We start from the raw sequence: 72089 nt of genomic DNA, 5'->3' as shown, positions 1-72089 counted from the left end.
CTTTATGGTTAATGAGGGGAAGGGAAAAACAAGCAATCCCATATTTTATAATAAAATCTTACATATACCACAACGGTTGGAACTTATAACCGTTGTGAAATGTTATTTCTTTATGCGCTTTAATTTTGTTTGTAGCTGGGTGTAGCGGGGAAAATCTGATATCGAAGCCATGAGATTGACTCGAATCAATATTTCGTTTGAAATCGCCACCGCGCTTTATTTTTTCAAAGGAAAAGGGAAAAGAACGAAAAACCGAAAGTTTTGTTTTTAAAACAAGAAAGAGAACTCAGGTTCGGGTGTTGATTATATGAGGGGAAGGTTTTAAGCACCCCTCATATCTGTGGTACTCCACAGGAACCTTTTTGAAAATCTGTGTCGTGTGTGCTAAAAAAGAGTTTGTTTTATTTTTAAAATAAGCTCGGCAAAGCGTTAAGCTTTGTGCCTACATACCTCCTCGGTGCAATGGAGAAGTCAGAGCTAATGTAGTTCCGCTTAAAGGGAAAAACGTTTTTAAAACGAATAAACACTTTATCGTCGTCGGAGAGAAATACACAGCCATTGATCTTGAGCATGAGAACAAATGAGTTCTTTGCTTCGCAAATGAAAGAAGGGCTCCAACTCGGATAAAATCGACGAGTATGCCACTAGCTCTCTCACGCGGAAAAGATCTCATTATATCAATCAATTTCAAAATCGTGGGGTATAACCACTCGTTTCGACAATTAACGGTGTCTAAACTTTGAAGAAAAAGGGGCCACTAAGGGCAAAAGATATTTTTTAAGAAAAAAAGGTTTTGAAAAGATTTGCAAACATAAGAATATTTTGAAAAGGGGAGAAGATTTTGAAAATTTAAGAAGTGGGAGGAGATGAAGAGGCTATCCTATTGCGTAAAATAAAAGCTAAGGAAAGAAACGGTCTAACCGAAGAAGAAGCCAACACTTGACATTATGAGTCAAGGTAGATTTCCCATCCTTTGGAATATCAATACTAAACCAACATTATCACTTGGGGATCCAGATGAACTTATTGTCTTAGCACCACTTTGCATTAAGCACATTAAAATTCTGACAAAAATCGGGCAGAGTAACGGCTGTTTTCGGGTAAAATCCTTATCTCAATGCCTTGGAATTAACCATCAAGGGCATTCAAGGAAATACCTGCACACATAAACAGACAACAATCCAATGCCAGACAGACAGAACAATCACAGAGTAATAACAGAATGAGAGTCCAGAGGTCCTAAGTCCATAAGTCTGAGTCTCCAGAATGCTAGGGATAGTAACCAATAGTCCAAAAGAGAGCCTTTGGTGTTTTTTTAGATTTTTGTTATTTATTAGTGTTTTAGCATAAAAGTAAAGTATGGTCCAAGTAGACAAAGAGAAAATAGCGGAAACATAAACGTCCAAATGGACAAAGAAAAAATAGCGGAATGTAAATATGATGAAATGATAAAATAAAGCGATAAAGCGAGAAATATAAAGAGCGATATAATATAATGCGGAAATTAAAGTTAGTTGTTAGATGTTAAAGATAACCATCTTGAAACTTTTCAAGTATGTTATCAAAGTTAGTAATAAAGATCGATGGTGAGTGAAGGATGTTCTCGGATTTAAATTCAATGGAACTTTATCAGAAGCTTGATAAAATCATAGCGACTACACGATAAATTTCCATAAGTCTTAAATCAACCGCATACAATTCTCTTCCATATTTGATCTTTTTTATTCGGGACACGAAATATTGCGCTATGTTAAGCAGATCGCCAAGTGATTTATGTAGAAATCACCCTACAACGAGGCCGGTCAAAACTTTATGTGCTAATGCATGCGAGAGAAATGATATGTAGATCATTCTCCGAAAGCAATACCGCACGAAAAGAAAATAGGTAACGATCTAGTCTTTACTAAGAATCCATAAGAATTCTCAAAGTGTTAAGACTTTCATCGATCAAAAGAAAAAAAAGAGAAGAAGAAGATAAAATGCATAAAGTAAAGTCAACTCACACTATCATTAATATCATTCATCTAATATTATGGATTTGGTCCTTTCAAACCTATCAACATCCTAGATCCAATGATATTAATGAAATGGAGGAAGAAGAATAAAATTCACAAAAGACAATCAACTCACACTATCATTAATATCATTCATCTAATATTATGGATTTGGTCCTTTCAAACCTATCAACATCCTAGATCCAATGATATTAATGAAATGGAGGAAGAAGGAAGCCAAAACAAGCATAAAAAAGGCAAAAAACCACATTCTGCCAGCAGGAAATCGATTTCATGCAGGGGGAAATCGATTTCCATAGTGCAGTTTTCAAAAAAACAAGTTACGTTCAGCAGGAAATCGATTTCAGCCTTAAGGAAATCAATTTCATCAGTGTAAATTTCAGCAAAAACATCATTTAAAGGCATGAAACTTGATTTGAACAAATATACAAACACCTTATGATCACACATCAACTTGAGCACGAAATTTCCATCACAAAACCAGCAAATATCATCAATATAGCATCAAAGATGCATTGAACACAAGCAATAAAGATCTACATCATGGATCTAGCAAATTACCACTTCTTGAACAAAAGTCTTGGAGTAGCTTCAAGAGCAAGCACAAAGTGTATAGATCCTTCAAATTTGGATATGAACAACCAAAGAAAAGAGAGAAATGTAGGAGGTTTAGTTCAAAATTAGCAAGATTCAATGTGAATCTCACTAATCTTATGAAAATGAACTTTGGGTGAGGGTTTTGGAAAGGGTGAGAAATGAATTTGCAAGCAATTTTTTGGCTCTCCAAGCTTGAGAAATGAGAGAGTAGTGGCCTCTATTTATAGGATGAGAGCAAGAGTAGTGGCAATTTGGTCATTTGCTCTTAGTTAATTAACTTGTGTTTTATTGGTGATTAAAGTGGCATTTAAATGGTAAAAAATGGTAAAATGAGGTTAAAATGGAATTAATGAAGGGAATTATTTTGGTGAGGTGGAAAATTGGTAAAATGACAAAAATGGTCAAAGAAAATAGGTGCCAAAATCAAATCAAGCTTCCCTCTCTATTTTTTTGAATTCCGCCTTAAGGAAATCGATTTCATCCAGGAGTGAAATCGATTTCACTCTGTTCCAGAAGAGAATTTGGCGCAAAATACACTAGGGAAATCAATTTGCCCAGGAGGGAAATCGATTTCATGCTGTCCAGAATGTGATTTTGTTGAAAATTGCTGTAGGGAAATCGATTTACCCAAGAGGGAAATCGATTTCATCAGTCCAAAATGTGGAAAATGCCTTGTTTATTGCATGTCTTGGCTTGGTACCTACAAAACAAAAGCCTACAAAGAAACAAAGCAATATTTTTGGTATTTGGGTTAGTATAATATGCATACAAGATAAACAATCATTGGTGCTTGACGGTCCCTCTTATTGATGAGGTGAGTGCAACACCACAAACAAAACTTCCAAGTGAAGCTCTTGATTAATGATTGGGATATGAATGATATATGATCTTAGGGTCAAAAATTGGGGTATGACACTGGGTATCAAACCCATGACACTATATTTATGACAACAGTTGTTTATGTGAACCGTTGTGATAGATAGCGCGTTACATAGTTTATCACAACGGTCATGCGCCTGTGGTTGAAACAACATACTTACAACCAAACAATACTTCACAACGGTATGTCACGCACGATGGTATCCCTTTTCTAACCGTTGTGAAATGGGTTTTCTGTTGTAATGATTGAGGCCAATGTTAAGGCCATTTTGGGCCAAAATTTGTTCGACCACGTTAGTTATATTGTTTTCCCCCCAAAATTATTTTGTTGGACGTTCTTAGCTGTCATACCCCAATTTTTTACCCTAATATCCCACTTCATTTGAATTGAGTTCAAAAGAGTTTAATCATCATCATATCATCCATCAAGAAATCCCCATGCCTCATTCTATATCACTAACCTCAAAATACAAAAGGATATGGTTTATGTGTTTCTTCTTTTACAAGATAGGTGTTGGATCAAGAAGCTCAAGTGATAATGTGGTGCCCTTAAAAATGATTCAAAATTCCAAATTTGATAAAGTGATTTCCTCTCATCAATATTCAAGCTCAAGTGTGCATCAATTCAAGACCATTTCAATCTCTAATTCATCTGGTGAACCAAATTAGGGTTTTTGACCAAGATCATTGTAATGTTGACTTTTGGACCAAGACATGATCTAATGATTTGAAACATGATTCAAAGTACTTATATGCTAATTCATAGCCCACTCATATCTCTCAATTTGCTAAGGGAGCTTGATCCATTAATATTGGAAAGATTAGGATTCATCTGATGAAAAGTCAACTACTCAAGATCCCAGTTTGACTTTTGAGATTTTTGGTCAATCATGGGCTTATAAAGTCAATAATCATGAAAATATGGTTGATTAAGTCATTTGATCAAGTTTAATCAAGAAAATCAAGGGAAAGAATCAAAAGATGAAAATTAGGGTTTTGGAAATTTTTCTAAGTTATGAAATCTCATGTTCAAATAACCCACTTTGCAAGCTTGTAACCTCTTCCTCAAGTCACCATTTATCATGCCCAAAGGATATTGAACATGACATTTCATATTTCAATATTATAGAAGGAATTAATAAAAAAATCTCATAAGTATTTGATGATATGAAGTGATCAAATTGGTGTCTCAAAGTTATAAAAATGTTCAAACACTTAGAAATTTTTCTAAGTGTCAAACTGTCATTTTTCCAATTTTATTGGCCAATTTTCTCCATGATCCAAATTGATTCAAGTCAAGTGCTCAACATGAATGTTGCAGAGGGTGATCTTACATTTCCAAAGAGTCCAAGGGCATGAATTTCTTTTACTTTTGCTAGAAGTTTCAAAGAGATTAAGTTGGCAATTGAAGTTGTTTGAAGGCTCATTCTCATGTCCAAACCATGTACCAAATCTATGAAAATCTACAAAATCCTGGATTACAGGTCCTATTGTTGCTTCCAAAGTGCATTACACACTTGAATTAAGCATTGTCCAAACAAAACATACCATTAAGGGATCATTTTCCCATAAAGCACCATTGCCATTTTGGAAAAGTTTACTTTAGTCACAAAGTTGACTTTGTGAAAGAAGTTAAACCCTGATTACTCTCCATCTTAAGCTCTGATCACACTCTGTCGCACGCTCGCGAAAAATGAACAGAGTCGCCACCAATATATTTATCCCATAAGGGAAAGGAATATCAGAAAACCTAACAAAGGAAGGAACAAGGTCTTGCGACCAGAGAATCTAGGTGCGGGAGTCGGTTACGCGAGGGGAAGGTATTAGCACCCCTCACGCCCATCGTACTCGATGGTATCCACCTATGTTTGTTTCTGTCTAAAGGGTGTGTGCTATGTCTATGTCTATATGCGAAATGAATGCAAAATGTAGGGAAAAGAAAGAATTGTACTCGCACGGGCCCTACCCCGCTGCCTACGTATCCTTTTCAGGAATCAGAGTTACCGTAGCTCGGCTCACGTTTTTCTGTTTGTTTTTGTGTTTTTTAGTTGGGCGGAGTTAACGTTCGCGCTCTTGCATAAGGGATCGCCTACGATGCGTTCGAGCGGAAATAACAATGCCCTTAGAAAGGAGAAAAGAGATGATTGGTTTGTGCCTTTTAGGGTAATTCCATGATGACGAAAACCCACTACAAGGCTTCGCATCACTTCCTTACTTCGTTTTAAATCTGAACATTTATTAGGTTTTTTGAAGTGTTTTTGGTTGGTGTTTTTTAAGGGGATTTAATTTGTGACTTAGATCATACCAAAAAGAGTTTTGTTTTGCATATTTAGAGAACACACATCGAGGCCTACGCCACAATCGTTTCTCTAAATAGCGGTTAAGAAATACATCGAGGCCTCACACCTCAATCATTTCTTCTCCGCTAAGTAAAGGAAATACAAAAAGGAGTTCTTTTGTGAGTATTTAGAGAATGCACATCGAGGCCTACACCACAATCGTTTCTCTAAACAACGGTTAAGAAATACATCGAGGCTTCACACCCCAATCATTTCTTCTCCGCTAAGTAGGAAAGAACATACATCGGGGCCTACACCCCAATCATTTCTTTCCTACTATGAAATATAGTAACGGTATGATCTTCATCGATATTTATTAAGTATTTTAAAAGTTGAAAAGAAAAAGAAAATGAGAAGGGAACTATTCCTAAATTCTAGTCTAAGTTGTCTACATATGGGGATTAAAATGATAAACTATACAATTATTAACAAAAACTATACATGGAATAGGTAAAGGAAAATCAATATGCGACAAATAAAATTGAGAATTATAGCAAACAAATGATGCTCACAAGCACACATACATCTATTAATTCTATACAAAAAAATCGAGACTAAAAGAATAATTCCTAAGTCTATTAGAGATTTATTTACAAAAGAAGTATTAAACAAAACAATTTCAAGTGTATTGCAAAGAAAAAGATTTATTAAAAATACTAAGACAACTAGAAAAAACAAAAATTATGAAAATTATTCACATATTCTAAAATGCCTACGAACAAAATTTTTATGCATTTTTATACTTGAATTAAAATGATTTATTGAGCAAAAATTAAAAGAAAACAAATTTTTAGTAAAGTAAAAATAATGCTGGCCGGGGGTGTGAAAGCAATTGTTAAATGAACTAAAACCAGGTTAAGGCGCATCTGGGCCTAATTACAGGGGGTGGGGTTATCAAACGAAACCAGGCCCATGTTCATTAAGTTGGTGGTGCACTAGTAATCCAGGGGTGACATTCAGAAGTGTCATAGGGCCTAAGGTCACGTGGCCCAATATTGCACCTTCTACTTCATTTTATTTATTTGCATTTGTTGTTCAGCAATGTTTTATCTATTTACATGCATGTGATTTTATTCTTAGCATATGGTTATTGACCTGTAACGTGACATCAAGTGTTAACAATAGCATATCAATTGGTCATGGGAATTTTAAATGAATAAAGACAAAAGAAGAAAGATTAGACCAATCACAGGTACACAGCACATCAATTAATCATTGAGTAAAGGACAAAAATGCAACAGAATGGGAAAGAGAGCCAATGACACGAGGACACGTTGGCAACCGGAGGGAGAGATTATTGAATAGAACACAGACGCCGGAGCAAAGCTCCGGTCGTCTTCTCCGGCGACTGCACGGCGGAACCACCAACAAAAATCCAGAAATACAAAGAAACACCACCATCCTACTCGAAATTTCATGTACATTCCAAATACGGTTTTAGATTTCATTAATTCTCATTCTAATAGCCAAACCGAGACACATTTCAAAGCTCTAAGCTACGCAACTTTCACAGAAACACAAACTGAACACCACAACATGATTCGCATTACTCATAAAGCTCAAGCAAGTGATCTTAATCATTCAGACAGTGGTTAATACGAGCAAAGCGGATCCAATTATTAAGCACATGAGAGATGTATAAGCATGCGATTACATGACGGTTAATACGCAGAAGAGTTTGTAGAAACGCTTACTTGTTCGATTCTTGATTTGAGAAGAGAGTTCTACCAAGTTGTGCTCTTCCGCTCCTCTTGAATCTTTATGATGAACAGACGGAATGTGAAGATATAGATCCGAAAGCTTGTTCTTCTTTGCTAAGACGTGGTGGCGGTAATAACCTTTTGCGAGATGATGGATGAAGGTGCACCGATGATAATGATTCAGGCTTTCTCGAGCGATGTCGTGGCGATGGAGGATGCAGAGCAGAGAACGGTGCTCATGATAATGGGATTCGGAAGAGGTTGGCGGTGGTTGTAATGGAGGTAGGCGGTGGTTGAAATGGAGGTAGGCGGTGGTTGAATGCTCGGTTATGGAAGCATGGTATCAGAAAAAAGTTTGTTAGAGAGTGTAACAAACTTTCTCTTGGAGGGTGAGTGAAGAGAAAGAGAAGAGAGAGAATCGAGGGGGTAAGAGAATGAGGAGAGAAATCTTTGAGAAATGGAAGAGTGAGAGTGTCTTGTGAAGGAGTTTTCTTATATATCACGAGTGTTCATGGTAGCTATGGTGGTGTGTGTTGTATTGTAGTATTTTCTTTTCCTCACTCTTTCACGTGCATGGGCTTTTAAAATAAGTAATAGTTTGGTGTGTTGTTGCAAACAAAACTCAAACTCTACTTGGTTCAACATGTCCATGGTGATGGCTTTGCACACTTATAACTCTAGGTATGCTCCATCATTTGATTCAAATTTGTGCTCAAAGTGAAGAGGGCATGGGATTGAATAACTTTGATGTTTGGAAGTTGTTGAGATGAAGTTTGGAACATGCTAAGAAATGCACCCAAACATCACTTGGCCTAACTGATCCTGTTTTGTACGCAGACTTAGATTTTTGACTCATATTTATGGCAAAATCGTGACTTGGCCAGAGCACTACCTTGAGCTCTCGTATCTTGATCCACACGCGTCCAAAATCAATGCTCTTGAGCTCATTGGATAGATGGCACGACGAAGAGTAGTTAGAGACCAAGCTTGCCCAACATGGGGACTTGTGGAGGAAGAAATTTGGATCTGAAGTTAGCACACCAAGTGTTTGTGGGAATGTTGCGTGCGTGGCCTGGATCTTGGCCTGGATTCTTGGCAACGCGTGCCTTGGCAAGGTCATGACTTTGAGGCATCATATCTTCCAAACCACATACCCAAAACCGGTGATTCTTTGCTCATTGTGTAGAAGGCATATAGGAGAATAGAATGATACCAAACTTAGATCAATTGGGTGCTTGTAGTTTTCTGAATATTGTCTCAAAGATGGTACGCCATGTGTTTGTTGAAATGCTTCACGTATGACCAAAAATCTGCCCAGCTTTGTGACTTGATTCAAATAAAAACCTCAACTTCACACCTTGTTAACTCTTCAACCAAGCCTCAAATGGAAAAGTGTCCAACTACAAAGTTGTTCTCCTCCATGAGAGGAACAACTTTGATGTTGGAAATTTCTCCAAATAATGTCATTTGCCACGTGTAATTATGCTGTGAAGTTGACTGATCGTCACACTTGAAATGTACCAAAATTTTTCTAAGTATGAAAAACTTCCATTTTTGTTTTTTTTTCTATTTTTGGCAACTTTTGTCAAACTCCTGATTTTATCCATTCTCTGACTTTTCTTGACTGATTTTCCACCAAAAGTCAATATTTGACTGATTCTTCTGATTTCGACCTAGAAGTCAACTGTTCCGATTTTTCTGATCATTGATGGGATTCTTGATTAAATCTCCTCCGGTCAAATCCAGTCAAACAAACACATCCACATAGTCAGTATGAGAAGCTTTTTACACATAGGAACCATTCCTGATTAAATGTTGACCAAAAAGTCAACCGGTTGACTTTGGTCAAAGAAACCCTGATTTAAAGAACCGGATGATTTGCAAGCCAGTATCCTTCAACCAATGCCTTGACTTGAGACAGAGAGAAACCCCAATCCAGGAGGGCTTCCTTGAACATAAAACCACATGATTATACCTCAGTCTCCTTATTCTCTGATCAAAATTCTTTGCAACAGAGCTTTTCTTGCTAGCCTTTGAATAGCACCACTGATATGAATGCATGAGTGTGAGTTATGACCTAAGTGATGTATGTATATGGATGCAAAGCCTAAGCCAGTTAGAAATTAAAGGAGAGGACAAATTTGGGGTATGACACACTCTTCTCGTATTCCCTAATCTCTGCAGCCACTTTAAAAAGCTTAGAGCTATTTTCATAGAAGCATGGTGCATCATGTACCTTCACTTGAAATCCAACCAAACCATAACTTCACCACTTCATTTCTGATAAACCTCAAGCCCCCTCATGTTTTCCTATAAATAAAGGACCTTAACTCACTCCAAAACACACCTTGAATGCCTCTGAAAACCTCGCAAACTTAGAAGCAAAAATCTCAAAAAAATTCATTGAAGTTCAAAGTCCATTTCTTCGAATCTTCAAATTTTCTCAAGTTTTCTCAAAACCAATCATATATTCACCATCCACACACTCAATAAGAACTTCTGTATGCAATTGTTCATCATTGAAGCACCCCAAACACTCCACCCAGCCACCTCACTTTCATTATTGCAAATTGACTTCGTTAGGAGTATCCAAATAGTTTCAAGCCAAAATGAAGGTTGCAACACATTGCTGGATATCCAAGGGTGCTAAGAGGATCAATTTGCACCTCTGAAAGTAGCTAAATCACCATATCCATTTCTCCATGCAAGTTAAGTTGCCTGTCACTTTGAACTCATAGTCACATGCATCATTTTCATGATTTCTTGATACCATGTTGTTTGTTTTGATACAATGAGTGAAAGCCCTAACTTATCTGCCATTGATTGATGTTATATGCTATTTAATTTTTGTTTGAAGTTTTGAGGGTTTTCTAGTTTTTTCCAAAATTATAGAGATGTAGTTTGAATAAATTTATGATGAGAATGTATTTAGAATCCTTGCATAATTCTGAGGAGAATGGTTCTTTTACTTGTTTGAATTGATGCCAAAATCAAAAAACACGAATTTGAGTTTGAAGCTTGATCTTGAGGTTAAAGATGATGATCTGGCGCCATTATTTAAACTTAGAAACATGTTTTAAAATATAAGTTTTATAATGAATGTATAGCCACCCCAATGGTAGAGTACACATGCTTGTGATGTTGAGGTATGAGGTTCGAATCCCCTTCGCCCCTGACCTTTTGCTTTGTTTTATTTTTTTCTACATTTTCCACTTGTTTTCCCTTTTGTTTTTTAAGGTGTCACACTATCACCACTGCAGCTAGTGGCGCAGTGGTGTTTGTTTTGAGGTTTAACCTCAAGGTCAGGGGTTCAACACCCCTTGACCCCACCTATATTTTTAATACTTGTTTTTATTTCTTTTTTTCTTCCATTTTTCAATTATATTTTTTATTCCTTCACCATTTCTTTAAATTTAATTTCTTTATCAAACCTTTGATTATATCTTCCCCTCAACACAAAAATAATAAAATTATATTTTATTTATTTCATATTTACATATTTATTTACTTTAAATATATTCAAAAATCATAAAAACGTGTTTCTTTGGGTAATTAATTTTTTTGATTTTTATACTTGTTTGATATAATCCTTTTGATAATATGTTGATATTAATACCATGATACTTTGATGCCTTGATATTTTGTTGTTCATTCCATGAATTAATTAAACTTTTTCTTTTGAAATGATTAAACATGATTAAATATGAAGTTCATTTTGAAACCCTAATCCATGTAAACCCTAAAGGTCTTGTTGATTTAAACTTAATGCTTCCTTAGGATGTCTTGATTTTGTTTATAGGTCCTTCAATGATCCTTATCATGTTTATTGGATACTTGTCTATACTTGAGTAATGCTTGATTGCTCAATGTTCATACTTTGTTAAATAATCACATGCTCACATGGTTGTTTGACTTGTATTTCCTCCACCTTGATGTTTATATGGGTTTAATTATATTGGCTTGTGAATGATTGTATTGATGTTATGATTATTATGATGTTTGTCTATACTCGGTTGTTTCACACCCATGTTTGTTGATTGATCAAATATCCACATGTCTATTTGATTCATATTCTTTGATCATATGTGCTACTTGACTTTATGATTCATCTATGTATTGATTGAGTACATGTCTACCATGATACCATGATTAATTTTGTCTTGTCTTATTGTGTATTCTTGACTTACGACATTTGTTCATATCTTGATCATTATATACTTGACATGTTCACACACACACATACATCCACAGGATTACCATGTTCACATACACATGTTTATACAGACCTCTAGGTGCATGTATACTTGATGTGGTTATGATCTTGATGCTTAACTTTGTTGAGATATGTCTATATACTTGTTTGACCTATATTCTTTTTCATATAAATGTTTGTATACTAGCCTTGGTTTGCTTGTGATTACATTGACACATTTATATGATTGATGACTTATGTATCCTTGAGTCATATTGATGATCATTTTTAGGGTTTCCCTTTTGACATTATCATACTCGTGTGGTGGATTGAGTTTGCCTAGGCTTGACATACTTTGGTTATGATAATAATACCATCTCTTCTATGATTTTAATATGATGTTGCTTGAGATATTCACTTGCTTGATTGATGTTACTTGTGTCTCCAATCCGAAGGAATGAAGATGATATTGACTAAAATTGTCAAGATACTCATTTCTCTCTCTCTCTCTTGTGTTTACCTATGCTTTGTAATTTTAAAACGTAGCACCCAAACCTTGCTTTTCATTTCTAAAGCTTAGTCTTTTAAAACATGCTTTGTAATTCTAAAACTTAACATTTCAAACTTATGCTCTGCATTTCTAAAGCTTAGCCTCTTTTAAACTTTGCTTTGCATTTCTAAAGCTTAGCAAATCAAATCATGATTTGTATTGTTAAAACTTATCATCAAAACATTTTTGCCACTTTGGCCCTTTTATCTTTTAAAAACCTTTTAGGGGAACTATAAATTCTCTGACTTCCCTATTGCAACAAAGGGGTGTGTAGGCACAAGATGCAACGTCTTGCTGAACATATAAACAATTATTTTCTCACCCCCACTCTTTTTCATAAACAAAACAACAATAATAAACTTTAAACCAAATACACATATTTTCAAAGAGGTTCTTACGGAGTACCATAGATGTTTAGGGTGCTAATACCTTCCCTTTTCATAACCAACCCCCGAACCTAGAACTCTGTTTATTTTATTAGTTTTGTTGTAAAAAAAAACTTCTCTGGGTTTTATTTCTCTCTTTTTCCCATTTCCTTTGGAAACAATAAAGCACGGTGGAGAGTTTTAATGAAATACGAGTTAAGTCAATCAATGGCTTAGTCTCAATTTTTCATGGCTCCACTAACCACTTGGTCTACATCCCGGTTCCTACGTACGAGGACTACCTCTTAGCCAATTCGACCTCCCTTATCCCCAATTACTCTAGGTAAGAACATCTTGACCTGTTGGGGCACACTTTCTGTTGCCCTTGATTATTATTTATCCCTGTATTATTTGTTGCTTCTAAAGTTTGAACATGCCCTGGATTTTGGACTTGGGGTATTAGTCGAAGAGGCGTTGGGAAATCACTTAAAAAATCTACAAGTTGTCCCATTTATAGGTAGGCATGGTTCATATTTTGAATTAAGCAGTTAAACACAATGTCAATTTGATGTGTTAACATGTGAACCATGTCGTGGTTACTCTCATCCATCTGTTACCTCACATATTGGAGAGAACTCGCAGTTAATGATGGCATACCCTGAGGAAAATACCTTGGCCCTCCTTGCGGTTTCACCATTCGTCCATGGTTGATTACAACAAATCCTAATGCTAAATACAAATTAATAGGCAACAGAATAACCATCACATTACCTGTATATGTAGATGCACTGAGGTGTAGGCCCTCCATCATTGCAGTTCGTATGCCATAAGGTTGCTTTCTACTTCCAGGGGGTGACATAAAATTTAAGGGAAAAGAGACCTTTAGTCTCCTATATTCTGTGTAACCATAGGGGTAGTCAGAACACTAGACACTTGTGGTGGCGTAATTGCCACTTCTTGTGGTATAGTGGAAGTCGACACTTGGCTTATGACAATAGGATTTTCTCCAACATAAGTCAAAGTTCATGGGTTACCAGTCATCGATGCGACTGGCTATTTTTATGTGTATAGAGCATTATTCTAGGGAAGGGGAGGTTTCTAGGCAGAGAACGAGTCATTTCGGAAGAATTTTACCACTCCTTAGCCCGCATATACACTCGACAACTAAAGATATTTTATTTATGAAGAATAAAATTTGACAAAAAGACACAACACTTTGCAGCAAAAAAATCAAATTTTCTACACAAAAAGGGTCCCACTGGGCATGCCAATTTATTTACTAGTGTTTTTAGTAAACAATCATGAGTTTGGTTCACTTAAGAGATTAACTAGAAAAATTTCAAGGACGAGTTTTATAAAGAAAAGATATAATGAAAAAAGTATGTGATTTAGGTTTAAAGCATTTGAATAATAATCAACCGGATGCAGACAATGAACTTTGGATAAAGATAATAAACAACAAGCAAAGTAAATGAAGTAAATGACATTTAACGTAAATGCTTTGAATTCAAAAGATTTGTAGAAAGTTAAAAAGGTTGACACAAATTCACATTTCTCACAAATCGTTTCACTCTTTAACTTGGGTACTTTAGTTTTATAGATAATCAAATGAGGATTTTGCGACGTCGATTTACATGCATGAGCTTGCTTTTATACTAATCCTAAATAACTGTCGATAACAATTGTTTTTCACATGATCGATGTGTGTGCTACTGTGTGGGTCTTCATCCTTTAAAATGTCTCCACTCATCTTCAAAGATGAAACTACTGAAAAAACCAAGTATCATGCTGATAACTACTGTGAACTTCTCAACTGCCTTTGTCAAGAGTCTTTGATCAAATTCTAATAGTGTTGAGACATCTCCACATCATGAAGTCTTTGGAATCAAGAATATCCTAAGTCCCTAATATATAGTAAATGCACTGACTTCGACATTATGTTGAGGGTTTGCCTAATGGAACCCTTTTCGATATTTTGGACATGTATTGAAGAGAGTGTGGTCTTAATCTTGTGGATCCGTTCTTGAGATTCTTCTAAACCATGCTAACCATGCTAGTCGAACTACTTAGTTGACGTGGTTAATTTTTCGAGGCTTTTTAGTCGAGACTTCTTGATACTTAGCATTTTTCAACGCAACTATTAGCATTCTTCGTTGACTTTTCCCCAGTAAAATTTCCAGGATAACAATATGACTTCCTCTTTGGTGATCGAATTAATGAAGGAGGATACACTATCATCATCCACCACCAAATGGTGGTGAGAGGATTGAAAGTTTGTTTGCATGGTATTGTTGCTACAAAAAGTATCTTTATAAAATGTAGAGCTTCTTGTTGAATTACAGTACTATCATTTGCCCAAATGTCGTTGGAAAGCTTGATGTTGTGGATTTTGTTTTTATTCCCTCTTATGATGGTTTGAGCAAGGAAGAAAGAAGTACTTTTACCTCCAAATTTGACCCAATTGTCTCGATACTTTTGAAATTAATGAATTTCCTCTTGGAAAATGATGTGGCTATAATCTCTTTGCAATTTATGCTTAATTTGAACATGGTGAAGGGAATCAACCCCCCCTCTCTCTCTCCCCCCCCCCCTCTCTCTCGGTAATTATGAATCCCATAGAGTATGGCTTTAATATGATATTTTTTATGAAAGATGTTACTGGATACAATATGGTAGAAAGTAATTGAGTCTTCTCGGACTTTCTTAAGGTAAGTTGTAAGACTAACAAGCTTGAACAAAAATATTTTGATAATCTTCATGATAAATCCAAGCTTCTTCAAAACAAAAGGGTGTTGGTCCCCTTGCTAAAGCAAGGCCACTGAATCATAGGAGGATAAGGTTGTGATTAGAGTGAAGCCTGCAAAGAACATTAACAAACGCCTATAGTAAAGTAAGGCGCCAAGGAATAATATTAAGTCCACGATATAAATTTTTAGAGAGGATTCTGTAACCAAGATTATTGCGATGTCGGGCAAAGCGACCTCCCGTGGTGGAAAGATCTAATAAATTGCAAGTGTCGAAGAAATTAACAAAGATAACAACCCCACTAGGTTGAAGGTCCCCCTATAGTCAATAGGAAGAAAACTCTCATTAAAGTCACCAATGAGCATCCAAGGGTTAGTAATTCTCTAATTAAGGCTACCAATGTAATTCCAACGAGTAACACAAATTAGGAGGTTTGGACTGCCATAGGTGGTGGTGCAGATAGTGATTATATCCCATCTAGAAATTATAAAAGAGATGGATTGATTGTTATGGTCAATGATGGAAGTGTTGACAAAAAAAATTTCTTCTTGAAGAGCCAAATTCCTCCGAAATGGCCATTGGCGTCCATAATATGCATGAGAGCGTAGCCAATGTTAGTTAATAAGGTTGAGAGTTTGAAGAAAATAAAATGAGTTTCAATAATGACGAGAATTGTAGGATGGAATTTATGAACCACTTCCTTAACATGCCTTTTGGTAATGTTATCATTGGCCACTTTATGTTCTAGGAGAGAATAAAAGTATCATTGAGGACTTTCATTATGATAATACTGGAAGGAGACCAACATACAGAAAAGTAGATTAAGTGACCATACATTCCTCCTAGATTTCATGAGAATCTTTATTCACTTAAGTATCATAATTATTATTTTCTTCATATTGTTGGAAGGTTTGATTTTTAAGTTGGTCAAAAGTCTCAATCGCTAAAATTGGTTTAATTTGATGGGGTGGGTTAGGAATTAAGGTTTAAAGGAAAGGGTAGTATGGTCTTTAGGTGGAATAAATAAGTCAAAATCCTGTCTTTGTCTTTTCCCTTTTAAGGAATTGGGGTCAGGATTGACGGAGGAAGGAATTATAGTATTTCTAGGCGGGGCCTGCGCGGGATGGTCTCTACTATGAGAGGATTTGCTTAATTTCATGTTGTTGATGATGATGGGAGGGGTCTAGTTTTTTATAGCAAGATTTTTTTTTTGGGTCAAAGGAGTAATATTTTTGGCATGTTTATTAGGGTTGACATACTAATGGTTAATGGGGTAGAGACTTGATTGAGAGGTTTCCTAAAAGTACGCATGTGTGTCACAGTCAGTCAGTTGCTATGAGTGTCTCCATTAAAGATGTCAGATTTCAAATCAGTTACTAAAAGTGATGGATCATTTTGTTTGACTGATTGAAGGGATATCGAGGCTGATGAAGGGTATTGTTTGTTGGAATTGATGGTTGAGTGATTGTTGTTTTTGAAATGATTACTGGTAATGATGGTTAATTTGTTACTATTAATGATGGACAATTGAGGAATAAATGTAGTAGAGTCTTGTCGCTAATTTTGTTGGCAGGTGAAGATTGTCATGTTAACTAATAATGATGTAGCATTAAAAGTGCCTAGCGGAGCATTGAATGACTCTATTGTTACCACATAGCACTCGAGATCCACAAAAGACGGTATTCCACTTTTAAAATATGTGGCATGTACGTGAGAAGACACTTTTCCACTTTCAGAGTGCGTGTGAGGCGCGCGGTTATATATAGATGTGCCAAAATTGCCAGTGGTTTTACTTTCACTGATTTGGGGTATATGGTAGGGATCTTGATCATATTTTATTCCAACTTTTTTTACTGCAATTGCGCCAAATTTTTTCAACTACGGGGAGGGTGAGATCTACTTCAACACAGACTCTAGCAAATCTTCCATGCTCGAATTTTAGGATATTATTAATAATTTTAATTGGATAATCTATGACAAAGGCCATGACCAGTAGGAAGCTTTCATCATAATAAACCACATTTAATCCTGAAAAACGAACCCAAACTATAGTTCTTTCCACCTTTGCATTAAGAGAAGCAAATTCTGGTGTTTAATGGGAGATGATGAGGTAGTGATCAAAGATCATCCAAGGACCATTCAAAATAACATGTTCTTTGTCAGTAACATGGTCGAACTTAACTATAAAAACCATTATCATTATCCATGATTTCAAACCCTTCTTGCAGTTTCCAAATTCTTTGGAGACGGTCCTTCATAGCGTGGTAGCTTATGCTTTTGCCTAAAAGTTTGACCACAACTACATCAATTAAGAGGCTACATATGTCTTTTAAAACATTTTCCTCCGAATGAACTTTAGGAAGAAGGCGATTTCCATTTTCAAGTTCGATGCAAACTTTATTAGTAGCGACCGTGTCCTCTTTTTCTCAGGAAGTAGTGACTTGAGCGTTACCAATCAATTTGTTTGGGAAGGATAATTAAAGATGTCTTGGAATGTCACACGATTTTTTAGTAGGTTGAAAATAACTATTGGTATAAGATCATATTCTATCAAAAAAAGCTATGAGTTTTGAATAATTATTAAATCAAAACTAACTATATCCTTATGGTGTCATGTTGTAATAACTTTATTTTTAAAATTATAGTTTTTCTTCTTCTTTTTCTATTTAAGTTTTTTTTAAGTTATTGATTTATAACTATCATGTTTACATTTTGAAAAAAATTTAAGCCTTGTAATATATTTTTTTTAAAGTTGTTGATTTGCCAGGAGTTAAACCCCGGACCAACAACTATCAACCCTTAACCCAATTAACAATTGTCAAGCTACCCTACCCACCTGATTAAAGAAGTTTTATTTAACCACAAACACCTTAAGTTTTGGCAATTTCTTACCTCACCTATTGAGATTTTTAGGTACCATGAGCGCTTTCAAAAATATCTTTATGCTTTCGGAGATACATCTCCGAAAGTATATTTTTTTACTCAGAACAAACATGTTCCGTAAATGTAGCTCCAGAAAAAAAAAATCAAATTTTGGCAAAAAAAAAGTGCGTCTAAATATATATTTGTGAAAGCAGGAGGCTTAAATGTAATTGCGTTAGGTGCCTGTGAGTATAAAGGGGTGAATTGAGAAATTGCCTAATTTTTTTAGTCTAGGAGAGAGTTTCGGTTTCTCACCCGGTTCAGAAAAAAACCGGGCCTTCGGTCCAACCAAGCCCAATTGAGATTTGTCTTATGTCTTAAAGATGTTTGGTAAAATGTCCCGAAGACACAAACAGGAGGCTGAGACGGTTCCGAACGAGCGAGCGTGCGTGCGAGCAATAGAGGGAGGAAGAGGGAGATAGATAGAGCGATCTAGCTAGCGAGATCTCCAAATTAGGGTTTTGAGTTTCGTTTTCAAAAGGTCAGTGAGAGCCTAATTCACCAAATTCTTTCAATTTTTCGCATTTAGTTTTTTCTATTGCTGGAGAAATCCAACCCAAAAGCAGATTTTTCATTTGATGATGATGGCAATTTTTGTGTGTGAGAAAGAAGTGTGCTTGTTATGTGCAGGGAGGAGGAGAAAGTGTGAGATTTTGAGAGAGAGAGGTGTGAGAACGCTGAGAGATACCAAGAGGTGGATAGAATTTTTTGTTTTTCATTTTCCGTTTCAGAGTGGTGCATAGGGATTTTTTTCCTTACAATATTTCAATCTCTTTCTTTGCGCTTTGTTGAAGTTTCAGATGGAGCAGAGAAAACTTGTGGTTAGTCATGCATATTCAATTTGTTTATCTTTATTTATTTGATCGTATTTTTACCTTTTAATTGTAATAATCAAAATTTTGATTTTGTTTCTTTTTGCTTTTAACCTGGTTATATGTTTTGTGTGTTTTTTTGTTTGTTTGATGATTTGTGTTCACAAAATTGCACATTAGGTTTTGGGTATCCCGTGGGATGTTGACACGGAGGGCTTGAAAGAATACATGAGCAAATTTGGTGAACTAGAAGATTGCATTGTCATGAAGGTTAACATTAACTTCCTATTTTTCTTTGTTTTGATAAATTATGCAATTTATGTTGATTGTGAATAATGTTTGTATGTATAAACAAGCGTGCCATGCTCATTATTCAATTACTAACTTAATAAACAATCACTAAACAATCACGCCATGCTCATTATTCAATTACCAACTTAATAAACAAGCGTGTGTACCCATTATTCAAGAGCTTGTTCTTGAAATATCGATGCACGGGTAACGTTGCTAACCCATTAGAGTAATAATCCGTTTTAATCTTCCAAAGCTGTGCTATCAATTACACTATGTTAGGCAGTTAGTAGCAGTTTGTTACAGGGCGGGCTGTTGTAATTTGTTCAGTTATAATCTACTCCTTTAATACATTGCTATCGCCGTGCACAGTTATAATCTACTCCTTTAATACACTGCTATCGCCGTGCACAGGAAGAAAATCTGAAAGAAACTTTAGGCTATGTTTGGGAGTTTGGAGGGGAGGGTAGGGGAAGACTTCCAAAAACGAAATTTTAAAAAAATATAGGAAAATATTTGACATTTTTTGAAAAAATGATTTTGTTTAGAATGATAAAAAAGTCATTATCATTACTAAATTTTTAATTTTCAGAATACTATAACAACCTAAAAGATATTTGAAAAAAATTTATGTAAGCCCTTTAAAACCCTCCAAAACCCTCCTTCAATACAATTTTTGAGATCTCCTATTTTATAGGGTTTTTGGTGTTATGAATAAACTCAAACCCTCCTACCCAAAATCATTTATCCTTTTCTCCTAATTATTCCTATTTTCTAAAGCCCTCCCTTCCCCTCCAAACTCCCAAACATAGCCTTAGTGTAATTTAAAATATGTAATTGATTAAAATAAGATATGTGAATAATTTTAGTTTTTATTTGCACTAAAATTACCATATTTGAAGGTCACCCAATCCTTTCCCAAGAAAAGAAGCATAACCTGGATTTTCTCACTGTTTCTGGTTGCCTTCCTTCGTACTAGGACTAAGTCTACCTGTGTTTTCCAGACAGACAACTTTTTATGGCCAGCTGTTTGTTTAAAGCCAGTTCAGGACTCCCACTTGTTTATGATAAAAGGGTAACACAACGAATGCATTTTGTTTTAGGTTTAAGAGTCGCCGAGTGATACTTATTTCGAGTTAAGGAGCCATTAAGTAATATTTGTTTTAGGTTTTTTTTTTTTATGTTTATGTTTATTTTGTCTTTCGTGAATGATGGGCCCACTATAATAGGAAGTGGATTGAGTTTCAGGCTATGTTTGGAAGTTTGGAGGGGAGGGGAAGTGAAGGCTTCCGATAACGATTTTCTTAAAAAATATAGGAAAATATTTGATATTTTTAAAAAGTGATTTTGTATAGAATGATAAAAGAGTGTTTATCATTATTATATTTTTAATTTTCAAAATACTATAACAATGTAAAAGATATTTAGAAAACTTATGTAAGCCTTCAAAACCCTCCTTCAATACAAATTTTGAGTTCTCCTAAATTAGAGGGTTTTTGGTGTTATATATAAAAACAAACCCTCCAAAATTCTCCCAATCCAAATCCTTCAATTCTTTCCACTTAATCCTTCTCTTTTGTCAAATCCCTCCCTCCCTTCCCCTCCAAACTTCCAAACAGACCCTTAGGCCATGTTTGAGAGAGTTTGGGGAGGAGGGGAAGACTTCCAAAAACAAAGTTTTAAAAAAATAGAGGAAATTTTTTAAAATTTTTTGAAAAAATGATTTTGTATGAAATAATAAAAGAGTGTATATCATTACTATAATTTTAATTTTCCAAATACTTAAACAACATAAAAGATGTTTTGAAAATTTATGTAAGCCCTTCAAAACCCTAATTCAATACAAATTTTGAGTTCCTCAAATTAGGGGTTTTTTGGCGTTATGAATAAAAACAAACTTTCCAAAACCCTCCCAACCAAAATCATTCAATTATTTCCACTCAATCCTTCTCTTTTTTCAAGGTCCTTCCCTCCCTTCCCTTCCAAACTCCCAAACAAAGTCTTAGGGTTAAGGAGCCAGAAGTTGGTGAATTGAGTTAAGGAGCCACCAAAATACACACACACACTCTTATATATAGATATTATTAATCAAATAATAAATATGAACATTATTGGAATAATGGCCATCACGCTCCACCCTCTTCTATCACTTTTGCTTGGCACTGGCTATGTTAAAATTAACTTAAATGAACTACATAGATAGAAATGCTATCATCTATTATGTATAGGAAATTCCCTGCACACACTTTATAACTCATCTCCCATGCTCATTTACTTGAAATTTGAAGAGAAAAAGCAACATGCTTAGACTAGATACGAATAAGATCAAAATCTGTTCTATAGGGATAGGTTTGATCTCCCCTCCGCTATACCATTAATTTTGTTGGAGATGCAATCTAATCTACTTATTTTAATTCAGGAGCGTTCAACTGGACGATCTCGTGGTTTTGGATATGTCACATTTGCTTCAGTGGATGACGCCAAGGTAACTTTCACCTAGATACACACATATTTCTGGTCACACTCACATCTACATGTATATCACGAGTTGTATGTCTTTCTGGCTGCAGGAAGTATTGTCAGGTGAACATGTTCTTGGTAATAGGATGCTTGAAGTCAAAGTGGCTACACCAAAGGTTACAAAAACATTTCATTGAAACTTAAAATCTAGTGTGGTTCATTTCTTCTTTACTTGTAAAAAATATAAAACCTTGTGCTATAATTGTAATACTAATTATTTTGACCTTTACATTTTAAAGGAGGAGATGAGGGCACCAGCCAAAAAAGTTACCAGAATTTTTGTGGCCAGGATTCCACAATCAGTAACAGAAGCAACTTTTAGAAGGTATATAAGTGTTGGTATCTTCATTAAAATAATCCAGACTTATGAGTTTTTTTTTCTTTGGTGATATCTTATCAAGAATATACATGGAAATTTATATAATTAGTCTTATGTCCTCTTTTTTTCTTTTATTGCAGTCATTTTCAGAAATATGGAGATATAACAGATTTGTACATGCCAAAGGTACTTTCCTCCCATTAACCGTGCATTGCAGACTTATGCATAATTTGCTACTTTATTATTAATTTGAATTTTTATCATATAATTTTTCATTTATTCCAACAGGATCAAGGCTCAAAGATGCATCGTGGAATTGGTTTTATCACTTTTGCAAATGCAGGTTGGGCCATTTATTGTAGCCTATGCATGTGCTTTACTTGTAATATAACTGTCACATATTTTAAATATATGGTATGTATCATGGTTATTTGCATAGAATTTATCTTTGGTAGTTATGTAGGATCTTGATTATAACTTGAAAAGGTGGAGTTTTGACAGTACTTGCTATCTGCACTATTTTCAAGTGTACTATCTGAGCCATTCATGTTTTGCTTTAATTTTTTATTCTTAGACTTTTGAAGTAAAGTGGAAAGGATACATATATATTGCTCTAACGAAGTTGTTCTATCTTGCAGAATCTGTGGAGAGTTTGATGTCAGAAACCCATGAGCTCGGAGGTACTGCTGTAGTGGTTGATCGAGCTACACCTAAGGCAAGAGTTTGAATAGCTTCTTATATTATGGAAGAATAGTTTGTGAAAATTCCAGAATGGTGCTCCATGTCTAATGAAGACATTTTTCAAAATAAAATAAAATAATACTAGTGTTTTTCAATTCCATGTTGTTTAGAGCTAACTATTGAAGGATATTGGATGGATTATTTTAATTTTTCTGTACTATAATTTTGTTGTACCATTTTTATAGGAAGATGACATTAAGCCAACTGGCAGAATGTCACAGGGAGGATATGGTGCATACAATGCATATATTTCTACAGCAACTAGATATGCAGCACTAGGAGCTCCTACCTTGTACGACCATCCTGGCCCAATTTATGGAAGTAAGCATGGAAGCATCCCTCACATCTGTTCAATTAAAATAACTATTGTTGCTTCATACTGACAATCAAACTTTGTAAATTAGGGGGAGAGCCTCGTCGGAGAATTAGCAAAAAGATTTTTGTTGGTCGTCTCCCTCCTGAAGCAAATTCTGACGATCTCCGTCAATATTTTGGAAGATTTGGCCGTATAGAAGATGTTTACATTCCTAGAGTAAGATATGAATCAAAAAAACTTAAACCGGTGTTTAAATTTGATTAACTCAACTATCTTTTCATGTGTAGGATCCTAAGAGAACAGGTCACAGGGGTTTTGGATTTGTTACCTTTGCTGAAGAAGGTGTAGCAGATCGTGTCTCTCGAAGGTCTCATGAGATCTGTGGACATCAGGTTGGCTTTGCTTCTGCATTGCTATTGTATTACTATTTCTTCAAAAATCCAAAAGTGTAGGTGTTTGATAGATCTGGTATAAACGGGTAAATAATGATTTATATATATTGAATGGAATTGGTATTAATTATAATTAACAATATTCTGAGAATACTTTCTGCTGACTGCTGAGCTGGTTACATGAAAACAAAGGAAATACAACTGCTGTAATCAAATTAAATAATTGCTATAAACTATCACCACCTCTTGGATCCCATAACTTGAAGTAGACTGATTGAGCCGTCCATGGACTCAACAATGAATGTTTTTGTATGCACATGTTTCCGAAGAATAAACTTGTTCAGCCTTGTGCACATATGCTTGTAAATTCCTGTTGCTATAAGCATTGGACTTGCATGTATGTTTTATTGTTGAAGTATGGTTTGATTGACAAGCATCTTGTACCTGCAGGTGGCAATAGATTCAGCCACACCTGTTGACGATGCTGGGCCCAGTGAAAATTTTATGATGAACAGTATGGAACCTTTTGGGGGATATGGTGGTCCAATGCGAAGTTATGGAAGGATGTATGGTGGTTTAGACTACGATGATGTGAGTATATACACACTAATAAGCTTATAAATGGACATGTAACGGAAATGGAAAATTGGATAATTTGTCCAAAATATGGCTACATCATATCTTTGGAATTTAGGCATTTAATGGTATATTGGTTTCATGCATTAGTACAACAAGTGCAGTATGTGCTGTATGAAATGTTTTGTTTTCTATCAGTCATAAAAACATTGATAATCTGCATTGCACTAGTGTTTTTACCATTTTGTTTATACATTGTTTTTCTTTTGTAGTGGGGCTATGGAGTTCCCAGTGGGAGGCCATCAAGAGTAGATTATGAAGAGCAGCTTGGGAGGCCATCAAGAGCAGATTATCAAGAGCAGCTCGGAAGGCCATCAAGAGCAGATTGGAGGTATAGGCCATACTAGTATGGCACAGTTCTATAGGCGGTATTGCTTAATGCTAGTATTGCACAATTCTATTGGAGGTGTTGCTTTATGCTAGTATGGCTGTCTGCCAACTGTGGTGAAGGTCTTTTAGTATTTATGGATTATGAAGTTGTAAGCATTAAATATTGGATTTTACCTAATTTATTGTAATGCAGAAATACTTATTTTAATTTATCATCATGTACCTAATTAAAGTGCAGACTACGGCTTCAATTAGATCTCTTCATTGACATGATAATGGTTTGTAATTTATTCTAGAACTAGAACAACCCGTTTAAACTTGAGTTATGAAAATGTTCTATATGTATTGTCATACTGAAAGTGTTGATGATCTGGAATAAACTAGCAGTCTCTTTTCCCATTATGAATCATTGTGCAGATAAATCGACTGTCTTTTTCAACCATCTTTTGCAGTGCATACCTATTTAGTGCAAGATGCGAAAAGCACGTTCTAGGCACCTTAAATTGACAATGGTAATTTAAACCCCAACAATCCAAATTACCTTAAATTGACAATGCTTATTTAAACCCCAACAATCCAAATTATTTGACCTGTATAATTTGAATCCCTGCATTATGGACCAGTAGTGTATAGGAAAAGCAAGTTCTACGTAGGAATTATCCTGATTTTTATATAAGCAGCACGTATGTAAGGCTCTCTGCCTCATCGGCAATTTTAAAATACAACAAATGGTATTAAGAAAATGCACAGTTGACTATTTATGGATATATGTGAAGTGCAAAAGGCTTTACCAACTGGGTTTGTGAATTGAAATATGATATTTCTAACAGGTTTTCCTGAAAAAACGCTATAAAAAACTACAATGAACATGTGGTTGGGGTGTCTATGGGATTGATCACAGAGCTTGGCTGGTGAAGCAGCTGTTTGGAAACCATATTTTGCCATATTTTGCTGATGAAAATACTTTCCAAGTCTTGGAAACATGTTGCTCCTGTTGATCTGGTGTTAAGCTTCTCATCTTTTCAGCTTTCATCTGAGCCCTTCTTAGCTTGCTTAGAATCTTATCCATCGATGAGGATTTCTTCTTTTCCAATTTCATCTGTGTCAAACACTTCCATAATCAGCAAGAGGACTAAAGATGCTTTTGCTATAGTCACTACTAATGTATTATTGACTGTATATTCCCATATATTTATCAACTTTTCTTAATGACTATATGATACTACTTTTATGTGGTTTACGAAATTGAGTTGCATTAGGAACAAACACCATATGTAAATACTCACTATACACACCTCAAGTTTTTGTATTGCAGCTTCAGCCTTTGCTTTCTGCAAGCTTTCCCATGCAGTGATTTTAGCTTCATCTCTCTCAAACCTGCGTCAAAATGAAGGCTCATCGATAAATACATAAACAGAACAACAGAATTTCCCCTCTTAAACCCATTCAATGAACAAGATAGTATCTAATGTGTAACATACTTGGAACTGGAAGTGTCCAAACTTGACTCTTCAATATCCAAACCTGAAACTTTGCCTTCTGTACCACTTTTCTTTAGCTTGGATGCATAACAAGTCTTAGACCCCTTAATAACATTAGCCTCACAATCTACCTGAACATCTCTGATCTCTAACTTTTCTGAATGAAAACTTTTTTGATTCATGGCCAGAATCGGGGAAGACGATTTCGGAGACGAATGGTCCTCATTTTCGGTCTCTGGAGAGCTCATTTGAGTCCCTCTATCGATTTTCGACATAGGAGACATCACAGTCCCCTCATTCTTACTTCCATCGCATTTCTCATCTGTAATAAAAAATTATACATCTTGTAATTCATTTACGCATAAAAGTAACATGGTTATATGGTAATTGAAAACAAGAAGTTCATACCATGAGAATTAGGCGAAGACGGGTCAGAAAGCAGTTCTGACCACGAAGGCGCGTTCATCCCCGACAAAACATCAACACCATTCTCATTAACCACTGAACCACTATCTTCATCATCATAACGCGGAGCATACAAATTATCATGTCCATAATAATGATGAACAGAAACAACATCTGGTGCCAACACACCAGTTGTAAAAGGAGAATTCATCATCAAGTTCTTCACCACCAAACCATTCCGCAGCGGAATTGCAGGCGAATAGTTCGAGTAATAAGCCGTTCCTTGAGGCAAAATAGGACCACTTTTTGACTTGGTTCCTCTCTGATGTTGCACATAGCCTGAACCTGAAACTGAAACTGGACTACAAATCCATCTTTCTGCATCATCCCATTTAGAAGGCACTGTTCTTCCACTGTTGAAAGGTGAAAAACCAGCCACAAAGCCTTGTTTTCTGTTGCTGCTGCTGCTGCTGTTACTTGTTGTTGATTGCAACAAAACCCTCTCTGAATTCCAACTCTTTTGATTCTCAATGTTTTTCTCCCTTGGACTTAGGAAAGAACCTAGCTTCTGAGATGTACCAGAGTTCTTCTTCATTGCAGCTTGCAAAACCCTCTTGTGTAGTTAACACTTAACACCATATGATAGAAAATGTTGAATTTAGATACTTAACCAAGATTGATTAAGCTGCTAAACGTGTGTTATGTATAGACTAATCAATCTTTGTCAAGTGGCAATTATAGAAGTCGGTTATAAGTGACATGTTATGTTATCATCGAAGAGTAAAAAACAAGAGTTATGTGTGGACAAGTATAGATTGAGATGTTTTTATATAAGTCCAAAACCAATGAAAGAAGCGATTTTGTCAAAGATAGGAAGCATTGCGTTGCGGTGGAATAATAAGCGCGGTGAACGTGGAATTACCAGTTGAATGGGACAAGGACATGAGCTGTGAGACATTGTGCTAAATTGCTTAAAACATGTCCTTGAATTTGTCCTTTTAATGATCAAACAATTGAGTGGGGCTTAAATAAATTTATTAAACAATTCAACCGTCAATGGTAAGTTCTTTTATATATATATATATATATATATATATATATATATATATATATATATATATATATATATATATATATATATATATATATATATATATATATATATATATATATATATATATATACTAGTAAGAAACCCGTGCTATCGCACGGGTCACGTCTGGATTCACATTATATATCTACCATACTATTATTTGTAAAGTTTAAAATCATTCTTCAATTGGTTACCATTGACAAAGTTATAAATACATGCTAATAATATGCATTAACTTTTAAGCATTGATTCATATTCATAACAATATTCAAAACAACAGCAAGAGAAATATTTAAAAGATGGACATTAAAATGAACAATCTCCCGCTGAAATCTTATAGATACGTTTACATCTACCCGTGAATTCAGATGAGTTAACAAAACTCATTTGAAACCAAATGAGTTAATTGTAAAACTACAAAATTTTTCCAAACCTAAAATTTATAACAACTTCCCGTCAAATATCAGTTTTAAATCCTTGTTATTATATTATATTTACAATTTTAACCAACCTACAATATATCTCCGTCAAATTTCAGTTTTAAATGAATATCTAGACTCCATGGTATCTTGAAATTTCAGTTCTAAATTTCGGTTAAATAAAAATATAATAAAATTTTATAAAAATATAACTATGATATTTTCAGTTCTTGTAAATTTTAAAAAAATATAACTATGCAAATTTCTTTAGTAAAGTGATATTGACACAAAAATTAAATTAAATTTTGTTGCAAATAAAACTCCAATTTTTCTTTAAAAACTCAATTTTGATATTGTAATAAAAAAAACAAATGATAATTATGATTAATAATAAAAGACAACATTGATTACTATGAACAATAAAAGAGTATAACATTTTAAATTTATTTTACACTATAAGTCATAAAGTGATCGTTTTCTGCACAAATATGTCTATAAAGTCATAAAGTGATCGTTTTTTGCACAATAAAAAAGTATAACATGTTAAATTTATTTTACACTATAATAAAAAAACATAAAGAGATTTAGTTTCCAATTCAATAATTATAATTAAATTTCATAAAGTGTGATTTGTCTCATAAATAATAATGATTGAACGTTTCAATTTTCAGAATTAAAACTGTTAATAGTTTTGGAATTATAATTTATTGAATAATTATTGTTTATTTAAATTTGAAAATTAGAGTTGGTGTTAAATTATTTTATTATAATAATGCTAATAAATTTTCAAGCTGTAATATTTCATTTCCAAAAGCTAAAAAATTTGATCCCAAGAATGAGAATCAATTTCAAAAAAATCTGATGAAATATTCAAAAACTAAATCAAATCTCATAACTAACTCTTTTCATTCATTTGTCAATTACATTAAGGATCAAAATTACACAAATAGTGGACCAAATACATCAAGCTCAGGGGCTGTTAGGATTTGGATTCCAATCAAACAAAACTATTCCAGAATAAATTAATCAAAATCAGGTTTAAATGGTTAAATTTTATTAGAAGGGGTTAAGTCAATTATCGTATATGATTTTTCATCAAATGTATTATATATTTTTTTTAAAAATTATGTTTAATTAATTGAATCAACTTTTATGGAAACAAAATAATATAGTAAAAAAAGTTCCAGTTGTAGGTCAAAACAAATTTTTAAAAACAAAATCAAATTGTATTTCATTGATTAAATATATTTTTAGAGTGAAGACCCATTTTGGTCCCTCACAAAAACTACAAAACCCAAATTAGTCCTCCACAAAAAATAGGACCCGATTTAATCCCTTACAAAATATAACCGGGTCATATTAGTCCTTCTGGGGATATTTTTTTCAAACCGGTTTTTTCTTCTACTTTTAAACCGTGACTGGACCGCCAAGTCGTATTTTATTTTTCATTTTTCATTTTTTAAATACTAAATTGATTTTTATTTTTAATTTCGATTTTATTTTTAAACAATTCAGATTTTAAAATATAAAAAAAGATAAGATTTGTTCTGAGAAGGAATCGAACTCAAGATTTATAGTAATATTAAACAATTTTGAATTTAAAACAAAAAATATAAATTTTGATACCTACGGGGTCTCAAACCCAAGTCCCTTCAAATTAAATGGCAGTCACTTTATTGTAAATATGAAAAGTAATCTAAGAGGGGTTGCATGAATTAGATTAATTGATATTAGTGAATTTTTCTCGATAATGAATGTTAGCAATGTTTTGATTTTTTTGAAACTATTATAACAATTTCGAAAAAATTAGAACAATATTGCTAACATTCATAATCGAGAAAAATTCACTAATACCGATTAATCTAACTGATTCACCCGCTCTTAAATCACTTTTCATATTTACAGTGAAGTGACTATCATTAAATTTGAAGGGACTTGAGTTTGAGACCTCATGGGTACAAATTTTATATTTTATATTTTAAATTTAGAATTGTTTAATATTATTATAAATCATGCGAATTATTTGTCACAAGTGTACGTTGGCATAGTGGTAAAGGCATAGGATGTGAACTAAATGTCTTAAGTTCGATTCCTTTTTAGAACAAATCTTATCTTTTTTTTGTATTTTAAAATCTGAATTGTTTAAAAATAAAATCGAAATTAAAAATAAAAATCAATTTAGTATTTAAAAAATGAAAAATGAAAAATAAAATACGACTTGGCGGTCCAGTCACGGTTTAAAAGTAGAAGAAAAAATCGGTTTAAAAAAAATTCCCCAGAAGGACTAATATGACCCGGTTATATTTTGTAAGGGATTAAATCGGGTCCTATTTTTTGTGGAGGACTAATTTGGGTTCTGTAGTTTTTGTGAGGGACCAAAATGGGTCTTCACTCATATTTTTAAAAACACACTCAAATTGAATTTCATTAATTAATTTTCCAAAAAGAATTTCCAATTATAGGTCGAAACAAATTTTTAAAATTAAAATTGAATATGATTAATTAATTAGTATTCTAAAATAAAATAATCAAATTTAATTTCATTAATTGATATTCATTAATTATAAATAACACCCATTGCTTACACAAAAAAACATATAATACACACTAAACTCTAAAATAAATAAGGAAAAAATTTATTTTCCATTTAATGGCAGTAGATAAATACATTAAAAAGTAGATAAAATTATTCGAACAAATAATAATATCATGACCGAATTCCTTTTAAAAAATCCAATTTTAACTCATTTAAAAGTCAATGTGGGGAAAGTAAAAATTCTAAAATTTGTTTAATCAAAACAAATGGGACCTCTTATTTCCATATTTGCAAGTGAGTGTCAGTATCATATAGTTTGCAGCCATACTACATTTATTTGGGCATACCCCAATCAGTCTCACAGCCACTCGAAAATTTAGCAAAATCAATGGACCTCTAATCCACCTTAGTAACTGAGGGATATTGCGGTCATTCAACCATCTTGAACTGGCTCAATTTTGAAAAATAGTAAACTGTTATGACTAATTCCAGCAACACCCTCATGTTTCAGGAACTCTATACGTCTTTGGAAAGGCATCCCTACAACAACAACGACAAAAATACTCTTTTAAGATAAAAATTAGCTGATCGAGCACAATGACTTAATCATATTTGCAAAATTTCAAATTACAATAATGAGATAGATATGAAGAGCAAAGAGTTAAAGCAGTATTAAATGAGCAAAGTCATAAATAATATAAAGTAACAATCGATTCATGTCACGTTAGTAAAAAAAGAAATACTAAAGCAAGTGCCAAGTTTTCAATAAAAAAATAAGAACAGATATTTCAAAGTTAAGGACTTGTTACACAATGGGTCAACAAACATGTTTCTCATCCAATTGTTGTTGAGTAACAGACTCATCAAATCCTTCTTTTGGGAGGCTCAAAAGCTCCTTAAGATCCTGCAAGCAGTGAATGGAAGATAAAAATTAGTATAACTAATTAGAACTTATCGCAAATGTATATGTGAACAACCAATACTAATTCTCGTCTAAAAGTGGAGCAAAATTATCAAAGCATGAAGAAATTATCCTAATTATTGAATTTTAAAATTATTGAAAAAAATAATAGTAATAATCATTTACCTTCATAGATATGATTAAAGCAGAAATTTTCTGCAATGCAGAATATTCACCTTCCTTACTTACTTCTTTCTCTTAACTCGTATAACTTCTCCACATCACTTCTATTCTGGTGATTCTGCAGACCAACAAAAATAATAGCGTTGTATATTATGATTTCCCTAATTATTCGGTACATCTACCTGAAAAAAAAACTTATTTTTAGCTATTGTTTTAGTTGTGATAAAATGGATGCTCAATTACCTTGCAATGAAAAGAAGAAATGCAAGCCCAGAATCCCAGATTACCTTGTCGTAGGACTCAATCAACTCAGATGACAACTTTGATATGTTTCATCATCACTAAGAGCATTAGTTTTCATAGCATGCTTGATGATACCAACATCCTTGAGCTTCTTCCTATTGTTCCTCCGGTGCATCATGATTGAGTTTGTCAGCTTCTCAACAATAGGACACTGAGATTTCCAAAACCTCTTCATAGAGTATCTCCCAGCAGTGAAGAATTTTGGTTCCAGCAACTCCAATATAGTCACTCAACGAAACATCAGTGAGCTATCACACCAAAAACAACAAAGTAATCTGAAGTTCAGCTTTGGTTCATACAATTCAACAAACACTTTGTGGGCAGACTAACAAAACAATCAATTTCAAAATCCAATTGGAAGACGATAACAATCCACATCCACAAAAACAAAAACTTAAAAATCATGGAAGACGATCAAGCAAGCAACAGTACATGAAAGAAAATAAAGAAAAAATCATTCAATCATTTGTAACTACAGTTGATGATGATTTCTACAAAGATGGAGATAAATAAAGTTATGAACAAACCTTAAGTTAATCATTGAAGGACAAAAATGGATGGACAGATATATTGATGTTAGGCTTCAAATGGCGTAGAAAGGTAGAGATAAGAGAAGAGAACATTGAATATGCATAGAAAATGATGAGAAGAGGAAATGGTTTAGGATTTTTTTGTCTTCATGCCTCTTGAATACTAAATGGTGCCTTCTTTTCATTTTTCCATTCCAGTCTCGTTTCATATTTTGGAAACTTGGAAAGTGGCTTTTCAGATTTTTGCTTGGAAACGTGAAACAATAAACATGGACAATTAAGAATATTAAATTAAAAATTTAGAATTTAGAAATTAAAACAAAAAATAATATTGCAAGAAAAAATGGTGGAGTGACACATCAGCGATATTAAATACCAAATCAATATAAAGCAAGTAATGTGTAATTAGTCAATTTTACCCTTGTAATTAGATTAATTTTAGCTTTTAATCAGAGGGTTTATAATGTAATTACCAGGTACTTTACATTTTATATATTTATATTGATATATATATTTTTATATATATATATATATATATATATATATATATATATATATATATATATATATATATATATATATATATATATACTAAGACAACATTTCAATTATTTTAGTTATGTTTGGCTATATTTCTAGTGGGTATGAGTGTCTGGAAACTATCTTTAACCTCGATTTTTAAGTAATACGAGACTATTGTAATCGGTTTAGAATAATTGTCCCTCAGTCGAGCCTAAGGGGTATGGTGCGATTATGTGGACATGACCCCTCATTCTAGTGCCAATATTTCTGTTAAATTCAAGTTTATGTCACATCGATTATGAGGTATTGTCTATTTTGGATGTGAAAATCTTCCAACTTTATTCTTTAAAAAATATGTTTTGTTGGATTAAGGTGTATGAAAATTGTGTATAAACTACCTTTACTCTCGAATAAATCAATATAATTCTTTGTTTGCAACGAATTATTAAGAAAAAAATCATGTTAAATGTTTTCTTACTTTATACTTAAAAATTGTTTTTTTATGGTAGTTAGTTGATGATAATTAACATGGCTCAATTTCAACACCACCATCACATGCTCTATATGCATTCAAATGAAAATAGTGTGCATTAAAGAACAATCTCATCTATCGTTGAATTATGACTAGTTTCAATCATGAAGCCATTTTATATAAACAAGTGATTATAAATTTTTTTATGATTAAAAGTAAAACAAGTGTCATATCCTATTAGAACTTACAAGTACCTTATTTTTGACTTTTCTCTAGAAACTATAAATCAAGATTATTTTAATATTACATAAATGGCTTAACAATTATGGTTAGAAGAAGGTAGGATAAGACCACACCGTTCTCACGTGCATAATGAAAGGAAAGTGGCACCAACTTATAATGGTTATTATTCAAACTTTCAAAGTTGATACAGTATGACATATAATCCACTAGTATTTTATGTATTTATTCAAATTATTGTGTGGAGGTTCCCCAACACAATTAACTGTTCCATATAGCTGACAGTTCAATAAGGATTGGAATTTGTGGGGTTATAATGACACATTCATAGTGAAACATGTTCTGTACTAGGTTAATGGTTACCACTGTTGAATTCACCCTATCTACCTATCTATTGCAGAAGCTTAATTAAGTAACTTATTTTTACTTCACTGTATACTGTGGATGAGACTATACCTGACATGAAGATAGAGTCAGTTATCTGTTCTGTATCAGAAAGGAAAAAACATTAACTGTACATTAGAACATAAATTCAATTTACCACCTTAAAATAATTCTTGAAAAAACTTCTTTAGAAAATTCAATACCCATATCGAGAGTCCGACTATATATATATATATATATATATATATATATATATATATATTAGGTAGAGGTGTTCAAAATCAAACTAATCCAATAGAAAACCGCAAACTAAATCAAACCAAACCGAAACCGCAAAAACCGCATTTGGTTCAGATTAGTTTGGGTCATCTTTTAACAAAATTGCACGGTTCGGTTCGGTTTGCGGTTTGTATTTTGTAAACCGAACCAAATCGAATCAAACCGCATTATGTTACCACCTAACTTTTACTTAATTCACATCCAACCCAAACTTAAATTTATTACACCTTAATCTTATGATTACGAACAATTTTCTCATCCTTACACATAGGGGTGATCAAAACCAAACCAACCCAATAGAAAACCGCAAACCAAACCAAACCGAAATCGCAAAAAACCGCATTTGGTCCGGATTAGTTTGGGTCATCTTTTAACAAAACCGCATGGTTCGGTTTGGTTTGCGGTTTGTATTTTATAAACCGAACCAAATCGAATCAAACCACATTATGTTACAACCTAACTTTTACTTAACTCACATCCAACCCAAACTTAAATCTATAATACCTTAATCTTATGATTACGAACAATTTTCTCATCCTTACACATGATTTTAGTCCCTATCTTCTAAAATCTCTAATAGCATTATCGCGTCTTCTTTGCCACATACATCTTCCCTCTTTTTCTATAATCTCTACTCTCTTATATTCTTTCTTTTTCACCTTCTCATTTTTATGCAAATGTTCCCTATTTCAGTTTCGTCCTTATCGCACATCTTCTTCTCTAATCTCTCAACTCTTTTGTTTTTTCTTTTTCACCTTCACTAATCTCTCGTATCTTCTATTTTTTTGTTTCATTCTAATAATTTTTATATTGTTTTATACTATTATTTTATGTTTATTATTCCACTTTTGTCTAATTTAATTTTTACATATTAAATAGAAAGTTATTGTCAAAATATATGACGAGTTTTGTTGTTATTTGATAGTGTATGAAGGTCTAAATACAAAGTTATGTTATCATCTATATGTATATGAATGGTTCAATACAATATTTCTAAAAAACCGAACCAACCGCACCGAACCAAACCACATTAGGTTGGTTTGGTTTGATTCGGATTTTTTTTAAAAGCCAACCGAACCAAACCAAACCGCACGATTTTTTCTCTTGCGGTTCGGATGATTTTTTTCGTCAAAACCGCCCAAACCGCACCGCGAACACCCCTATTAGGGATGGAAAACATGCCCTCCCCGTTTAACTCTGTTCTACAAAAGCACGCAAAAAAATGCGGCGAATGAGACGGGTTAGGTTAGAGTGTGAGTTTAAAATCTTGATCTGTCCTGCATAAAAATAAGGGCGGAGAAAATTCGCGGGTACGGTACCATTTAAGCTTAAAAATCACAAAAAAAATCATGTTAATATTCGCGTCCGTAAAAACCCACAAAAATACAGAGCAAACATATTAGAAAATGCATGCCTAAAACCTTGTCTTACCCTACAAAAAACATGCAGGTAAGACATGTATGTTCAACGGACCGGACCCATTTTACTATCCCTAATATATATAGTTGTAAAATAAATTGGCGGAGTTCGTCCTTTGAATAATAGTCCACCTATATGAATGGTTCGGATTAAACTTGATTCTTAGTGAAATTCTTCTTCCTCTAATTTTGCATGCCTTTTTTTCTTCCAAAAATAACTCAGTTTGAATTTTAGAATTTTTATTGTATTTAGATTAAAAAATATTTAATAAATATTGTGAGTTGTTGTGAAAAACGATGTCAAGCACAAAGTATAATAGGGAATTAGGAAAAACAAGAAGAACAATAAGGATTGATTATAACTGTTATTCTTTCCTTTTTCTTTAAAACAAGATTACAAGTTACAAGAATAACAAACAACCCTTTCACCATAAATTAGAATTTGCAGTATGCAATGATTAGAGACTAGTATTATATTTATAATAAACCTAATATACTAAACTAATGGGCTTTTTCACAAATATCCATTACAAGCCAACTTAGAGTACAAGCTAACTTAAACAATTGGACATAACAAACAGACCCAATTCGAAATACTAACAATCCTAATATTTCTACACCCACATACTAGAACATATTTCGACTACATTATGTAGGTCTTCGACACAACCTCTGTCGAACCAAAAGCTATCCTTTGACACACTAGAGTTGGATCTAATTCTCACAAATCCCCACCTTGGAACAAACTCTATAACATCAAAAAATAAACTAGCTTTCTTCATGCAGCTTTATCAACTGCTTATAATGGAAAAACTTGCAACTCGACAATGTCTTGATGATCATATCAGCAGCATTGTGATCTGCCGAAACCTTCATCACTTGGACTTCTTCACGCTCGATTACTCCTTTGACGAAGAATCTTCCGTAGTTATGCCTCTTGAGATAAGCATAATTTCAATTGCTTTCTATCTCTTCGAATGTCGATCCCAAGAATCCTGGAAGCAGCTCCCAAATCCTTCATATCGAACTCCTTATTGAGTTCAGCCTTCACCCTCTTTGCATCTTCAACATTGTTGCTTGCTATGTGAATATCATCCACTTAAACAACAAAATAACAAATGAATTACCAGGTAGAAATCTGAAGTAAACGCAAAGATCGAACTGACTTCTAATGAAATTTATGTGTGCCATGAACTTGTCGAATCTCTTATGACCCTCCTTCTTACAATGATAACATCGAATACTAGATGCTTCTCCACTATAAGACTTCAACTGACTTTTACCCTTCTTCTTGTCGAACTTACCATCCTTTCGCAAGAATTTGCTCTTAACAGCCAAACCTTCACCAACAGTCGAAGGTTTATGCTCCTTTCGTTCGTTTATGTATTTAGAATACAAGGCTGATTGAATTTCTTCAAAGGTCAGAGACTCCCTTCCATACAGAAGAGTTTCTTTGAAGTGAGCATGTGATCGAGGCAAAGCACACAACAGTAACAACGCTTGATCTTCATCATCAATCTTCACATCAATATTCTCAAGATCAAGAATCAGCTTGTTGAACATATCCAACTGCTCAGCCAACACTTTATCTTCAATCATCTTGAATGAATACAAAACTTGCTTCAGGTAGATTCGATTTACCAGTGATTTGGTCATGTACAAACATTCAAGTTTCACCCATATCCCTGATGTCATTGTCTCCTTTGATACCTGTCGGAGAACCTTATCACCAAGGCTCAACAAAATTGTGATGTGTGCTTTCTCAATCATGGCCGTCTTCTCTCTATCTGTTAACGCACCGTCCATAGCTGTCACTCCCTTCAATGCTTCCAAACAACCCTGCTGAACCTGTAGGGCTTTCATTTTCAAGCGTCACAGACCGAAATCGTTCACTTCGATGAAATTTTTAATCTCATACTTTGTTGAAGACATCTTCTCCACACTCACCGCACCAATTTGTTGTGAAAAAAATGTCAAGAACAAAGTATAATAGGGAATTAGGGAAAACAAGAAGAACAAGGATTGGTTATAAATGCTATTCTTTCCTTTCTCTTTAAAACAAGATTACAAGTTACATGAATAACAAATAACTCTCTCACCCTAAATTAAGATTTGTAGTATGCAATGATGTGAGACTAGTATATGCTATTTATAATATACCTAACATACTAAACTAATGGGATTTTTCACAAATATCCATTACAAGCCAACTTAGGGTACAAGATAACTTAAACAATTGGACATAAAAAACAGACCCAATTGAAAATACTAAAAACCCTAATATTTCTACACCTACATACTAGAACACACTTCGACTAAAGTATGTAGGTCTTCGACACAATATCTATTGAACCACAAGCTACCCTTCGACACAATAGAGTTCGATCCAATTCTCACATGAGTGATATGTAAAAATTAAAATTTAATTAAAAACATGATAAAGTTACAGTATATTGAAATACAAGTTTTATTTTAGAAGAACATGATTTTAACAAAACATTTATTTAAAGAAAATATGTTGTGGTTTAAATAGAATTCTCTAGAGCTAATATTCTATGTAGTCAAGATAAAATATGGAAAGATGCAATGGATGAAGAAATAGAATCCATCGAAAAGACCGAATCATGGGAACTCGACCCCCCTTCCAAAAGGTCATAAGGCTATTAGTGTCAAGTGGGTGAACAAGAAAAAGAATAATGTCAATGAAGAAATTGGAAGATACAAAATAAGACCAGTTTCAAAGGGCTACACTCAAAAGGCTGGGATTGACTATGATGAGGTATTTGCTCCAGTTACTCGCTTAGAGACCATAAGATAATAGTATATCTAGATGCCCAACATAAGTAGAACATCCACCAAATGGATGTGAAGTATGCCTTCTTGAATGGAGTTTTAGAGGAAGAAGTTTACATCACTACTACGGAAAACCCATTTCACAACAGTTGGAAAAGGGATACCATCATGCATGACATACCGTTGTGTAGTAGCGTGTGGTTGTAACTTCGTTGTTTCAACCATAGACGCGTGACCGTTGTAATAAACTATATAACGCGTTATCTATCACAACAGTTGACGTAAACAACCGCTGTCATAAATATAGTGTCATGGGTTTGATACCCACCTAAAACCAAAATTAAAGCGCATAAAAAAATAACATTTCACCACGATTATAGGTTCCAACCGTTGTTGTAAATGTAAGAGTTTATTATAAAATATGAGATTGCTTGATTTTTCTTGCCCCTCATTAACCATATACAACCATTCAAATAGATTTTTGAGATAATAATCAGAAAAATTAAATTATTCTTGAAAAAATTAAACAATCCAATATTTTTTTGAATTGCATGCTTGTAAGTAAATCATGATTTTCTCTTTAGCCTATAGGATTTGATTCAATCCCAAATACTTCAAAGTAATGTTGATGAATGGATGTTTGTCTGAGTCTTTCACACAAAATTTGATTTCGTCTTCTTTTCTGGTTTATTTTTCAAACATCAAGATTTGTGTAAAAGACGCAGACTATAATCCATTTATCAACATTGTTTTGAAGAATTTGTGGCATTCAATGAAATTCTATACCCTAAAGAGGAAATTATGAATTACAAGATGCATGCAATTCGAAAAAACATTGGATCGTCTAAGTTGATTTTCAAGAATAATTTAATTTTTTTTAATTATTATCTCAAAAATCTATTTAAATGAATGCAAGTTCAATGAGGGATTAGTGAAACAAGCAATCACATATGATATAAAAAACTCACCAACAATATTTATTAGCAAAAACATCAATTAATTAACATAGATTGGGGAGAATTTAATAATTAACCATTTCTCGAAGCTTTAAGTGATAAGTAAAGAACCATAACCACTTGATAGCTGCACATGAAAAATCATTTATTAACATAAAACACAAAACAACATCAACAACAACTAGAACATAAACAACATTTATTAACAACATACATACCCTTAATTGAAAAAATGATTATCTCATAATGAAGTTGAAGTTGATCTACTTGTGTTACTATGAAAAAAATACAAAGAGGATGAATAGTTCCATCCTCCTTGTATTTTTTTCTCATACTATGTGAACCACAAACCATCATGTGAACCACAACCATACTATGTGAATTTGAATCCTATAAACACTATAATAAGACAACATATTAACATAAACTAGCATGACATTGTAATCCAATAAAATTTATCAACATGCATAACAATTGTACATCCCAGATATATTCATCAAGGTCGAGGAATGAATCCGGATAAAAAAGTAAATACGGGTCAAAACCTATAGACCGGATCCGACTACTCAGTCAAGTCTTGCCGGGGTGTGACCCAGGGTTGGCACTGAATAATGCTTCTAGGTATAAGCCCGATACCATACAACGAATTTATAGGAAGTCGAATCCGAGGAGAGCAAGAGGTGTAACTATGACCTAATGATAAGAAAAACGTTACAAGTCATTAATGGACGGTTACAAACGTTACAGGTCATTATGGGAGGTTACGGATTTTACGCAATAGATTTAATAGCCATTAGACCAAGGATTATCCTATATAAAGGGTCCTTGGAGAATGGAAAAGGGAGCTGAAAATATTGACAATAAAGACATACATCAAACTCATATAGGGGCTCCCACAAGAGGGATAAGTAAGACATTCATCTTGGGTCAAAACACACCACTTTCATAGCATCCAAATCCCCCAAAATCCTACAGAAATCTACCACATTGAGGCTCCCCTATTCCTATAGAGAAGTCACTCAGTTTAATGTTTTTCGCATGAACAACAATAACATCAACATAACAACAACATACACGAAGAAGAGACAATATGGAAAAATATTTTTCAACAACAACAACAAGCAATAATAAAACATGAAAAATATTTGTCAACAACAACAACAAGCAACAACAAAACATGTCATGTATGTCAAGATTAAAAATGAAGATATCTTGATTGTGTGCATATACGTGGATGACTTAATCTTCACACGAAGTTATACAAATATGTTTGAAGAATTCAAGAAAGTTATGATTAAGGAGTTTGAGATGAATGATATTAGACTAGTATCACACTATCTTTGCATAGAAGTAAAACAGAAGAAAAAAAGAATCTTTATTTTCCAAGAGAGATACACAAAGGAGATGCTTAAAAGGTTTAACATGGATAGTTGAAAACCATTTAACACACCAATGGAGTATGGATTTAAGTTATCAAAATGTGATAAAGTAGAAAAGGTGGATGATACATATTTCAAGATTTTAGTTGGGAGTTTGCAGTATTTAACATGCACAAGACAAGATATTCTATACACTATGAGATTCATTAGTCGACACATGGAGAATCCAACTATTACTCGTCTTTAGTTTGCAAAAAGAATTCTCTGCTATATCAAGGGTACAATGTACTTTGGCTTATGATTTTCGTTAGATAAGGACTATAAGCTAGTTGATTACAATGATAATGATTGTGCTAGAGATAGAGATGATTGATAGAGAACCAGTAGCGTGTGTTCTTCTTGGGAAACACAACTTTCACTTAGATGTCGAAGAAACAACCAATTTCTCACTTTCAACTTATGAAGCAGAATGAGTAACAACTACATCATATGTTTGTCATGTCGTTTGGCTTAGGAATCTCTTGAAATAACTTGGAATGTCACAAGAGGAACTGACCAAGATTTTTGTGGATAATAAGTCAGCCACAACTCTTGCAAAGAATCCTATTTTTTTATGACAATAGCAAACCTATTGATACGAGTTATCACTACATAAGGGAGTTAATACAGAGAAAAGATTTATAGGCTGAATATGTGAAGTCTCAACATAAAGTAGCTGCCATCTTTATGAAACCACTCAAGCATGAAAACTTTATCAATTTAAGAGGCTTACTTGGAATGAAAAATCAAGTTTAACAGGGGGTGTTGAATTATAAACACGATTTGATCCATTGCGCTAATAATGTGTTTGGCTCATTTGTTAGTCTTAGTGGTATAGTCCAAAGAAAATTCTAGAGATATGTTGAAGTAAATTAGTGGAGTCATAATAATAAATGTAAGTAGTAGAGAGAAGTGTATAGAATTATTTCTCTTTTGAAGCGTCTAAATTACTCTATGGGTGTATGTAGAGATTTTCGTTATAGTCTATAAATAAGGGAAAAATTATCATTTATAAACCAAGAACTGGAAACAAGTAAACAAACTTGTAAAGTATATTCTCATTAGAAGTTGCCTATGTTTGGAATTTATTAAAAATTATGGAAGAAAATTACGGTGGATAAAAGCTACTAATAATAGCTTCTGAAAATCACAGTGGAAGGGCTCCAAACGTGAGGTGGCAGTAGTGGACCGTGTTTCCAAACACACAAGTTATCGTTCTTTCAAATAGTTATTCTTCCAAATAGTCTTTTCCTTTTCCAACCCGTTGACTCAGCCTGCTTTGGATCCATCTCAAAATACCGCGAACACGAGTGATCAAAAATATATTTTTGGTCTAGATCTAAAATATCATAAGAGTAGAAACATTAGTAGTTTAACACAGCCCCAAAGAGATCTACCTCGAAAGCTGAACCAAGAAAATGATACCAACAATAGTTGCTTCTTTTCCCGCATCTTCGATCTATATTATTAGAGGTCGGCGTTGATAAGGTGGTTGATCTTGTACATATGAATTTCCATGTTGCAATGGTGGTTTGTATAATGTACGTGGCCAAGTTGAGTACTCTGACCTACATGATGTTTAATGCGGATGAAGATTCTCCTCCTCAAATAAACATATTGAATATGATCTTTTCAAAGCCTATAGTGAGAGGACAAACTTCAAACCATTAGAGTTGAAATATGAAAGATCCCTATTGTTGACAAAGATGAGAAAATACTTTGTTCCTTTGGTTTAAAAATGGACCTTACCAAAATGCAGTAGAGCCTTAAACTTGTCACAAAGATGTAGAAGGACTACAAGATCAAATTCATTCTCTTTCTGATGAAAATTTTATTTCTAATGCATGGGGATATGTCCTTTCAGAAGAGAAGAAGGGTTTTGATATGATAATCACCGTTAGAGACTCAAAAAGAGGATCATATTCCTCGAGGAAAACAACAAGAACTTGGTGAAAGATTATGACTAAGTCGTGGATGCTATCCACAAGGTCAACTCTCACTGTTTTGTATTGGCTATCGCCCAAATATGTTTTATGAACCTTGAAGTTAAACTAGGTACATCGAGTATGTGCTATTAAAAAAACGTCAAGGATGGAAAAATAATTTGAAGATGAGTGTTAAGAGGATTTTGTTGACATTATTATCTAACGGTACTCAGACGTTAATCATTCTCTGTCAGGAATTCGTTATAGGACATAAACACCTTCTGATATGCTTTATCTCCTAGGATCCGTTGATCTGATATCATGCAGATTGCCTAGGATCCACGACATAATGACTGCGTCAATTAGCCATCATGGTCCGTTGTAATCACAATTGGTTGGAAACCGTTCTAGAAACATGTTGCATTTAGTTGTGGGCTTGTGGCCAAGATGTGTTGAGTGAAGGGATGTGGTATAAATAAATTCAAATGTGGGTGCTTAATAAAGATACTAGAAATTGTCATGTGAATTGCTAAGAAGCTGTTGCATGATAAACACGTTTTGTTTGGATGAAATTCATTGAAAAATATTACGATTCAATGATCGATGTCGATGTCTTTCAAAAAGATTATCCAAATATATCTCTTTTGCAATACATGAGTTAACCCCACCCATTTGGATGAAATTGTGTTTATTATTTATCACTATGGATTCATGAGTTAACCCCATCTTTTTTTTTAGTTTATTCTCTCAGATAATTTTTTTAATGTTAATTTAATATATTAGTTTTTAACAATTATCTAATCGGTGAAATAATATGATGTGATTCATGTATAACTTTATTATTACATTAACCCTAGATATCAATTAAACTCAATTTCATTTCTTCAATCAAACCAAATTAATAATTTATAAACTCATTGTTGAGTTGAGGTTGACATTGTCAAATGTTGATTGATTTAGTGGAGCAATCATATGTGAATTTGTGTAGAATCAAAAAGGAATTGAATCAAAGCATAAAAGACAAAGGAATTGAATCAAAAGTTCCATGAACTATATGCTGCAGTCACAAGTTGAGTAACATTTTAACATGCAATTCTATCAATAGTTGCTTTCCTTTGCTACACCGAGTGAATCATTTGTGGCAATAATACTAAAAGAAATTACAAACTGAAAAGTAAAGATACTCATAAATTCATAAGAACATAAAACCCTTTTTTTCTTTTCTTAGTTGTTGAAAATTGATAGAAAAACCCTAACCCATATAATAAGGACACATTTGGTGACACTTGTTGGCCATTTCAAGATCCGCCTTGACAACTCCAACCATTCCATCTCCAATAGGATATTTCATTTTGAGATGTACTATCGAGATCACTGCTTCCAAATAAGCAACAACAGGCATGCCAATAACAACATTATAAACAGACCATGAATCAATAACCAAATACCGTACCTTCATCATCTTAGCTAGAGGTGTCAATTTAAGGGGCCAAAAAATTTGAGCCCTAACCCACTTAATAAAAGGGCTTAAAAAAATCTGAGAATAATAGGCCCTCAAATATGTAGGCCCTAAAAATACAAGGCCCCAAAATAAAGAAGGGGCCCAAGGCCCCAAATTAAAAATTAAAAATTTCTTTTATAATAAAAATAAAATTTTAATTTTGATAAATAATATACCATCAATTCTCAATCTAAATTTAAGATTAAATTATACTTAGAATGAATAATGCTATATTATTTGGTGGCTCATTATTATGTGCAGGATATACATTTTGAGACTAAGCCATGTAGAACATGTCCATACACCAATTTTGTTATTTAATTTTATTATATCAGAAACAAGATATAAGATATAGGCAAATTACATTTGATCAACTAACTCCTACTATTATCATAGTTTATTAGCATATAATAGTTCTCAAAGGTGGACTAAAGGCATGGATTGAGAAATATTCTACTAATATATTCCATTCTCCATATTAGCTAATCCTTAATCAAACAATATCAATCTTTAATCACTCAAATCCAGCTAGAAAATATTATGCAATTATATACCATCTACCAAAATTAAATTAGAGCATTTAAACACAAGTATATCATATCAAATCCACTTAAACATATAACACAGAGAAACAAAGGTTAAACAAAATTTATAAATTGGGCTCAACATAATGTTTGGGGTTCTACCATATTGGACTCAATATTAATAGACTTAGGAGTTCTATCATAATGTTACTGTTTATGCATAATGACCCTGTAATCCTATTTTACAAATTACAAGAATACTAATTCATATTGGAACAAAAAATGAAATTTTTGAAACAAAATAAGGCCCCCTCAATAGGGCCCAAAAATAACACATTAATTAAGGGGCCTAAAATTATAGGGCCTAAAAAATTTCTCATCAACAAGAGGCTTAATTAAGTGGGGCTTTAGTGGGGCTAAAAAATAAGGGCTTTGAATAATTGGGCTTATTTGACAGCTCTAATCTTAGCATTCTCTCCTTTGCCAAATGTAGTGTCCAAATCGATGTATCCTTTCACTGGTACACCATCTCCAGTATTACCCTTGAGATAAGCTTGGAATGGTTTCAGCATTGTCTCTGATAGTCCCATCCTCAAGAAAGCGGACATGTAGAGAACGTTGGCTTGACTGGTTTCATTGACGGAGACTCTTAAAACAGTGTTGTTGTTGATTTGAACTTTGATTACCATGGGAAGAGCAACACTGGTTCCTGTGAATGTGCGGTCGCTGTTAGAAAATGAGATTGGCATGTTTTCTGGTTTAGGAATGTCGCTGCTACCATGGTTCCAGCTAGGTTTGTAATTGTAACCCTCCATCTTCGATGTGAAAGTGCTAGGTTACGTTGAAAACTCTTTTTTGGTAATAGGTTAGGTTTAAATCTTGAAGGTGTGTATATATGGCTGTAAATATGGGCTACCCAGCTCTAAACGGGCGGGTCCTGGGTTTTTTAGGGTTGGGCCAAAAAGACTATGTATAATATGGGCTCGAGATTTACTACTCGAGTCCGGCCCTAGATGGGCTTCGGGCTACTCGGCCCTAATTGAGTTTTTTTATTTAAAAAAAATTAAAATAAAAACTCCATAATATTTATTATAAATAAAATTAAAAATTATGTTATCTTAAACATAATACATTTTTAAGTATTATATTATCTCTTATAAATACTATAATGTATTTCTAAATACAATATATGTCTAAGTTGTATAAAATAATACTTGAATACTTATTATAAGAGAAAAACTAATATAATACAATGAAAAAATGTTGATTATATTAATGTATAATATTTAAAAGAGAGATTGAATAAAATAGTGATAAAATTTAGTGAAGTGAAAAAATCAATATGCTATTTTGAAGTAAGATAATATAAATATTAATATATTTTTTAAAATTTTATAATTATGTGGGCCTAATGGGCTACCCACGACTCATATGGGTTAGCCCTAATGGGTAGCGGGTTTTTCAGGGCTGAGCTAAAAAGGCCCTGAAAAATATGAGCTCTAATTTTAAGGCCCAAGCCCTACGTTTTTTCGTGCCTGGCGGGCCGGCCCATATTGAATAGCCCATTTTGACAGCTCTATGTGTATATATGATTGTTCCTTTGCCTGCTTTAAATGAACCGACGATAGCAGGTTAGAAACGGTTGAAAAAGATGATGAGCCAATAGTGTAACCGGTAGCCAGGGTTGTATTATGGTAACCGTTACTTACGTGAGTGCGTGGTATTAGGGGTGTGCATGGTTGGTTATTTTCAAAAGTCAAACCATAACGATTTTAAAACTATTTAAATGGTTTGGATATATAACCATAACCACATTTTAATCAAAACTGTTTATAAATTTGGTTATGATTATATAACCGTTTTTTTTTTAAATCCAATTTTGAAAATTATTTTTTTGGAAAATATTATTTTTCAAAAAAAAGTTAATAATTTGAGAATTAAAATATTTGGATTTGGATAATAACCGGATTATAACCGAATCCAAAATAATTTAACTGGTTAATAGCAATTTATTTATATCCGGATTATATGAATGGATTACCAAACCATTAATAACTAAACCGGTTAATAACCATTCAATTATATCCGATTATTTAAAAGTGATTTAGGTTTAATTATGAATTTGGACATCAAAATCGGATATTTTGCATACCACTACGTGATATGGCGTGGTGCAGCGACGTTATAAAACAACTTTGCCACTACTGTAGGAAAACACACGCACTAAATTCTGGACGTTCGCTCATGATTTGTTAAAAAGTGTTGTTGTTGTTTTATTTTTATTTTTATATATATATATATATATATATATATATATATATATATATATATATATATATATATATATATATATAAATATATATATATATATATATATATATATATATATATATATATATATATTTTGAATATTGAAAATTTATTTTAAAATATTACAAAATATTTGTATTTTAAAAATTTTAAATGATTAAAGTTTTATTTTTATTAAGTTTGGATGTTAATATTGATAATATATTATTTATTTTTTGGATGCATCCCTCAAAACTCATGTGATCTAGACAAAAGATCTATATTTTTAGCATTCGTGTTTTTCTGCGGCATAAGGAGGTCGATGGTGGTAACACAACGGATGTCGGTGACTCACTCGACTTATAAGGGTTAGTGCACGACTCAGAGATTAGCTTGGCTAACTCGAGAGCAGCTTAAGGTTGACTCAATTTGGAAGTTTGGGAGAGGCTTAAGGCTGATTCAGTTCGAAAGCTCAGGGGCGGCTCACTTGGCTTAGTTGGCATGCAAATCAATTTGGGTTGCGTGTTTTAGTTGGGCAAAATAGTTTAGTCAAATGGGGTTTCACTACTAAAAAATACATCTAACATCAGACGCAAAATGCATTTAACCTCGACTAAGGAGGCGAGGTAACGAAGGGCGTTATGAAAAGCTAACACTTAAACCTCATATTAAATAGCAGAGGGGTAAAGTTATCTCACATGGGTTCGATCCCCAACATCTTCATTTTATTATTTTCAGAACCGGATGACGTGCCTAATATTAACTCTCAGTGTTGTATAGAATCGAGGTAATAGCTCGGTGTCATTACCACGATTTTAAGTAAAAATCGAGGGGATACGGTTTTTTAGTACTGTCGTATGCACATGTATTACAGAACCATATTTTACAGATTTTTCAATCTCAAATATTGTACATTTTGCCAATTTCTCACTCTGAAACATTGTACCGCAAATATTAATTATTTACACCAAACGCAAATCCAAAATGTCACATGCTTTATAATTTTACAACAAAACTAAAACAAATGATTAACCAACAAAGCAATAACCAAACTGAAAAGTTGTGACTATCCAATAGGATTTATCACTGGTCGTTAAAAATATATAATTTAACAATAATTGAAACCAATTAGGATAATCAACAACTTTAAATTTATATTACCAGGAATAAAAAAGAGTAAAATGAATAATTATAAATTACTAAGCGATATAAAACATTTACTTACTAGTTTTCCCATATCCCATCTTCATGATCACAATGATGATTCTTTGTATACCCCTTAAAAGTCTTCATGTATCGCTCTACCGGATACATCCACCGTAAATAAACGGGATCATAAATTCTAATCTCCCTTACTAGATGAACAACTAAGGGATTATAAATTATAATTGGCATAAGATAATTGCAGCTTCATGTTTCATGTCGTCTAAATTTGCAGGATCAATAACTTTAATACATATAGCAATGAAGAATAAGCAGAATTTGGTTATAGATACCCTTATATTTCTTAGTATAATGCCACAAATATTCACTAGTAGAAGTTGTTGCATCAAGACATGACAATCATGAGATTTTAAGCCAACTAACTTTAGATCATTCATTGACACAAGTTTCTTCATATTTGATGAGTACCCTTGGGAAACTTTGATATCTTCCAAACATTTGCAAAAACTTTTTTTTTTAGACAAAGTGTGACATGCTGAGAAAAATAGGTCCTATTTCTTTAATGTTGAGAAGTGTTCCAATCAAAATATATATCACATACATTTTTGTCCACATGCATCACATCAAGATAATGTAATAAATCTAGACTAGACCAGTATGGAATATCTAAGAACACTGACCTCTTTTTCCAAATATTTTTTCCGCAGATTTTTTTATTTCTTTCCAAAGACAATATTAATGTGTTGTTGTCTTTTATAAACTTCTTTCCTAGTTAAGAACTTTGGAGCGATATCAAACGCATGCTCTCCATTAAAAGTCTTATGCAATCTACAGTATGGATGAATAGATGATTAGGTCTTAGAAATTTTTGATGCCCAAGATAAATTGTCTTTTTTCCTTTTTGTAATTGGTGGTTACATGTATCAATTTCAATTATAGGATACGCTTTATGTCCCTTGACGTTGTGCTCATAAAAATTACCATATGTAGAAAAATAATTGATTGAGAAAAATAACATGGCACACAACTTAAACATGTATACACATCATCGACCTCAACACCTTCCTCCCACAAAAGTCTTAAATCTTCAATCAATGGCGTTAAATAAACATCTATGTCAATTCGTAGTTGTATTGGACACGAAATCATCATTGATATCATCGTATATTTGCGTTTTTTAAGCAATTCAGTGAAAATTGTATCGATCCACCCACTGCTTGCCTTAAGATTAAATAGTCTTAACACAATTGATCTTCTTGTAAAACTTTAACATCCCGGATACAACGAATATTCCATGTTTCTTTGCAAAGTCTCTACCACATTAGCTTTATTGAAAACATCTACTCCAATATCACGAATCATGTCTTCTAGAATATTATTCATACATTCTTCATCTTCCTCTTTAACTGTATGTGACAAAGGTCTTTTTTTTGTCACTTCACCATGCAATACTCATTTCGTGTAATTTTGAACACTTCCATCACAACCTAAATGATTGAATATATCTTTCTTTGGATGTTTTTTTCGTATTAAAGCATTTTTTACAAGGACACCAAAGTATTCCATTATTCTTAGGAAGGTTTTTTTCAGCGAGATTAAGAAATTGTATCACTCCATTCTTATACTACTCTTTACTTAATCTATTGATTTCATTCAACTACGATCCATAATCACATAAAGCTTCTGGAAAAAAAATATATCCTACAAAACTTTAAGCAACGAGACAGACTCAAAATAATAACAACAACGACAATGGCAACAACATCAACAAGAACAAGACAAAACATTATAAAGGAGAACTTGTACATACCGGAAATGTGATGGGAGAAGAATAGTTTTCAAGCTTCCTTCCTTCTTGAAGAAGAATGGTGTTATTTCGTTGGCGGGAAAAGAATAGTGCTCTTTCCTAGGGCTTACGAAGTGAATGAGCTAGACTTCGCATTAACTCTGAGTGAATAAAAAATTTAGAGAGTTTTTATCTCGATTTTGCTAGAACCTGAGGGAACATATCCGACATGAAATCTATAAATATAAAGGCGCTTTTTGATTTCAAAAGGAATAAAAAATTAGAGAGTTCATTCAAATTCTTCCCATAATGATTTGAGCTAGGTATAGTAAGGACTGACATTCAAGGATCCTTGCGTGAAACTTAGAATATTCTTCTTCAATTGAAACACACAAATACCATTTTTCTGTTGAAACTGATCTTGGAGTTTCTTCCAAATCTCTGCAGCATTTGGAATATAGATCTAGTAAAGATTTCTTTGGAAACTGAATTGAGGAGCCAAGATGAAATAGTGCATATTGTTGCGCTTCCATGGGCGATACTGCGGGGAGTTATCTTTTGGTTTTGGAATCGTTCCATCAATAAAATCAATCTAGTTCTTGCCATCGAGAGCCATTACCATGGTCTGACGTCAGAAATTGAAATTGTCACTGGTTAAAGGTTGTGAAACCAAAACAACATCGGAATGATCAAAAGAATGAAGGTAATTAGGGTCATCGTGATTCGCCATTGAAAAGCATAAAATCACGAGATGAAGAATAGAGAAATAAGGTTGCGGAAGCAAGATGAAGCAGAAAATTACTTCAGATATATATTGGTATATGGAATATATGTATTGAATATGAAGAGAAAGCTTGATTTTTTTTAATAGGCAATTGATTGATAAAGCTCGCACTAGGGGTGCAACCCTTACAAACAGAGAACACTAGAGAATGATTGAGTCGGATAAAAGAAGTTTAAACCAATCATAGTAATTGGATCTAAACTTAGAATATCCACTAGATAACCATCTCCAAGAAAGGAAAATAATGTTAGAACAAACAACATCAAAACAAAAAACTTTCCCGTCGAAGATAATAGCATTCCGCATAATCCAAAGACACCAAATCGTAGTTATCCACATCACATTGATCTTAGCCTTTCTATGACTGTTAATCACCTTGTCTTGTAAAACCCCAAACTCAAGAAACTCCTCTATGGTGATCACCTCCGGTATGCCAAGTCAAGCGTAAATATGATTCCAAATCTCTCTCGCCCTATGACAATGAAAAAAGAGATGAAAAGAAGTTTCTACATGAACACCACAAAACTCACAATCCGGATTTGACACATTGGTAACTCCTCTTATCAATAAAAGATCTTTTGACGGAAGACGGTCAATGAAAAATCTCCAAAAAAACAACTTAATCTTTGGCGGTAATGGAATGCTCCACATGACTTTCAACGAATGAATCACATGAAGAGAAAGCTTGATTGAAATGTATCAACTGTATACAAGTGTGGTAGCTCATTTATATAGGAAACAATGAAATAGAAAAGTAGTTACACCTAAACTAACTTATAATTAGTTAGTTATCCAACAAACCACTACTAACTTTTTTTTTAATCAAGATTTCATTAATAGAACCAAAAGTTCTAACACCGAACACGATTACAAAAGGCGGAGTATGAAACAAAAACTCCGAAGAAAATTACACACCAAATACTACCTATGACAAATACAATAAAGGATTATAGATAAACTCATAGAAATTGTAGTTGGTTCGGGTAATTTTCCCAATGAAAGACCATCTCCAAATAAGCTCTTTGATGCTCCAAATGATATCGGAAACGTTCCAAGTATCGTTCCGAAAGATTATTCCGTTCCTCACCTTCCATAAAGCCCAACAAATAGCTAGCCAAAAAATACCTTCCCTACCCCGCTTCACTTTCCTATTTTTACAAAAATAGTGCCAAGAGTAGAAACTACTCCATACATCCACAAAAACATAGTCGGTAAAACCAATCCACAAAGCCAAGTCTTTCCAAACCATAAGAGCAAACCGGCAAGAAAACAAAATGTGGGACAAAGACTCCTCCTCCCTTTCGCAAAAACTACAAACATTTGGAGAAGAAGTAGTAATTCCTCTACAAATGAGTAAGTCCCTAGTCGGTAACCTATCAAGCAAGACCCTCCAACCGAAGAACTTGATTTTAATAGGAATCACCAATTTCCATAAGAGGGAAAAAACTCTAGAAAGAAAAGGATCCGGTCCACGCGGAAGATGAAAGAAATTAAACAAAGTGTAACAACTACGTACCGTGAACACGTTATCCGTCTCCGCTAACCACACGACGCTGTCCCGAGCAACCAGAATCGGCTGCACATGCTGTACAGCGGCCAGCAGGCGCTGGACCATGCTGTCCGCCTCTGTGCTGCCAGCGGCTTCCAAGCCAAATCGGTCCCAATTCCACCCATTTGAACTCCACCCTCCCATCCCCGCCACCGACACGAATTTCAAGCTCGAGCAAGCATAAACCTCCGGAAACATCTCCCTCAAACTCTTCTCCTCCAACCACTTAGAGTGCCAAAAAGATATATTAAATCCATCACCTAAAACAAACTTACAATTATCCATGAAAAGATCCTCCGCATAGGAATGACTCAAAGAAAGAATATCCGCCCACCAAATAGATTTCGAGTCTTTCCCGTTAGAAGAACAAACTCCCGAAGCCGCTTTAATATTAATATCGCCATATCTTGCTTTCAAGATCTTATACCAAAGAGCGTCCGAACCCGAGAAAATCCGCCACCTCCATTTATTTAGAAGAGCTATATTGAAATCTTTTATCCTTCGGATGCCGAGACCACCTTTCTCTACCGGTAAGCAAATAGTCTTCCAATTGACCCAATGAACTTTCTTTTCCTCCCCCACACCTCCCCAAAGGAAATTTCTTTCCAACTTAGAAATTCCATTTTGAACCTTCTTGGGAATTTTATAAAAAGACATCCAAAAAATGGATAAGCTACAAAGGACCGATTTTAGAAGCGTTAATCTACCTCCAAAAGAAAGATTCCTATTTTTCCAATCCGAAAGCCTCTTTTTAATTTTGTCCAAAATAAAATTCCAAGAGGATATCCTTCTAGGATTGATGCCTATCAGAATACCAAGGAAAGAGAAAGAGCTACCTTCTCTACCACAAGATAAAAAGATTGATGCACATTCCATAAAAGATTCACCAAGATTCACCCCTATGAGTTTACTTTTGTGGTAGTTGATACCAAGACCCGACACAAGTTCAAATCCCCTAAGAATCGCCTTAATAGCCCAAACTTGCTTCCAACTACCCTCACCGATCAAAAGAGTATCGTCCGCAAATTGGAGTAACTCCACACTACACTTACTTCTAACATTAAACCCATCATATTCTCCCAATTCCACCGCCTTCCTTACCATCCCCTTCAAACCTTCCGCTACCATCACAAAAAGAAAAGGAGATAGAGGATCCCCTTGTCTCAATCCTTTCTTCACAACAAATTCGGCGGTAGGGCTTCCGTTAACTAGAACCGACATTTTGCTCTCAAAAATCAAAGCCTCCATCCACTTTTGCCATTTGACACCAAATCCCATCTTTCTAAACATAAATCTTATTATATTACTTATTATATTAATAGCAATAATGTTGGTTTTTTTAAAATAATATGGACTGCCACATTATTTTTTTTAAAAATTCATTTCAATTTCTTAAAACCATTTAAAAATAAATTAAAACATACAAAAATAAAATTTGGTCTAAAAGAGTTCAAACCCAAACACACAAGCTCACAAGCTATCAATTTCATTTAGGCCGAGTGGACTTGATGAAAACCGGCATGCAAAAGAATCGAAATTTAAACTGGAAAATTGGTTAAAAATAAAAAATCGGCAATTTAGACAATTTTTTGAGCCAAACCGAATTTTGATTTTGATCCAATGAATTTTAATGTATACTGAGATTTATAAGTTTTAGAATTTAGCATTTTTATTATTAGAGTATTTATGTAAGAGCATTTCCGATGGAGGTTACTTAATGCACACTAGAATTTATAAGTTCGGGAACTTAAAATAGCTCAAACAATGTAAATAAGTTCTCGACGGAGATGCTCTTATTTATTTATTTTTTTGTCAGACATGGGTTCACATGAGTTCTTGATTTATCATCATCAACTTCAATGAATATTTTACGTAACAATCGGTCCAACTTCATTGGAGCCAAACCAATAGCCACATGCTTAACATGCATTCTCCCTTATTGGTGTGATTCAAACACCTCATTTTCTCTTCTTTGTCATCATCCATGTCTCTTATTAATTCCACTACAATTTCCCTTGCTTTGTTTTTATTCCTTGTTATGGTAATACGTGCTTATCTTTTTTTTATTCATGCATTCCGTTCTTACATATTTATTGCACAGAGGAATATTTTCTTTTCTTCAACAATAACATACTCCAACAAATATGTCTTCTACTTTGTTTCACAGCTCTCTCAATCCCTCAGTGGCAGCTTTCTCAAGAACACACTTATCACATCCTATGTATATACAACTTTCAGCTAATATTTCACCTTTAGTACTGAGCTGTGAAAGGAGAACAACCAAGCAGAGGAAGAAACTGATGCAAGTAAAAGGATCAGTAGTGCTTGAAGCACCTACTTCAGTTTCAAAGCCAAGGCAGAGTGGAGCTGAAGTTGGTGAGGATCAAACTCCTCCTCAAAAGAAGAAGCTTAAAGTACTTGTAGCTGGTGGAGGGATTGGTGGTTTGGTTTTTGCTTTGGCTGCTAAGAGGAGAGGATTTGAGGTAGTGGTGTTTGAGAAGGATTTGAGTGCTGTAAGAGGGGAGGGGCAATATAGAGGTCCAATCCAAATACAAAGCAATGCTTTGGCAGTTTTAGAAGCTATAGATTTGAATGTTGCTGAGGAAGTTATGAAAGTTGGTTGCATCACAGGTGATAGAATCAATGGCCTTGTGGATGGAATTTCTGGGTCTTGGTAAGTTAAATCTTGTGTCATACTAATGATTTCAGTTTCTTTATTAATTTCTTCTTACTACTCCTTTCTTGGCATCTACTATGAATTGATATTTAGTTTGGTTATCAGGTACATAAAGCTTGACACATTCACTCATGCCGTTGAACGCGGGCTTCCAGTAACTAGAGTTATTAGTAGAATGGCTTTACAAGAGATTCTTGCTCGTGCAGTAGGGGATGATGTCCTTATGAATGCCAGTAATGTTGTTGATTTTGTTGATCACGGAACTAAGGTAATTATAGAAACTTTTATGTTGAAGAAACTCCTCACATTACTATCATAGGTAATTATTAGACATTATTTGGTATATCACTTTTGTCGACCCACATTCATCAATTGTATTGTAGGTAACAGTGGTTCTTGAGAATGGTCAGAAATATGATGGAGATCTCTTGGTTGGAGCAGATGGGATTTGGTCCAAGGTCCTATAAAATTCTCTCTTTTGTTCTGAGTTTTTTGTATAGTAAGTAACTTATGATTTGTGTTATTTACTTGTATATTTTGTGAATAGGTGAGGACAAAGTTATTTGGGGCAACAGAAGCTACATACTCTGGCTTTACTTGTTATACTGGTATAGCAGATTTCGTGCCACCCGACATTGAATCTGTTGCGTAAGTTGTCCATTTCTCTAACTTGCTATAGCCTTCATTTTTTCTTTTTGTTTTATAGGCAAAAACATACCATTTTGAGAAGCTGACTTGAACTTCTCTGGTACCTTAGGTACCGAGTATTCTTAGGACGCAAACAATATTTCGTATCATGTGACGTCGGTGCTGGAAAGATTCAATGGTATGCATTTCACCCAGAACCTGCTGGCGGTATTGATACCCCCAACGGTATGTGCTCCTAAACTAAATGTGACATCTATTAGAGGACCCTCTGCAGATGTAAATTATTCTTGATACTCCATTATAGAATCAAGACATAGATAGTGATTAACAATATTTAAAACCAAACCAGATGGTTCAACGGTTGAATATTGAACTGGCATTTTCCATGGTTCGGTTATTTTGTTGGTTTGATCGCAGTTCGAGCTGAGCATGACCTAGGAGACTCACTGGTTTGATGTCATGTTAGATTTTTAAGTAGTTAGTTTTTGACGAACATAGGTTAGAACATCACTAAACAAAATAGTTAACTTCTGTTTGGAATAAAAATTGAATAGTATATTTGATCAACCTTTTAAGGAGCACTTTCTCGAATTCTTTTGAAATGCATTAAACCTTATAACGTGAAACTTCTGAGTTCTCTCTTCATGACAGGTAAAAAGGAAAGATTGCTAAAGCTATTTGAGGGCTGGTGTGATAAGGTAATAAATTTGCTAGTTGAGACTGAAGAAGAGGCAATTCTTCGACGAGATATATATGACAGGATTCCAACTCTAACATGGGGAAAGGGTCGTGTGACCTTGCTTGGCGATTCTGTCCATGCCATGCAACCAAATATGGGGCAAGGAGGATGCATGGCTATTGAGGTATTGATTTTGTATTAAGAATTTTTTTTTAAAATAATTGATTTTAGCTAAAATAAAATTAAGTTTAATTTAAAGTGGTTTATATTTGGATATATTCTCAACAAAAGTGATTTGTATGAAAAATGTTTGGATATTTTTATCAAAATTTGCTTTTGGATATGTAAATAGCGAAAAGGGCAAAAAAAACGATGATGACAGTTATTGATGTACAATTTAAGGGTAAAAAAGAAAAATTGATGGAAATGGAGAATTGATTTCAAGAAGTTAGGAATTGTAGCTTTATAAAAAAAATCAATTATGAACAAGAAAAAGCACGGTGGCGGCATGCTTTTTGAGAATATGAAAAGATTTCATCTCATCATCCATGACTTTCAGCCATTTAGTCTTATTTTGACTTCTCACAGCTTCCTTTTAGTCTATAGGTTCTTCATCAAGGACCTCACTTGTTGAATGTATCCAACTGATCAACCAAGACTTTGTCTTCACTCATCTTGAATGAATACAGAGCTTGACTCAAATATAGACGATTTAAGGATTTATTGATGTACAATCCTTCGAGTTTTCTCCACACATATTTTGCAATTTTCTCTTTTGACACCTGTCTCAGAACCTTATCACCAAGGCTCGAGATGATTGGACCGTGAGCTTTCTCCAACATCGTCATCTTCTCCTTCTCAGTTAGGGAAACATCCATGAATTTGTCACCCTTCAAATTTTCTAGCAAACCCTGTTGAACAAGAAGGACTCGCATCTTTAAGCGCCATAAAACGAAATCATTCACACTGGTGAATTTCTCAATCTCAAACTTTATAGACATCATCTTCTCTATGCTCACCGCACCATTTTCTCAATCTCAAACTTTGTTGGCAACATCTGTTTCAGTTTTCAAAGAGAGAGAGAGAGAGAGAGAGAGAGAGAGAGAGAGAGAGAGAGAGAGAGAGAGAGAGAGAGAGAAGAGGAAGAAGAAGAATGATAACAAAGTTGGTTAAAACAAATTTACTATTCACTTTTTCAATAACAGGGCTTACAAATTACAAGTGAATAACAACCAACTCTTAACCCTAACTCAAGATTTTGTGAGAGAAGTATATTTATAGACTACAAGTTAACCTAATTACTAAGCTAACTTCACCAACAAGCTAACTTAAGGAATTAAGCTAACAGACTAATCCAATTCGACATGCTAATAACATAACATATTTTGACTACTGCATGCTTGAGCGTACTTCGAAAATAACATGCAAGACTTCGACATCAGCATGTGAACAGACTTCGACTTCATGCTTAACTTATGTCAAACCATGAAGTTACCCCTGTTAAGACTAGAGTTCGATACAAAATTCCACACTATGTATGAATCCTTGCACTATCTTATCTTCTTGATTTGAATTTGAAAACATTGATCAGATTAAGCCTATGTTGAAGAGATACACGACAAGATTTATTGCTAGGGGGTTCATTCAAAAAGAAGGAGACGACTTTAATGATGTGTTCTCACCTATTGTGCACAAATCCATTTGAATGTTGTTTGCCATGGTGGCGAAATTTGATCTAGAGATGGAACAGATGGATTTGATGAGTGTTTTATTTTATGGTGATCTAGATGAAATAATCTTGAACGGTATGCATAAAGAGAAAGGAAGATTATGTTTGCAAGCTGAATATGGTGTTATACAGCCTGAAATAATCTCCTCGTTAGTGGAACAGAATATTCGACAAGTTCATGCCACATATAGGTTTCACTTGGAGCCAGTTCGACCACTGTGTTTACTTCAAATTTCAACTTGAAAAATTCACTTGTTATTTTGCTCTATGTTTATGACAACCTCATAGCAAGCAATCGTGTCGATGGTATAGTGAAGATGAAGGTTGAACTCGATAAGAAGTTCGACAAGAAGGATCTGGGAGCTGCCTCTAGAATTCTTGGGATTGACATCTAGAGAGAAAGAAAGCAGTCGAGATTATGCTTATCTCAAGAGACATACTTGAAGATGATTCTCGATAAATTTGGTATGTTAAATTCAAAGTTTGTTGTAACACCGACCAACCCAAAATTCAAGCTGACCATGACACAAAGTCCTATTACTGAAGTCGAAAGAGCTTATACGAATAGTATCCTCTATGCTATTATAGTAGGTTCTTTAATGTATGTCACGGTCTGTATTAGGCCAGACATATCATATGCAGTGAGTCTTGTAAGCAGATATATGGTGAATCTTGGAAAGACGCACTGGAAAGCTCTGAAGTAGATTCTAAGATACATAAAAGGATCTCTGAGTAGAGTCTTGGTTTATGATGGAGCCATGAGTGAGAGCGAAGCCGAAGTCAAAAAATTTGTTGACTACGACTATGCAGGATGTACAGATACCAGAAAATCTCTTTCTAGATGTGTTTTCTCTATGTTGACACAACATTCAGTTGAAAAGCTACACTTCATAAGGTTGTTGCATTATCAACCACTGACGTTGAATGCATTGCCCTCAGTGAGACTGTGAAAGAAGCATTGTGGCTTAAATGGTTTGTTAAGGAACTAAAACTTCAAGGTCAAGTTATCACTATTAAATGTGATAGTCAAAGTGCTATACATTTGTCAAAGAATTCAGCCTATCATGAGAGAATAATGCACATTGATGTCAGCCTGTATTTTGTCAAGGAGAAAATTGAAAGTGGAGAAGTCAAAGTGATGAAGGTTTCGACAGATCACAATGTTGCAGATATGATCACCAAGTCATTGCCTAGTAGCAAGTTCTTCCACTGTATGCAATTGATAAAGCTGTATGATGAAAGCTAGTTTATTCTCTTGACGTTGTAGAGTTTGTTCTAAGGTGGAGGTCTAGTCTTGACATGGATATCTTAATGGTTCGACAGAGGTTAAGCATGAAGTCGAAGTATGTTCACGTGCTGATGAGTCAAAGTACGCTCAAGCATGCAACAATCAAAATATGCTATGTTATTAGCATGTCGAATTGAGTCAGTCTGTTAGCTCAATTCTTTAAGTTGGCTTGGTGGTTAAGTTAACTTGTTGGTTAAGTTAGCTTAGTGATTAGGTTAACTTTTAGTTTATCAATAGACCGCTTTCTCAGATTGTTGAGAGAGGGTTAAGAGTTGGTTGTTATTCACTTGTAATCTGTAAACCCTGTTATTGAGAAAGTGAATATTAAATTTGTTTTAACCAACTTTGTTATCTTTCTTCTTCCCGTTCTCTCTCTTTTTGAAAACTCAAACAAGTTTCTTGTGTTTGTTCAAGAAATCTCTCATTCTCACGAGATCATTTTGTTTCTGGTGCGGCGTTGATCACAACACATAACAATAGCAATTTTGTGTTTCTTAGGTTAAAGAATGTAGTTTTAAGAGAATTGATTTTGCCATCTAAAAAGATGATAGCAGCGCAACTTATTACCCGTTTGCCTTCTATTTCTGTAAAATATTTATTATCAAATAATTGGTTTCATCCTCGTATTCATTAACATATTTTATCATTATTACAGGATGGATATCAACTAGCATTGGAGTTGGATAATGGTTGGAAACAAAGTGCAAAATCCGGCTCTCCAGTTGACATTGATTCTTCCCTAAAGAGGTTACTGTTTCTGCAAATATTGTTCCAAATACTATTCAGTCTTTTTACATATCTTAATGACTTGATTTATTTAGCAAATGGCTTCTAAATTTGCATTGTTTCTTTCAGATACGAGAGTGAACGACGGTTGCGAGTTGCTATTATTCATGGAATGGCTAGAATGGCAGCTTTAATGGCTTCCACTTACAAACCATATCTAGAAGTTGATCTTAGACCCTTAGAGGTAGCTATTAACTAAAATTATAAAAATTAGATGATGAATAGTAAAGTGAAGGTGATAACACTTCATATTGTACTTTTCAATGCAGTTTTTAACTAAGTTTAGAATACCTCATCCAAGGAGAGTTATAGCAGGATTTTTTATTCACAAGTTGATACCTTTGATGCTAAACTGGGTGTTAGGTGGCATTAGGTAAGAGAAAACATTTCTATCTATGTCTTGTGTTCGATGAGATTTTGAAATATTTTACATAAATCGTCACAACTTTTTACAGCTCCAAACTCGAAGGCAGGCCACTATGTTGCAGGCTCTCTGACAAAGTATGTTAGATTGATTTATTTTATAAACTTTTGTTACATAGAAAAAATGGTTACACTTGTCTTTTGTTGTTTGTTTATTAGATTTTTCTTTGATGTAGATACTAATAAAAGTTTGATTATTTATGAAGGCAAGTGACCAATTACGCAAGTGGTTTGAAGACGACGATGCACTCGAGCGTACCATTATCGGAGAGTATGTCTGCGGCTTAATATTGATGAATTTCAGATTACTTTTGTGTCACTTATTCCTTTATGTGAATTGTAGATGGAATTTATTACCATGTGGAAATGAAGCAAGCTTTCTAGAACCTATATGTTTGAGTCAAGATGAGAGGAATCCCTGCATAATCGGGTACACCTTCATCTGCACCAGTTATAATGTTGTGCATGCTATTAAAATTTTTTCAATTTCAACTTATTTTCTAATAGTTACAACAATAGCAGGAGCTTGCAAAAAGAAGCTTATACAGGAAGTTTAATCACTATACCTTCACCTCAGGTAAGATTGTCATGAGCATAATTAGATACGATTCCGATACATATGTATTGAAGATCATGCAATGAAATATTTTTTCTTTTGAAGGTTTCTCAATTACACGCTCGAATCAACTACAAGAACGGCGCCTTCTTCTTGACTGATTTACAAAGTCAACACGGCACCTGGATCACTAAGTAAGTGAAACAATTTTCAGGTTTCTAATGATTTTTCTCTGAAAATTTACGAATCTTGAAATTTGTATATCTAATATATTTCTCGCCTTATTTTCAGTATTAAAGGAAAACGATATAGGGTACTTCCGAATTATCCTGCGCGCGTCCGTCCTTCTGATGTTATTGAGTTTGGTTCTGATCAGGTTTCCTATCGTGTTAAGGTGACAAGATCTTCTCCAAGAGTTTCTCAAAAGGAAGGAATGCATATTTTACAAGAAGTATACTAGAGTATAATTAAAACTAATTTTAGTTGCAATTTGTCTGGTAACTGTAAGTTACATAAGGGTATTATTATACAATGATGCCAATCGTTTTAGGATCTGTATATCCAACATGATTTTTTATAGTTATTCTCAGAATGAAATTATTTATGCTACTTGACTGATATTTGCTATTTATTTGAAGGGCATGTTGTAATAGAATTATGGATCCGGATTAGCTACCTTTAACGTGGAAAAGTTACATAACTTTATTTTAATATAATCTGTTTGATTAATCATGTGTCATAATTGATACCACATATTATATTATTATTATTATTATTATTATTATTATTATTATTATTATTATTATTATTAATTACTTCAAAAATTAAAACAAACACAGTTATTTCTCACCAGTCATCACGTTCCCAATTTTACTAAACCTAATTCTTCTTCCCAATTCTTCTCCTTCCTCCCTCAACGAAAGAACAATTGTCGCCTCATGTTAATCTCTGCCACCATTTGTTACTGTTTCGAGTTTCTATGGCTGCCCTTTAATCTCTCGTCGTTCATTTTAAATTCCTGAAAATTTCAATTTTAAATTTCTCCCTATTATTAACTATTGAAATTTCTCGTTATAATTTCTCTACACCATCTTCTGAGTTTATGTGCAAACATTCTATGCAAAAATTTCTCCCTATTATTTTTTCTTATTTTGCCCCTATTTGTAGAAGAAGAAATCAATTTATGTAGATGTGTTGATTGAAGAAGATGATATGCAAACAAACTGTGTTGATTATAATTATAAAAAAAAATATATGGATTTTAAGGGTTGCTATTATATTTCGCGTGTGTTTGCCGCTACCGCACGTTTATGGTTATATCATATATGTACCTTGATTTTCTGAAGCAACAAATATTTGCTTCTATACCGTGATTTTTGATAAATACCAAACATAGGCTTCATCTGTTCCAATTTTGGTTATAACTACAATACTATTATGCTGGAACAAAATAAAGACTGTTATGTTAAGCATGAAAATTGGGAACTTTGTGTAGAGAATTGAAATTGATAAAAGTTTGAGGAGTACTACAAAAGACTAAGAAGACCAATTTGTTGCAAAATTGATATTGATAAATTGTACAAATATGATAAAAATTATATCAAATATAATTTTTAAGTAATGACAGGAAACTATAAAAATGTATTACAATAATTCTCTTGGTCATTAGTTATCATAAAACCAGTAGATGTAAACTTGATTCTTGGTCCATAAAAGTATTACTTTAGCTGAGTTTACATCATAATATGACAGTAGCAGCACCATAATAACAACAACAGCATAATTTTTTTACAAAAATACTTACAAGTAGAATGTGGCTAGCATGATAATAGCAACACCATAATAACAACAACCACATCATTTTGTACATAACTACTTACAAGTGCACCCTGACAGTAGCAATAACCTAATAACAACAACTTCATAACTTTTTACAAAAATACTTACAACTGCAAGCACCATGGCAGTAGCAGCAACATAACTTTCACAAAATATCAAGTTGTACAAAAAATGTATAACTTCAAAAAATTAGTGATGCGTGGACTCCAATCACTGTAACGCTATAATGTCTATCTCATTAAGTGGTTCCTACATAATCAATAAAAATTAACATCATGATAAGTAAAGAAAAGGATAATCATATCTCAAAGGCAAATTAAATTACCATTAAGAATGCTGTGAAACTAAATTGATCATTTTGCATTTATCTAGACTTGTAAATTGGAGGTGCTGAATAAGACATTTCATCAACCATATGACTTGATAATTGTTTGTCCTAAAATGATTTATTGTGAAATTAATATAATAGATAGTATATGTAAAGTTAAAGAAAGTTATATACACATCAATTTATATACCTGAGATACTTGAGTGTGTTGTTTCCCTTTAGGTGGAGCTCTTTTTTTCTCGTACCTTGTTGCTCAACCAAACTCTTATGCCAATTGTTTGATTTTTTTCTTAAAGTCAAGTAGTTTCTTAAATCCTTACGGTTGCATAACATTATAAATTGAAAATATCGGGTTATCATCGTTATGACAATCATTGTCTTTGGCTTGTGAACGACGTTCCATTATTCTCTTACTCATGGCATTTAGACTATCATCAACAATGTCGAGGTCCTCTTCAAAAGGTGATGCATCGACAGCCACCTTTATGAATTTAGAGACAGCTTGTCTAAATTTTCGTGTTCTAGATAACCTTGGATCTTCTTCAACTTCTTTACCCCTAAAATCTTGCACAACTCCACAACGAGCTTCTCTTGTCCATCTTCTTAAGATATACTTTTCATGAATGACTTAACATCATTTGCTTCAAACACTTTCAATGCATGAGAGCAAAGTATACCAAATGTCTCAAACTTTCTACAACTACAAGCAATAGTGGTTGAAGCATGATCAAATGACACTCTCCAAGATCTTTCAATGTTATCCTTAATAATGACATATTCACATAAAGAATGAGACTAATTTTTCTTTGATATTGATAAAGCTAAAAATAATTTAAATTCATTTTGAAACAACTCAAATACTGTGTGTGTGTGTGTGTACACTTTCCCCATTTGTATTAGTATTGGTGACAATTCATATACTAACCTTGCAAGCTTATGTGAGGACTCGTATTCACAACTCAGTTCATTTTCTCTCTTCTCCTCAACAACTATTTCAAAATGTTAGAAGAATTGTATGATATCAACATTCGGTTTCATACAAGATTTGAAGTGAGCATTCAAACTTTCAGTGATTTGGGTACTTCGCATACCAAGTGTAAATGATTCCTTCATATAAAATGATGCCCATTTTCTTTTAATAGCATAAACCTATTTGATCCAGTTATTTTCATGAACATTATACTCGTTGATCAAGTTGATCCAAGCTGTTTCAAAATCTTCTTCAATGTCTATATCATACATACATTTATTGAAATATCTTAAAAAATAACTTCCTCCCTTCATCAAGTTTTCAAGGTGCTTAATTCCATTTTATGACAAGTGCCAAGTGCATAAACCATGATGAGTCTCAGGCATCACTTCAGCAAGTGACCTAGCCATTGCTTGATCATGGTCAGTAAATATCGTCCTTGGTTTTTTGTTGTTGTGTGCTTGTAAGAATGTATCAAATAACCACTTAAATGACTCAATTGTCTCATCATACGGTGAACTGACTTTTTTGAAATGTGCGGATAGCAAGAGTCGCCATCGACTTTTATTTTATCCAATAAGAAAGGCTAAAAGAACAGAAAAAGACCTTTTAAAGATTTTGAGTTCGGGGGGTAGGTTATGCAAAGGGAAGGTGTAAGGAACCCTTTGCATCCATGGTTATCCTTGGGCTCTTAATTGCTTAGCTCACTTTGTTTTCAAAAATGTTTGTAATGTTTGAAAAGTATGGTGTGAATAGAAATAAGAACTTTAGCTTGTAAATAAGCGTAGTCTTTTTTGAAAAGTATTTGAAAATTAGTGGGAAAAAGAGTTTTGTATTTAAATCAGAGCAAGCAATTAATAGCAACTACCCTAAGTTTGAAAAATCGTTCTTTTAGCCTTTCGGGCGAAAGGGCCTATCCAGACCATGAGAGGACAGGAAGTCTTTCAATTGGATGTTGAAGGGTCATCGAGAAAAGTATCATTCGCCATAAGACTGTCCCTCGCCATAAAGAGAGCAGGTAGTCTAAGGGAAGGATATAATAGTCATTAATCTTTTTAGGCATCATGCGAGGATACCTTAGCAATTGGGGACAATCATTTTTTATAAGGCAACATCGAGGGAGTTTCAATAACTTTGAAGGCAACATTTGCTTTAGGTATCCTCGGAATCGAGGGACTTGACTATTTTTAGGCAACAAAAATAATAAGGCAACAAGGCAACAATAATAAGGCAACAAGGCAACCAGAGGGATTACCCTAAAGGTGCGTGTGTGGCACAATCAAGTGGTTAACTTCAATTACATTTATCTTGTAATTAGTGATCTAAGTTATTTAGCAGGCTTGCATTCCCTAGGATTACTAACCATGGCAGAAAATAAAACAGTTAAAATCTTACGCTATTACAATAAACACCTGCGGGGATGGGGGAAATTAAAAGACGAAAAATAAAACCTAACCTATTACAATAAAACCCTTATAGGGTAACAGAAAAATAAAGGCAGAAAATAAGAGAGAACAATAATTAATTTACACATCTTCAGCCTTGATCTCCCTCGAACCTTCGGTTGACTCTGAACATCTGAGAATTAAATGGACAATAATAGGGGTGAGTGGAGGAGGAATTTCTTGGCATTGAAAATAAATCCTAATTTAACCTATAAGGCAAAAATTAAAAGGTAAAATAACATTTAAATAAAAAAAGGATTAGAACTTAGCCTTTTTTTTATTTGGTATGGCGCGTGGCTGAAAGATCTTGATTAACCCTGACAGTTGGGCACAAAGAAGAGAAATGTTAGTGCATTAAAGACCTCAACAATTATAACGTGACAGGTCAAAAATTGAAATAATAATAATTTAGGCAAACAAATGAACAGGCAAAACCCCAAATGGGGAGCAAGTTAACCAGGGTTAATGGGCAACACCTACCAGTAAACCTAAGGCTATTAGGGTTTATAAATGAATCGAGGTTAACAAACCTAAAAATTAATTGATTAAAAGTATATACAAAAATAATAATTTTTATTGTTAAAAACAATTATTTTTAATGTTTACGAGAAAAATCGAGTGTTTCGATTAAAAATAAATAAATAAGAAATTATTATAAAACTAATCTATTAAATAATTAAGAATAAATAAAAAAGAAAAAAGAAAAAAAGGAGAAGAGATAAACCAAAGTATTTAAAATATATATATAAAAAAATTGAAAAAAGGACTTAGCTCTGGATTCTGTGTGGCTGCTCCCTGAAGGACTATGGTGGGCATTCATTCCTGGGGCGTTAGATCTGCCTTGCTGGAGATCCTGTGGTAGCGAGTGAGGGCATATCACAAGCCTGCGTGGACTGGGTGCATGGGATTCTTTGAAAAGACATTGGGAAAAATTCAAAATGTCACCATGGGGAATCGAACCCTTGCCATGTGAGTTATTAGCGCCTTCCCTTAACCAACTGAGCTGCAATATTCATTCGTTAAAACATGTGCATTCAAATAATATATGTAAAAACATGACCCAAACTGAAAATTCAAAGCAAAAGGCAAACGCGGGCCCCCGTTTTTCATGCGCGAGCCAATGAGAAAGAGAGAGAAGAGGAACAATTTTTGACCAGTCAGTCCCAGCATGACACGCATGTGGTCCCACTTCCCTATTACTATTCATCGTCCCTGTCTTCTTCTCCTGCGAAATTTGCTTCGCTTTCACTTGCGAATTTACCTGCGATTTTCGAAGCTATTCCTATGCAGATTCAAAATTCAAAAAATACACGTTAGAAAAAATCAGAGGGGACCCAGATCCCCTAATTAGAGTGCCACGAACTCATTGGTGGGATCGTTGTGAACTGAAACACACTGTTTCATCAAGAACAAAGGCCCCCATTGTTGGTGCCCTAAAAATGGCGTAACTTGCAATAGGTTCCGAAGCTTCAGTTCTATGACTCTAACCTCCTCTGAACAACCTTAAGATCATGTTAGTAGGGTTAGCTTGAAGAAAACACAACAGATAATTGAAAACGAAAAACTTACCATGAGGAGCATGATGAACATATGACTCACGTTCTGGGCAACATGGGACTCGACCAGTAAGTCATTCTCACCCTATAGCATCTCAGGAACAGTTTGGAATGGATATTATTGGTTGAAAGTGACTGAATCGAAAAATCCAACATGCCCTAGCTTCTTGAAATTTTTCTAAACTTTGAAACCCTAATTCCTTGCTCCCTTTTTCTTTTTGTCTATTCTGAATGTGTTGCCCTTATATAGAAAACCTTATTAGGGTTAATTCTTTGCTTGATTTGCAAGAGAAAAGATTGGAGGAGATTTGATTGATTTTCATAAAATATTTCCAAATATGGCCAATTATATTTTCATGCTCTTTTCTCACATGTGATGTGGATTCATGGTCAATTTAGAATCAATTTGAATCTAAAAGGATTAATCAAATGATCTTTTCATCTTAAATCATGATTTTATTTATTTATTTTTGTATTTAAATGAATAAATCCAAAATTAAATTAAATAAATCATAAAATAAATGGAAATTGGTTTATGGGCTCTCAAAAGGCTTAATATCACGTGGATGATCCAAAGTTAAAGGCCCATTACTTGAAAATTAGATTTTGTTCACTTAGGGCTTCAAGCAAATTCCAATTTTTACCCAACTTGTGCAAGTCATAACTCATTCAATACTTATCATATGGAGATGATATAGGACTTTTTGGAAAGCCCAAGATGTCTTCTACAAGCCACTTTGTAACATATGTTTCATTTGGAGATTTTATCTTGATGATATTGCTCCTAACAAAAAACTGCTTATTTGCGATCTTCTAGAAGGACCTGTAATGTATTAGCTCATATCTCTTAAATGAAGAATTTTTAGCCTTGGCATGTGAGAGACAAAGTTGTAGAGAATTCAATTTCCTTCAAATTGAGCTTTGGATGGAAAATTTCTGATGTTCCATGTGAAAGTTATGGCTGGTCAAAGTTTAGTTGACTTTAGGTCCAAACACCCTAATTTAGAAAGTTTGAGTTTTGATGATTTTAGAGCTTTCCTTGATGAATCATGATCAATCCTTGATCAAATGATGAATGATACTTCAAAATAAGTATGTTGACCAAAAATCAGGAATTTTGAGTGTACATTGACCACAGTTGACTTTTAGGTCAAACTAGTCGACTGTAGACTTTTTGAGCGATTGAGTGATCAATCCTTGGCATCAGAGCTTGACACTTGGCATGAGGATCCTTTGAAGCATATGAGAAACCATGGGATCCATTTGAGGTCTTAGAACTTGATTTTACTTAGAGAAATACAAAACCCTAGTTTAGAGGCTGTTGTTTAGGAGAGAGACTGCATGTTTCCTTCTTGTGTATCTTTGAGCATTTAAAAGTCAGATGGACTGAAATATGAATAAATATAATGGGCAAATTTTGGGGTATGACAGCTGCCCCTGTTCAATCTTCTTATACCTGAGGATGTAGATTGGCTTGTGTGCCTGTCAGAATCTGAAGGTAGAAGAGGATTGAACACTAGAATACCAAGAAATTTGCCCTTGATGATGCAGGGACTTTTTCAGAGATAGGCTTTGAGATGCCATCTAGATAGTATTGTCGGAGATGGGCTTAAAGATGCCATCTGGATATTTTAAAGACTTGATTGAGATGGGCTTAAAGATGTCATCCAACTTGATAGACTTGAGAGTCAAACTACGTCGTACGTTAGATCGTATCTGAAGGATATACTTAGGATGAGTCGTACGTTAGACTGAAGGATGGGTCGTACATTAGACAGGATCCAATTTGCATCGGTAGATGTCTGGAAAGCCGTGTGTTAGGCTGAAGGATGAGTCGTGCGTTAGACCGGATCCAATTTGCATTTGATAAATGTCTGGAAAGCCGTGCGTTAGGATGAAGGATGAGTCGTGCGTTAGACCGGATCCAATATGCATTTGATAAATGTCTGGAAAGCCGTGCGTTAGGCTGAAGGATGAGTCGTGCGTTAGACCGGATCCAATTGCATCGGTAGATGTCTAGAAAGCCGTGCGTTAGGCTGAAGGATGGGTCGTGCGTTAGACCGGATCCAATTGCATCGGTAGATGTCTGGAAAGCCGTGCGTTACGCTGAAGGATGAGTCGTGCGTTAGACCGGATCAAATTTGCATTTGATAAATGTCTGGAAAGCCATGCGTTAGGCTGAAGGATGGGTCGTGCGTTAGACCGGATCCAATTGCATCGATAGATGTCTGGAAGGCCGTGCGTTAGGCTGAAGGACGGGTCGTGCGTTAAGCCGGATCCAATTTGTTGTCAGAAGGAGCCGTGCGTTAGACTTTGCCTTTGAATGGATTTAAGATTTGAATTATTGCGTTGATCATCTTTGTAATGTACCTGTAAGATAATATTCACTTGGTAACAATGTCAGTTTTATGCAATGTTTATGATGCATGTAATGAATGAGATGGAGTTCTCAAGATAAATGGGGAACTTTGTATGTTATGTATGAATTATAATTGTGTGCAATGTATGAATATGTATGTGATGTATATGATGTATATGATGTATGACTGATGCTGTTTGGAGTGTTCTGGGAAAATAAATCTCTGTATTGTTGTGATTTTGATCTTGTTTTGAAGATATACAGTTGGGGATTTTATGATTTCTGCTTGGGGATGGCCATTTGAATGATTGATCTTGAATGTACCCTGACTGGGGATAAGAGAGATGAATAACCCTGTTTGGAGAATAGTATCGAGGAACCGGCAGTGTCGAAGATGTAAACTCAGTTGAGGAACTAAGTCTTTGTTGGGACGAGAACATTTGAAGATATCTTCTTAATGGTCACTCTGTGGGGATATGATCCTGTGTAACCGGCTTTGTGGGAAGGCATGAATGCTTTGAATATTGCCCCCAGTGATTATAGTACTTGCCATTCCTGGACTCGTATTGATTGGAACACACCAATGAGTATTGATCGAAGTGTTGAACATGCCTTGTATGGCTTTGCCCCAGCTATTAGGGAATTTGAAGAGATTCGTCTTGCGAGGACTTTATGTGGTGTGTACTATGGGTGACATGCCCCCAGTAATCATAAACTTAGAATGATGCCCCATGTTGATTTAGGAAGTAGCTGCAGATCCACTTGGGTGTATGCCCCTGGTTGTTTGGAATCTTGAGAGATTCTTGGAATCTTGACCTGATTGCCCCAGATTGATTGGCATTCTTTGAGATTCTCGGAATCTTGACCTGACTGCCCCCAGGTTGATTGGATAAACCATGTCATGCCCCTTGTATACATAAGAGACATTGCTTCTGAAGTGAATGTGTCTGTCGGGATAACTTTCAGTCATTAGTTGTACCATGTGCAAATTCTACCTGATGCTAACATTCGAAATTATGTAGCAAAATATGTTTAATAATGAATTCATGAGATGCAGTGTATATGTCTGTCTTGATTTTTTTGAAAGCATTAAAACAGAAGATGTAAAAAGCGTGATGTTTATAAAACATGACGTTTGTAAAAGGAGATATCAACTCAGCTTTTATGGCAAACCTTAAGGAGTCAGGATACCTTTTTGGTGACAGTATGCTTTCGAACTAACCATGCTTCAGTTAGGACTTTCAAGGGTTGTAACGTGGCTTGGTTCGCGGTTTAAGAAACAAAGGATAATGGCTCAAAAATTTATTTATACCCATCCCAATCTTCGTGATGTTCTTCGATCCTATGCTCAGTTAACTCTGCGTTTAAGCCTTAGCAAAGCTTGAAGTCGTAACATTGATAGTTGGTAACGGTTGAAGCACCGACAGTTTATTTGGACAGACAGACATCCTTTTTGGTAATTCCTTCATTTTGTCGAGGATTTGTAGTGACCTCTTTTTTGACTTTGTTATCCCTAACTTTTTCCTGAACTGTTTATTTTAAGATTACAGTCAGCGGGATGTTTTGATTTTGCTAAGTCTCCTTCATAGGTTTTGACTTAATAGCTTTTTTCTTTTGATAGATGTTCACTGCCTGACTTAATGGTTACGGGAACCCATCATTATTTGTGTAAACAACAGCTAGTATAATTGAGTTAACTGAGTAACTACCCTGCCCCAGGTTGTGATTAAGGGTTTAAATTGCATATGAAAGAAAACTTCTACTCCTTAGGCTCAAAAGGGTTTACGAGGGATTAACATCCTTATATCTCCACTATTTACGAATCGAAACAATGCTTGTACATCGTCAGCATAGTCCGTTCAAAAGCATCACCGTATGAGGTTGCGGTATCGTTTTCGTCATCCTCTCTCAAAAAGGCCTACAACTTTAGCAGGAGTCGAGTATCACAAAACATATGCAAAGTAAAGACGCAATTTAAAATGAGTGATAGCGACATAATTTACTCAAGACAAACATATGCAATGCACTGAAGATGATTATTAAAACAAATAATGTCTATCATGAGTCAAATGTTAAAATAAACATGTAAGAGACTTGCAAATGAAAGTAGATCCAATGATCCAAAAGTGCATCCTTCTAGACGTTAATCAGTCTTGTCATGACTAGGCGTTGAAGCGGTGATCACCACAGGAGTCTTAGGAGGATTGATTTCAACTTCACCAGCATCGATCATGTCTTGGATCTTATTCTTCAGTGTCCAACAATTATTAGTGTCATGTCCAGGACTATT

General features: G+C 34.2%; 4 protein-coding genes and 1 long non-coding RNA gene across 8 annotated transcripts; 2 read left to right on the top strand and 3 right to left on the bottom strand.

The window, feature by feature from the left end:
* The first annotated feature begins 18631 nt into the window (after window positions 1-18631).
* On the top strand, window positions 18632-24915 carry LOC131652202 (uncharacterized). Of its 2 annotated transcripts, none has more exons than XM_058922001.1 (15): window positions 18632-18785; window positions 18935-18998; window positions 19105-19125; window positions 19297-19386; window positions 21827-21892; window positions 21978-22043; window positions 22167-22252; window positions 22387-22432; window positions 22535-22589; window positions 22885-22961; window positions 23173-23308; window positions 23392-23519; window positions 23591-23695; window positions 24146-24286; window positions 24544-24915. In XM_058922001.1, exons 3-15 carry the CDS (start codon window positions 19105-19107, stop codon window positions 24676-24678), a joined length of 1152 nt encoding a protein of 383 aa, XP_058777984.1. In that variant the 5' UTR covers window positions 18632-18785; window positions 18935-18998; the 3' UTR covers window positions 24679-24915. The 2 variants fall into 2 exon arrangements, with proteins under 2 accessions (XP_058777984.1, XP_058777985.1); XM_058922002.1 differs by having other exon boundaries at window positions 19099-19125.
* Window positions 24916-25304: 389 nt separating this feature from the next.
* Window positions 25305-27340, bottom strand: LOC131652201 (uncharacterized). The gene is made up of 4 exons (XM_058922000.1): window positions 26551-27340; window positions 26143-26464; window positions 25957-26038; window positions 25305-25760 (listed from the first exon to the last, which is right to left on the bottom strand). Exons 1-4 carry the CDS (start codon window positions 27140-27142, stop codon window positions 25557-25559), a joined length of 1200 nt encoding a protein of 399 aa, XP_058777983.1. The 5' UTR covers window positions 27143-27340; the 3' UTR covers window positions 25305-25556.
* Window positions 27341-30776: 3436 nt separating this feature from the next.
* Window positions 30777-32800, bottom strand: LOC131646873 (uncharacterized). 3 transcript variants are annotated; one of them, XR_009297657.1, is made up of 5 exons: window positions 32510-32800; window positions 31967-32230; window positions 31683-31861; window positions 31405-31499; window positions 30777-31135 (listed from the first exon to the last, which is right to left on the bottom strand). It is a non-coding gene; the product is annotated as an uncharacterized LOC131646873 (long non-coding RNA). The 3 variants fall into 3 exon arrangements; XR_009297658.1 differs by having other exon boundaries at window positions 30777-31499; window positions 31683-31797; window positions 31923-32230; XR_009297656.1 differs by having other exon boundaries at window positions 30777-31499; window positions 32510-32798.
* An 11339-nt stretch (window positions 32801-44139) lies between these two features.
* On the bottom strand, window positions 44140-45753 carry LOC131646871 (uncharacterized). Its single transcript, XM_058916817.1, has 2 exons — window positions 45400-45753; window positions 44140-44372 (listed from the first exon to the last, which is right to left on the bottom strand). Exons 1-2 carry the CDS (start codon window positions 45691-45693, stop codon window positions 44172-44174), a joined length of 495 nt encoding a protein of 164 aa, XP_058772800.1. The 5' UTR covers window positions 45694-45753; the 3' UTR covers window positions 44140-44171.
* Window positions 45754-54655: 8902 nt separating this feature from the next.
* Window positions 54656-61846, top strand: LOC131652200 (zeaxanthin epoxidase, chloroplastic-like). Its single transcript, XM_058921999.1, has 15 exons — window positions 54656-55190; window positions 55299-55461; window positions 55577-55651; window positions 55741-55841; window positions 55951-56066; window positions 56493-56704; window positions 60193-60284; window positions 60393-60507; window positions 60593-60696; window positions 60779-60824; window positions 60953-61017; window positions 61090-61176; window positions 61254-61323; window positions 61408-61496; window positions 61594-61846. The coding sequence occupies exons 1-15, from the start codon at window positions 54661-54663 to the stop codon at window positions 61760-61762; spliced, it is 2034 nt and encodes a 677-aa protein (XP_058777982.1). The 5' UTR covers window positions 54656-54660; the 3' UTR covers window positions 61763-61846.
* Window positions 61847-72089: the final 10243 nt, after the last annotated feature.

The sequence above is a fragment of the Vicia villosa genome, linkage group LG2 (genome assembly GCF_029867415.1).
Source record: "Vicia villosa cultivar HV-30 ecotype Madison, WI linkage group LG2, Vvil1.0, whole genome shotgun sequence".
NCBI classification, from domain to species: domain Eukaryota; kingdom Viridiplantae; phylum Streptophyta; class Magnoliopsida; order Fabales; family Fabaceae; genus Vicia; species Vicia villosa.
Note: the sequence above shows the minus strand (reverse complement) of the source record. Positions and strands in the feature narration are given on the sequence as shown.

Bases quoted from the DNA above. Each gene is read 5' to 3' on its own strand.
- LOC131652200 (XM_058921999.1), top strand. From the start codon at position 54,661: ATGTCTTCTACTTTGTTTCACAGCTCTCTCAATCCCTCAGTGGCAGCT. The intron at 55,191-55,298 runs GTAAGTTAAATC...TTTGGTTATCAG, and splicing joins GATGGAATTTCTGGGTCTTG to GTACATAAAGCTTGACACAT. The intron at 60,697-60,778 runs GTAAGAGAAAAC...AACTTTTTACAG, and splicing joins TGGGTGTTAGGTGGCATTAG to CTCCAAACTCGAAGGCAGGC.
- LOC131652201 (XM_058922000.1), bottom strand. From the start codon at position 27,142: ATGAAGAAGAACTCTGGTACATCTCAGAAGCTAGGTTCTTTCCTAAGT. The intron at 26,465-26,550 runs GTATGAACTTCT...TTTTTATTACAG, and splicing joins GTCTTCGCCTAATTCTCATG to ATGAGAAATGCGATGGAAGT. The intron at 26,039-26,142 runs GTATGTTACACA...ATTTTGACGCAG, and splicing joins TTGGACACTTCCAGTTCCAA to GTTTGAGAGAGATGAAGCTA.
- LOC131652202 (XM_058922001.1), top strand. From the start codon at position 19,105: ATGGAGCAGAGAAAACTTGTG. The intron at 22,433-22,534 runs GTACTTTCCTCC...TTATTCCAACAG, and splicing joins CAGATTTGTACATGCCAAAG to GATCAAGGCTCAAAGATGCA. The intron at 24,287-24,543 runs GTGAGTATATAC...TTTCTTTTGTAG, and splicing joins GTGGTTTAGACTACGATGAT to TGGGGCTATGGAGTTCCCAG.
- LOC131646871 (XM_058916817.1), bottom strand. From the start codon at position 45,693: ATGCCAATCTCATTTTCTAACAGCGACCGCACATTCACAGGAACCAGT. The intron at 44,373-45,399 runs GTCAAATAAGCC...AAGATGATGAAG, and splicing joins AGAATGCTAAGATTAGAGCT to GTACGGTATTTGGTTATTGA.